Source organism: Alexandromys fortis, unplaced genomic scaffold (assembly GCF_014885135.2).
Source record: "Alexandromys fortis isolate MF-2015 unplaced genomic scaffold, M_Fortis_MF-2015_v1.1 scaffold_1, whole genome shotgun sequence".
In the NCBI taxonomy this organism is placed as follows: domain Eukaryota; kingdom Metazoa; phylum Chordata; class Mammalia; order Rodentia; family Cricetidae; genus Alexandromys; species Alexandromys fortis.
In genome coordinates this window covers 33,799,569-33,870,604 of record NW_026067927.1, presented here as the reverse complement: position 1 = coordinate 33,870,604, position 71,036 = coordinate 33,799,569, and the positions used below count along the sequence as shown (strand labels likewise).

General features: G+C 49.5%; 1 protein-coding gene across 4 annotated transcripts; it reads right to left on the bottom strand.

The window, feature by feature from the left end:
• Positions 1-22,213: 22,213 nt before the first annotated feature.
• On the bottom strand, positions 22,214-59,992 carry Hrh2 (histamine receptor H2). Of its 4 annotated transcripts, XR_007592134.1 has the most exons (4): positions 59,911-59,992; positions 38,845-40,358; positions 30,562-30,706; positions 25,073-25,215 (listed from the first exon to the last, which is right to left on the bottom strand). XR_007592134.1 is itself a non-coding variant. In XM_050144457.1 (3 exons), exons 2-3 carry the CDS (start codon positions 39,915-39,917, stop codon positions 25,023-25,025), a joined length of 1,266 nt encoding a protein of 421 aa, XP_050000414.1. In that variant the 5' UTR covers positions 39,918-40,358; positions 59,911-59,992; the 3' UTR covers positions 22,214-25,022. The 4 variants fall into 4 exon arrangements, 3 of the variants coding, with proteins under 3 accessions (XP_050000414.1, XP_050000415.1, XP_050000416.1); XM_050144457.1 differs by lacking the exon at positions 30,562-30,706 and having other exon boundaries at positions 22,214-25,215; XM_050144458.1 differs by lacking the exon at positions 30,562-30,706 and having other exon boundaries at positions 22,214-25,215; positions 59,906-59,958.
• Between the last annotated feature and the right edge of the window lie 11,044 nt (positions 59,993-71,036).

Genomic DNA, 71,036 nt, shown 5'->3' with positions numbered 1-71,036 from the left:
AGGAAAATGTTCTTATTTAATTTGACTGTTTTCCTGTTTGGTTAATTACCACCATTAAAATGCTAATAACTGTCTCCAAGTCTTTTGTCGCACGTGATAGTTTGGCTCCAGTTTGGGTTACAGACTGCATTTATCAAGGCTGTAGTGAGTATCAGAGCTCTAATTCGAACTGGCTCAAGGAAAGGGGGTACTTGCTTATTTCTCAAAGTGTTCTACATGGTTGCCCTAGCCTGAGTCAAGGTTGCTCCAGAGAACCAAAAGATGGCACAGGGCTTCTGGTTCTCGCCCCTTTCTCCTCTGCTGTTTTCACTCAGAGGCAGGGGAGGGCACAGCTGACTTTTGCTTCAGTCTCCTCCTCTCCATAGTCCCACTAAAGGAGACACTGGGAGTTTGGGATTTGGCCCCCAGTCCCATATTGCAGAATGTGACATCCTCACCACGCCCCTGAGCTCTGTGCCTGGAGATGGGGGCTTCACGCCCACTTCAACATTGAAACCCCTTGGGTGTGACGAAGATTCTAGAGTGGGCCAACAGGAAGCTCTGCTATTCACATAAGAGAACCAGAAAGAGGATGTGAGGTGTTTGTTGTATGGGTGCCCAAACCACCTGTGTCCACTGCTCTTCAGTTAGCAGACAACACGACCCTTTCTCACAAGCGCTTCCTTTGAACCGTGGAGAGTAGGCATCACATTCTCCAGGGGGCCCTTTGGAACAAGGTGTCTTGTGTTGACGTCTGGACCTGTCCAGACGCACACTAAGCCTGTCAATAGCATGTGGGCCAGAATGGTGGGACTTTCTGTTCTTTACGTGCAAGGTGAGGTAAGTGACGCCGTGGACATGTTTGGAGTGCTCGATGGGATGACGGACATGAAGAAAGAGCTTAGTGGATCTCTGTATGGTCTTGTTAAAGTTTCGTCTGTTCTTTGGAACCAGGAATCTTGGTATTGCACCCATGGTGAGGCATGCAACGGGCACCCATGGTGAGGCATGCAGGGGCACTCAGTAAATGGAGTTAGAGAAGACACGCAATCTCATTTCACCAGGGCCTCTTCCATTCTTGCTATTACTAAGTGCTGAGCTGTTTAGAAAAAAAACAGGCACCCTGAGAAGCAAACTTGCTCCTCCAGCACCTCACAGCTAAGAGCAGAGTCTGGCGCTAAACTCTGAGCTCACAAGCTCCTAGTCCTTTTCCCGTACTAGCCGGCTCTTTCTGCATACCCTTTGTCCTTTAAGGTGTGACTAGAAAGCTGGCTTTCACAGTGTCTCCCTGGAATGCTTGGCTGAATCAAAGTTGTCTTAGTCTCTTTTATGTGGCTGTAACAAAATATCTGGATCTGGGTTATCTGTAGAAAACAGAAGTTTATTTGGCACAGTGTCCTGGGTACTGGGGACCTCGTGCTGCTTCCTAGAATGGAGGTTTGAGTATGGTGAGACGGGGAAGGTGTCTCTTTCCCTCTTCTTAAAGAACTACTAAAGGAGCTGGGTGGCGGTGGTGGCACACGCCTTTAATCCCAGCACCCAGGAGGCAGAGCAGGCTGATCTCTGTGAGTTCAAGACCAGCATGATCTACAGAGTGAGTTCCAGACAGCCAGGGCTACACAGAGAAACCCTGTCTCAAACAAAACAAAACCCCCCAAACAATGAAAAGCAGAAACACAAACAAGCCACTGATGCTATCTTGGGGGCCCTACCTCATGGTCTTACTTCCCCCTAATAATTTCCCAAATGTCTCATCTCCAAACACACCGACATCTGAATTTGGGGATTAAGTTTCCGACACTGAATTCTGGGAGGTGCACATGCAAACCACAGAAGGCCTCACCAGTCCATCCCCGGTCCTCTCAGGGGACTCAGGCTGATGTGGCTCCTTGTCCTGTTGTACGAGGGAGTGAAGATGGCTCTCCCTGACGCTGTGTCCTGGAGTGCTCTTACCATGTTTCCACCCTGGACCTTGGGCATGATGCGGAAACTCCTTAGCCTCGGTTTTGAATCCCGCGAAATGAGATGAGAAGTACCATCTCCCCGTCTCCCACGTGTTGCTGGAGGATTCGCAGTCGGTTAACAGCACTATTTGACAAACGAGAGCCTACTCATTGGCAGCTGTCTTTTAAGCCAATACTAGAACCATCCGTTTATGCGTAGGAAACTGAGACTCCTGGTTGCCAGACGCTGTACTGCCGGAACCTACCGCGTGCGCAGTGGCAACTTGTAAGCGGTGATTTCAGCATCAATAGCTGTGTGGAAGGGTCACCTGACCTCAGCCCAGCCCCGGCTGCCAGTGTAGACACCGCCCTTGATTGTTTGACAAGCTCAGAAGGGCAATGGTCCCGTAGGTTACTGAGACTTGAGTGGCCGTGAAGGGCCCTGGACACCCAGGCTGGCTGTAGCTTCTGGAACAGAACAGGGCAGGAGGCTTGCTCCACTGGTTCTAAGAAGCAGCAGGCTCATAGAATCTGGGGAAAGGAGCAGCAGACTCTGCCTTTCACCCTGAGTTTCCTGCTCCCACCCCTCTTCGCAGGAGCTCGCCTTTCCCGAGGAAGAGGCTGTGGTGACCGGGTCTATCCTCCTCAGGAGCCTGATGGCGTTGAGAAAAAAGGCCTGAGAGATATAAAACATGGGTGGGCTGGGCTGCGATCCCTGTTCTGGTACCCGTAGCCGTTAGACCCTGTCCAAGGCATCTTAGGAAAGGGCCTGGTACCCGGGAGGTGTTCAGAAGTTCATTTCCTTCTTTTCCGGACTCTCAAGGATCTCTTGAGGCCCTGAGAAACAGGAGGATTCAAAGTGAAGCAAGGACTGACGCTGGCTCCAATAGGTTACTTATCCCAGGGTCAGTGTCTCTGGCTAGGTATACCTGCCTGCCCTTATGGTGAGGAGTGTCTTGTTCAGCCTCCTGTAAGCAGAGGTCTTAGCACAGGTGACCCAATGGGAGAGAAATGGACACCTGGCCTGACCACTGCGCCATGTGCACCCTACCTCCTGTTAGTCCCACCCACCCCCATCAGGTCTGAAAGGGGCACCCTGTTGCTTTTCTCTTTGGCCTTGACTGAGGTCATGGTACTCAGCGAGAGCTCGGGAGGCCCTGGAATCCCGGCTTTGCCTGCAGAACGCAGAGTTCTTGTTGAGGGTTCCTCAGAAATCAGTATACTCAGAGTTAGGTGCTCCATAGAAATGTAGGTGGGGGCAATAGGTTGGGGACCCACAAATGCCTGGGAGGGGCAGTATCCAGCCAGGCTTTCTGGGGGATGGGGAAAAGGCAAGTTTCGGTGGTAGACTGGGTCCCACTATCGTCAGGAGAGTGACTGGCCAGATGGGAGGTTGACGTGAGTATGAGGCAGAGATGGTAAGGGTTCAGCACCCCTCAAGGATGCTTCCTGATTTCCTGTGCTTAGGGACAAATCTCGGGGACCCAGCTTCTTCTCTGGGGGATGGTCATGGCCTTGCAGAGGTTTCAGAATGAGAAGCCCTGCCTGGCATTCTTGTTCTGTGAAGAACAGGTCATAGCAACCTCTGGCAAGGAGCCAAAGGCATTTCTTTTCCCCTGCTCTCAGACAGCAGCTGCTGGCCTTCCTGCAGCTCAGATCTGATCCTGACAGGCTTAGGGAAGGCTGTGCTTCTCTCTGGAACTGAGGGACCAGAGAGAAGACTAGGGTGGCTGAGATGACAGAATACACAAGTTGAGGGGACTGAGGGCAGTAACATAGAGGATGCGGCTGTCTTAGGAGGCCTGGGTTCCTCAGGGAAATTGGAATGCAATTACCAGAAAGGTGACAAGGATTTAGGACAGGATGCACAGCTGTCCTCGGCAGGGGCCAGGACTTGCTGCCAGGCTCCATGCTGATGTTTTTTCCTTCTGACTGAGAACTGAGGGCTCCCCTGTCCTTGAGTGTGGCCATCTGCACAGATGCCCCTGTTCCTGTCTGAGTGCCCTTGGTGGCTGCTGGCAGAGGTGAAGAGTTTCAGGAGGCTGAGTAATGACCACTGGAGATATTGTTCATCTCATCTCTGGGCACTGTGAGCACATGGCCTCCCATGGTGACGGGGACCAGCAAGGGTAAATTAGGAGCCTGAAATAGGGGGCTGTCCTGGCTTATCCATGTAAACCAGGCATGTGCTACACAATGGTGGTGTTTTGGTCAATGACTAATCACAGGATAAAAGCAAGCTACAAAGCCCATCACTTTGTGTCTCTTTGGCTGTCCTAACAGCATAGCATAATGCTATACTCACGGTGAGGCTGGCACAGATAAGCCATTGCATGGCTAGTCATTGCTAAGTGCAGCCTACATGACTATGGGCAGGGCCAAGAACTTTATAGTAACCAGAAGTAGCCAGGGGGCCCAGTTTATATATTGCTATACTATAACATTGTTGTTTTAGGGTATGCTCTGTATACTCATGAAAAAGTAGAATTTACTGCGAACGTTTGTTTGGCTTTACCACTCCACAGTGTTCGCACTGTCGGGCCGGCCGTTCTAGCGGTGTTCTGAGAGGGTGTCCTCTCTGCAAGGGTGACGTGGTGACGTAAGTAGGGGAGGAAGACGTGGGGGCAGGCAGGAGAGGTTGGAGGGATGCTGTTATTCTGTCTGGAAGCAAGGGTGTAGACAGTCTCCAGATGCCAGGAAAGGCCAGGAGCCCCTCAAGGAGCACATCCCTGCCTGCACCATAATTAAGCCCTTTGGGTCCCCACTCGGCCCCCAGACTGAGCCGGCATCCGCGTTGTTGAAAGCCCTCACGCCTGTGGTCGTCTGTTAGAGCAGCAGAAGGAATGGAATAATCACCGCTGTGACTGATGCCGTGCTCCATGATGACCTCTGACTTCATCAGCCACAGTTAGAACCGTCTCCCAAGGGGTCCCCACTAATGGTCTCCTTTCCCACCATCAGCCCCACCTAGCTGGGCAGGCTGGCTATGAGCTGACATCTGTGACTGCCTGGGATCTCCTTTGACCTCCTCCGTCAAGATGCTTCCTCACTTCTCATAGGACTCAGCTTTAGGGCCATCTCCCCAGAGAAGTCTGACACACTCCCCTTTGATACTTTATCAGCTCCTTTTCTGCACACTTCCTACTGGTATGGATCACATTGGGGTGTAAGTAGCTGCACCTCTGGGGTCTGTGGTGACTGGGAGCCAAAGGCACAAGGACTGTGTCCATTTGGTGTGGAGCCTGCATGAAGCACGCGCACAGCAAGCGAACTCTTGCCGGATGAACGCACTGGTGACAACAGATCCACCACTAGGAAGTGGAGGTCAGGGAGAAACTCCTAATGATAGCTACTGGGAATCCCTCTTGATGGCTGGCTTCTCCCCAGATTGCTTTTCTCCAAGTTCCTGCCTTCCTTGGCATTAATGTGGCCACAGCTGTGCTCTGAGCTCTGCCCTGGTGGATGGAAGTGGTAGGCACTGAGACGTTAAAGCGAATCCCTGCTCATTTTCTCTTTCCCACAGCCAGAAAGAGATGGCCCTTGTCTTCAAGGGGAGCTGACCGCCATGATGAGAGCCTGATGAGGATCATCCTAAGAACCTTCGTTTATCAGGACTGCAGGGCCCGCGGACTGCCGTGTGAGGAAGGAACCAAGTTCTGATGTTTTGAGCACTTTGGATTCACTTATCTCAGCATCTTGCATTACTATAATTAATGCAAACAGCATCTGGGAGTGAGAGTGTTGCCATAACAACAAACCTAAATCACGTGGGACTGGCCCAGGGCATGGGCAGTGGGAGGAAAGGGCACAGAGATCTCAGGTAGGGAAGCTGGGGCTCACTGTATGGTTGCAGAATATTTAATGATCTGTCTCGTCGAGTAATTTGGAAGATCAAGGGCTATTGGCCCTGGGGCAGCGAGAAGCCTAAAATCTCATGTGTAGCTGTCTACCTGTGCTGTGCTCTCCACAGTGCACGATTCTAGAAGATTCTAAATTCACCTTGAGCCCAGAGAACTGTCCAGGATATGAGCAGAAACGGAAGAACATCATCAAAAATGAGTCCTCTCTGGGGCAATTTTTTTCCTTGGATGCTTATGTGTGCAAATCAGAGATTTCTATAGGGCTTAAATACCCATGTATCCCTGGGTTTAATTTCACAGTGGTTCTCTCTGTGCTAACATATGATTTTGGTAAATACCACCTTTGGATATAAATAGGACTCTGGACCCACATGTTGGCTGAGTCTCCAGCGGCAGGAATGGGCTGCATTGAGTCACCTTCTCCCTAAATGTCTCATCCTGGAGTCCATGGCCTGGGCCTGCAGGTGGAGAGCTGGGTTTGAGGGAAGCAGGTTCCTGTGAGTTTTAACAATAGCATCCTGCACAGGACCACACAGCTATGAATGGAGGATCCAGCTCCTGGGAAGCCAGCCCCCCTGGTTTCTAGAAACATCATTTAATGGCCAGTGGTGCATAGGGCCCCTGTTCCAGAGAGAGAGAGAGAGAGAGAGAGAGAGAGAGAGAGAGAGAGAGAGAGAGAGAGAGAGAGAGAGAGAGAGAGAGAGAGAGAGAGAGAGAGAGAGAGAGAGAGAGAGCGAGCAGGGGGATGAGGAGGAGGAAGAAAAGGAGAAGGAGGAGGAGGAGGAGGAGGAGGAGGAGGAGGAGGAGGAGGGAGGGAGGGAGAGGGCATGCACATGTGTGACCATACTCATCATTGCTGCATGGTGGTGTTGTGATGACTGGTCTCCATTCCATGTAAGGGATGCTCCGCTGGACAGAGAACAGGCTGAAGACATGTGCGCTTGTTCAGGACAATTTTCATTGGTGATACAGCTGGACCCAGAGGAGCCAAGGGCCTGCCAGTGTTCACACAGCAAACAGCTGTCAAGCTATGGGAATAGCAGCCGCTGAGACTGTGTTTGTGCAGAGGGCTCTCTCTCTTCCACTCATGCATTTGCTCGCTCTACTCAGTTTTCCACAAGCCTTGCCTCAGTCGGCTCTTCACACTCACATTTGCTCAGCCAAGCTCTGCATGCTCCCAAGGAAGAATGCTGCCTGCTTCTTCCCCATGCCCACCTCTCTGTGCTTTGTGATGGAGTCAGACCCAGTGATCAGAGAGGGGGTGTGTGTGTGTGTGGCTAGATTCTCAACCCAAACGGGTTGTATTGGCTTGTGACATGAAGCTTGACTGGCCTTGTGCTACCCAGATCCCGTCCCCCGAACTTATCCTTTCTTCATTACATGTGCCATTGTCCTGGGGCTGCTCACCAGGATGCCCTGTGTTCTTCCGGCTAGCCAGCTATGGTTGGGTGTGACCTGACGCCAGGGCTTTTGTTCACAGCCTACCACAGATCATTCATCACCGAGTGGTTACCCAGCTGACAGAGGAAGCCCCGGCCCCAGGCTGCTTCACCATGTACTGAGTTCACCTTCCAGGCTCCCCTCGTTTTTCTCAGCTGCCCGACACCTTTCTGATCGATGAACCTAACTTGAGGCAGCGTTTAGGACTTGCAGCCCGGGTTTCCTGGTGATGCAGACAGAAGCTCAGGCAGACAGTGGGGTGATATTTCTCAAAGCCTTCCTCCAAGCACCACGGTGTGGGGCACCTCTTTTCTATCACTACCTGTGCTGGCCCTCATGTGTGTGTGTGGGGGAATCCTGGGGCTGCTGGGAGGCAGGGGAGAGACAGAAACCTACCCTCAGCCAGTCCATGCTCTTTGTTCTTGTGTGAGAAACTCCTAACTGCTAATTCAATTGGCTCCCAAAATGCCTTGCTGTAGTATCCTCTCATTTCCCTTCCGTATCAAATTGAGAAATGGCTCAGGCTGTCTTTTCTGACTGATGCTCAGCCCATTGTTAAAAGGCAATAAATCAGAGCTTTTCTTAACAGGATTTTGGGCTTGGCATTTTCAACTCCCCTCCCTTCAGCTTAAGTTGGGTTAACATGGCATCTTTTAGAAATCAAACCGAAAATTAGCCAATGACAAACTTGTATTTGACAGCTGAATGGCCGCTGGAGATTCCAAAGGACGTACAAACAGCCATACAGGGGGAAGCCAAGGGTTGACGGTGAAAGAATTTCCCTACACTCCTACAGTGTGGATGGAAATGGTAGAGGTGAGGTGTGGTGCTCTGTCCACCTGGCTCCTCAGCCTCAGTTTCCTTCAATTTAACCTAGTAGCTAAGAGGCTATTACCCTCACAAGGGGTGGGTTTTTGCCTGGTTTAGGCGGTGCAGGAACTTGCCAGATGGGTACTATGGTCCAGCACTGCCCCCTGGTGGACACCTATGCTCTGACGCACAGGGTGCTGGCAGATGGGTGCTTTCAGGATGGTTAGCTGTGGGCATGGCCTCTGGGTTTGGGAGAAATGGCCATGTTAGCCTGCTGAGACACACTTTAGCCGCTGTTGTTCTTGCTCACTCGTGGGACACGTGCTCATTATTAATTCACTTACTACTGTCCACAGAGACATTTTCCTGGCTGAAATGATGACGAATGGACACAGTCCTTGCTCTAGCCTCATAGGATCATTGGACCCATAGATAGATGGCCACTGCGCAAAGAGATTGGACACCACTAGCCAATCCTGGAGCAGGAGTGGCGCTGTAGTTCGGAGGTAGAATGTCCCTAAAGACCCATGTGGAAAGGCTTGGTCCCCAGTTCAGGGCACTATTGACCAATCAGTGCTAATCCTGACACCAAGTGCACCCAGGTCTTTCCCTGGCCATGGTGACCAGAAGGGCACCCAAGGAGAGCTAGTTTAGAGGGTGGGGCCTTCTGGGAGGAGTGAGCATGTGGAACCGCCATCCTTAGCTAACCCTCGTGCTCCCCAGTTATTCAGGAACACTGTGTGGGTTGAGCTCACTCAGGGCCAGGTGGGCCATGGGTATCAGGACAGTTGGAGGAGCATCCTGAGAGCAGGAGCCCAGCAGAGACAGCACTCAGTGTTCATAGGGAAGGACAGAGCCAAAATTGGTGAAGTGTGGGTGTTGGGCCTGAAGATCCTGGTGCTCATAGCTCCTAGATCTCAGTGGCCTGGGGTGGGCTAGCTGGTGCAGGGTTTGGACAGGAAGCCAAAGGGAGAGCTCCTCCCCCACCCATGCAGGTAGAAAGGAATCGGGCTTCACTTTATCAGTCTGGCCCCTGGGACCCACGTCTGTCCTTCCGTCCTCTCAGGATGGGGTTCCCACCCTGTCTCAGCCCCCAGGAGGCAGCAGGCCGGGTACTAAGAGATAGGAGGTAGGAAACGCTTCTCTGGCCCAGCCTTGTAATTAGACCCTTCAATTGCAATTACTTTTGCAATTAGCTCAGCTGGTAATTGGAACAGGGAGGTGGTAATTTCTGTCCTTCATGGAAGCTCCCTCTGAATTGGGCTTTACTTATCTGTCTAGGATGCTGGGTAGTGCTCTAGGGAGCACTCAACTCTTGGGAGCAGCTCTGAGAGCACAGCCTTGGCCTTGGCACAGTCGGAAGTACGAAGATTTTCCTGAGTCCCCAAACTGGGACCTAGGTCATGGTGAGCAGTAGCTTCATGAGCTTCTCAGCAGAGGGCAAATCTACTCTTGGGCTTTGGAAAGGCAACATTCCAGCCACCTCAAGTCATGAACCAGGCCAGTGTAAGAAGGCAGCTTCTACAATAGCCTATACTTCCGGTATTTGTGTTCTGGTACTCTCTCTGAGTGTAGGGTGGTGTAGTGACTTGCTTTGAATCATTAGAACGTGAAAAGTTGTTGTAATATTTGTCCCCAGGGTCTCTGTGTTAGAAACTTAATGTCCAAGTTCACATGCCAATGGTCTTTGGAGGCAGGACATTTGGGAGGCAATAAGGGTTGATTGAAGTAGGAGGGCAGGCAGGAGGGCGGGCAGGAGGGGGGCCTCCACGGTCCTATTGCAGCTTTCTAAGGAGAGGGGGGGCTGAGCTAGGAAGCTTGCTTGCTCTTGCCATATGATACCGTGTGATGTCATGTTAGGATGCAGCCAGGGTCCTCACTGTTGGATAGTGTCCTGCTTCTTAGACTTGCCAGTCTTTTGTGCATGACCAAACATCCTCCTCTTCCTCATGAACTGCCTATCTGTGCAGCAGTGCATCACCGAGATGAAGGCTGCAGAGCAGGGAAGAGCTCCCCACCATTTCATTCCACTTTTAGAAACAGCAAAAACTCCTGTGACGCGAGGCAATAGGAATGTGGGGATTTCCCCCTTCCCAGCAAGCAGTCCTGCAGATTCTGCAGCAGGCATGGCAGCTGCCTTTAATTCAGGACTGACACGGTCTTTTTCCGAGGGAGTGGTAGCTACTGCAGGCTGAGCTCTTAGCCCCGAGACCAACCCCCACTTCAGATGCCAGTCTTGGGCACAGACTGTGGCCTGAGCCCCTGAGAGACTGGCTGCAGGCTGGATTTTCATGGTCACACCTCTGTGCTTGATGACTTTGTTAATGGGGCTTATATAATTCAGGAAGACATGTTTACTAGCTTGTTACCTGCTGGTGAGCAGCAGACGGAGCGATGGGCAGGACAAGGCATGAAGAGAGGGACTGGGGGCTTCAGGTGTCCCCTCCACGGCGTCTACACAGACTCGGATCTGGAAACCCCACAACCATGTCTTTTTTTTTTTTTTTTTTGAGATTTCATTACTCAGGCATGATTGCATGCATCATGAAGCATCAGTGAAAAGAATTTAACCTTCAGTCTCTTTCCCTTCCTCGCCAGAGGCTGGGGAAGGGGCTGAAAGTCATGGCTCGGTCTTTTTAGTGACTAGTACCCATCCTGAAGTCATGGCCTCTGGATACCAGTCATTTATTGGCATACAAAAGCTATCCTTACTAATCCCCCAAAGCCATGGGTTTTAGGTGCTCTGTGTCAGGAAACAGATGAAAGTTAAACGCATACTTCACCATGTCACGGTAGCTTACAGTCAGGGTTCTCCAGTGGGGCAGGACCTGTAGGATGAAAGTGCAGTACAAAGGGGGCTCAGTGGATTGGCTCCCACAATACAGCTGGAACAGGTCCACAAAGGCTGTCCATACCCTGTAGAAGCTGAGAACACGACAGGAGCTCACTCCACAAGGCTGGATGCCTCAGCATTGCCAATCTGGCACCAAAGACCTGGAGGATCCTGGAGAACTACTGGTATTTCAGGTTGTGTTGGAAGCCCAAAGAAATTCAATTCTGAAGTCAGCAAAGGACAATCGCAGCTGCAGCAGCCGCAGCGGCAGCGACAGCAGCAACAGCAGAGCGTATGAACTCAACTAGCAAGACACAAAGACAGGCAGGCAAAGAACAACATTTTTTTTTAATTCACATTTAAAAAGGGTCTTCCCATTTCAATAATTTCAACAAACCTAGTCAAGGCTCCCTTACAAGGGTACTCAGAGGACCTGACTCATAGTGGTTCTAGATCTTGCCAGGCGACAGCCAACAGTCACCATCACAGTTTCTAAGTTTGGAGCTTTCATCCTTTCTAGTCATCTCTTCATGATCGCTCTGCTTCCCCCTCTGATAAAACAAGCTGCCATGTGGAGGAATCTTTGCCAAGGAAACAAGAATGGTCCCTGAGTGAGAGTCACTGAGACGCAGAATCCCTTAGCCATAGCCTTTGAGAAGGTGACCAACAACCATTGACTGAGTTTGGTAGCCAAGCAGCCCTGCCCTCACCAAGCTGGGAGGTGGGACTGTAGCCCCAGAGGTGAGGTTGAATATAGCTGCCTCCTCCGAGAACTCGGGGCACAAAAAACACCTGAGCAGGTGCAAGACTATTGCCATGTGTGTTAGTTTAAGCTGCTACACTTTCAGCGACTAATCTGTTGGTCAGACAGCACTGTAGAACTGGCATACAAGTGATTGAATGTGCTCTATTCTCTGACCTCACAAATATACAGCTGTACTTCAACATCATGGAAGTTTAGTTTTAGAATCTCCCTAAACAAAAATGCAAATTACCTATATAAAATGGTGTCGTGTTTGCATATAATCTCTTTAATCCTTCCATATACTTTAAGTAGCCTTTATGTAATTTATAATTTGCTATCCAATGTAGGTGTATGAAGATAACTGTCACACTGTCTTGCTTAGGGAATAGTGATGATAGAAATGTTTGTATGTCAGGAGTCATTTCCCCCCTAAAATTACAGGAACCATCACCCTAGGGGGTCTGCAGAGAACCCCACACCCAATTAACTTATCTGTTAGCGGAACCCGCCTCACATTCCAGCTATCCAGGGAACTAGGTGTGGCAACTTGTGACTTCTGGCCTACCCGTCCGAATGTAACCTAGCTACGTGACCAGAACCATGCGGCGAGATCCCGTGCCCTGCCCCCCATTCCTTACCATATATAAACTGTAACCCGTCCCTAATAAATGGAGGCTTTGACAAATCTGCTTGGCCTTCTTCTTCTGTCCTAGCTCATTCCCTTCCAGGTAGCACCCCTCCGTGACCCTGGAATAACTGATTGCAGGGTGGGTTACAAACCCCTAGACTGAGTAACCCACCCCAACGCAATCGACATTTGTATGTTTTCAGTAGACAAATTATACTTTTTTTCAGATATATTTTTCAAAAGGCTTTGATCATGGGTTGGTTGAATCCTTGGATGCAGAATCTCAAGATATGGGTCCCCATTGCACTGTCAAAACTAACCTGGAAATCTAGGTTTATGTTTAATATCATTGGGCTTCTTAGGTTCTGCACCAGAACATAGAAGATGAGGGGAGCTGGACCACGGTATGAAGCTATCTCCCCTCTCTTTCTATCTTGGCTCCATCCAATGTATCTCAGGTCTTACACACGTCTAAGAGTGAAAACTTCTTTCATATGTCCCTTGTGTCTAGCCATGTACACATCATCAGTATGGCTCACTGTGGAGCTGGGTCTGGGGAAAGGCCCAGACAGCCCCAGACTTGGGTTTTAGTACTGTTCTTGAATTCAAAAGCCCTAGTTTTGGAAGCTTGGTTCTCAGGAAGTGATGAGAACTTGGTTCCTAGGTGATGTCACTGCAAAGTAATGAGAACTTATAGAGATAGAGTTTGGTTAGAAAATGTCAAGTCATTAGGCACAATCAGTGAAGGAAAGATGGGGACATTGACTGTTCTCTTTTGCTTCCTGGACATGAAGTGATTGGTTTTGCTTTGTCATGTCTTGGCAATGGGGCCAACCAACCATTAACTGGGGTCTCCAAAATTGTGAGTCTAAACAAACCTTTCTCTTAGTGAACTGATTATCTCAGATATTTTGTTATCAGAACAGCATGGCAACTAGTGAATAACATTTGGTTTAGGAAATCTTACGCCCCATTTCCTGCAAGTGTGGCTTACAAAGGGGTAAAGCTGAATCCCAAGGACATTTGACCAATGAGGAGCAGTTGGAGGCAAGGATGAAAAGCAGGATCCTTCTTGCTTGGGTCTGAGGATGGCCATGGAGGGCCCCTTGTTCTAACCATAAGGTACCCCCAGTGACATACCAGACAAAAACATACCTTACAAAACAGCCTCAGAGAGACTGTTGGTATTGTGACAGATACCCAAGAGACATAGTCTTAAGAATAAAGGGTTAATTTTGACTCATGGTTTTCAGACTAAAGTCAGCTAGATCCACGGCTTTGGGTCAGGAGTCAGGGAAGAGGATCATGGCAATGGAGTCAGTGGGAAGATGTGGTTGACTTCATGGCAGCCAGGGCTCAGAGGGGGTGATCACACTCGGTCAAATTCACCTCTCGCTCCCTCCAGCTCTCCCTGGACCACCCTCGTATCTCTTCTCCCAACTTCTTTTTCTTCCTCTGTAACCCACTGAGTCCCGTTAGCGTCCATACAGTCATGGGTGTGGGGCCGCGCACAATCGACTAGGACTCACACTCCACAGACAAGTGGCCCTCCTTCTCTTAGCACCCATAAGCCGTCAACAGCTACTCAAGGGTCTCTTGTGCTCCTCCACCATCCTTTCTGAAACGTTGACAGTCTTGATCTTGTGCTGGCAACCTTAACTGCGGCTAAGTTAGTTAGTGCAACGGTCCTGCCACGTCTGGAAGGCTGAAGGGGAAAGAGGAATAGGAGGAGGAAATGTGGAGAGAGATAATTAACATTAAAGATATTTAGAAAAGTGATTAGAAAGCATACTATTGTGTATATTTCATATATACATATGTGTCCATATTTTACACGGAGGATAACACTTCTGACAGAAGCTTTAGGTGCCAAATAAAAAGCCCAGTGTTAGGTATGGGACACCTCCCCTCCAGGTGTGGGACGCGTCCCCTCCAGGTATGGGACACCTCCCCTCCAGGTGTGGGATACCTCCCCTCCAGGTATGGGACACCTCCCCTCCAGGTGTGGGACACCTCCCCTCCAGGTGGGTGATACCTTCCCTCCAGGTGTGGGACACCTCCCTTCCAGGTGTGGGATACCTCCCTCCAGTTTTTGGTTGACCAAGGAGGTCCTTGAGACTCCAAAAAAAAAAAAAAATTACAGGTTATTGCCATTTTCTCTAGGTTGCTCACAAGAACTTCACGGTAGGACCCTGTTGCTGGAGATGCCACACACTTTGGTCACAAGACTTGAAGAAATCGAGCTGGAAATGTTCTGGAAGCTTCCTCCCCAGTGCGTTGCTTTCATAACAACTGCTGACTGCTGGAAGAGAAAAGTCAAATGGCTTATCCAGATGTGAACCCTTCAAGCTCCCATAACGACAGGACAAGATACACCCATGGGTGCAGTAGTGGCCCAACTGTCTTCTGTTTGCATTTAAGGATATCTCTATCGGGTGAAACTCATGCCTGGTACTGTAAATCTGGCCAAGAACCCTGATTAGGGAGCTGACACCTTAGGGGTGAACCTATTATTACTATTTTACCAAATGGACAAATAAAACTGCCTTCTAAATACATATCTCGGCACTCATAGATTAGTGCAGCTCTCAGACTCCATCAGAGAAGCCTTCTCTGTACAGTGGACTGCGGTTAACACAGAGGCTCCCAACTGGTCGACGTACAGGGGACAACTGCCTGTGGAGGTCCAAGGACACCGCTCTTGACTTCTCAGTTGGTGAGGAAGATGAGCCTCAAAGGAAAGCCCGTCTTTCCCTAATAGCATGTTCATTCTATCGGACACCATCCAATACTTCATCGGTTAGGTATGGGGTTTCAGCCGAGAGGGACTATTAATACCGGGATCATTAAAAGTTCACAGAATGGTTTGCAGAGCTGGGCTGGCTGGAAGCTGTGGCTGCCCTTAAAGGCCCATGCCTGGCTTTGACCTTGAACCAGAAAGAGCCACACTGCTATCTAAGCCTCCACCTTTGGTGTAGAAGGCACAATTAATTGTTCTGAGCCTCAGGTGGAGCAATGCTAAGCCATGTGTCTGCAGCTCAGGTCACAGGAGACCTGGAGGGCCCCGAGACCGGGAGGGCTGTGCAGGTGTTTGATATTTGCATCTGGTCTGAGCAGGAGGGCTTCACAGGAGAGGACAGGGTTGAAATGTGAGCGGGCGCTCGCTGGTTGGGCAGACCTGACTGAGAACTAGCCACCAGATCGGGAAGTGAACAGAACAGAACACCCGCAGTCTCAACACAGCCTGAACATCGCCTTCCTTGCTAACAACATGCCGACTTTGTTTTCTGACGATGCTGGCCTGGAGGAAGAAGGATGGGTGGGCTGGATCTTGAGAAATCCAGGATTTTCAGTTCCCCCCATTGGGGGGGCAGGTTCCCATTCTATTTAAATCGGGTAAACATTTAGACAACCTTGAGATCCGATGATGCCGTGGCTTAGCAGTTCCGAGTCTCAGCTCAGCTCTTCCTCCTCCTACTCTTCCCCTCTGGATCTTAATTTTAGTTTTTCAAGAGAGAACACAAGACGCTGATAGAGAATTTTTTTTAAAGGGCCACAAAATTGCAAAATCAAACTCAATCAATGTTTATATTCAAACGTGCTCTGCAAACACCAATATTTTACCAGCTGGTGATGTTCAACTGAATTCAAAACTGAGGAGGTCATTTCAGACGGGTTAGGAAGCATTATCCTGTGTTGATAAGTGAGCGCTCCCAAGCTAGCAAGTCCTTGAAGACAGGATCCTTGCCAACTGTCCAGCCCCAGGAGTTTTTAAACCTGGAAATGTACTATGTTTAGTGACATGTGAAACTATTATTGACTTCAATGTGAGGTGACTTTTAAATTAAATATTTACTAGCAAAGCTTACCAGGTAGACGTTGGATGCCTTGCCTGTTTTATCCTGTCTTTGATCTTGGTAATAATGGTCACTCCTACTTTCCAGATGGGGAAATTGAAATGCACACAGACAAGTGACAGGTCTCCCAGGCTTTCTTAGAACCTCGGCTGGAGTCAGAACACAGTTCTCTGGGTTTTGAAGAGAAGCAAGGTGTGGGATTCTCTTTGGCCGTGACTCCAGTCCTGGGGTTTGCATATTTTATCTTGAGCCGATGTGGAAGTCGGCTCTGTAAACTGTGATGTTCTGAGCCTGATAGCAGCTGCCCAGTCAGGAGGGTGTTCTCAACTGCTGTCCCCGTGGCTCCGGGACTGCTTTTGGGGTGGTTCTGGCCAAGGACAAGCTGGTTATACTTTCTTGTCCTACATCTGCTTTCCGTAGCTGATTAAATTGGCAGTTATAAATGATCAAAATGAAAATTAGGATGTAAGGAAAAGTAGTGGTTTTAAGAAGTCATGGCCTTGTAGATGTGGAGATGAGAATTTTTCCTCAGGACCTATCCCTTGCACCTTGGAATGACCCCAGTTACTGACGGGTGAAGGGATTTCACAGGGCACAGACAAAACCCAACACAAACTAGGACCTTCAACTCCTAAGTATTTCCTTGTTAGGTCCTCAGAGCCCGTTGTCACCAGGATAGTAGAAGGGGACTATCAGGATCCTGTGACTATATCACAGGAAAGGGATCACAGGGATGCCACAGACTGTGGTGACAGATTTGGGGGAGGCAGGGATTGCGCTCATTTTCTTCCTTAAGATTTTAGGATATCAAGATGGGGTTGCTGCAGGGCAAGGGTTTGACCACATCTTAGAAACAGTGCTAGAGAATGGTGCTAAGTGTGTGGCTACATTTGTGTCCATTTTACATCCCATAAGAATGGCTCACAGACCATGCCTCCTCTGCTACCTGAGGGATTCTGTATATCAGAAGTGCGGTAGTGGGGGTGAGGTTCAGTATTAAACCCGTGTCTAGTATACGTGAGGCGCTGGGTTCAATCCACACTACCATAACAAAGAACAAAGGTGTCTACGGAAAATATCTCATATTAAAAATACTTTTGCAGGTTGGTGAAGTGGCTCAGCGGCCAAGGCACTTGCCACCCAGTCTGACAACATGGTAGGAGAGAACCAACGTCTGCAAACTGCCTTCCGGTCTCCACTGGAGCTCCGTGGAATCCTCCCCTACACATTTTAAAAGGTAAAAGTGATTTTTATGTAACTGGACTAAGCCATGCTTGACAAGTTATGTTTTGCAGTTATTAAATCATGTACTTTGGGGAGTTCTAAAGAATCATCTTTTGGTTCTTAGGATTTTTTTTTTCATTCTTTGGAAGCTCCTATGCCCCAAATTTTTGTGGACTTATGGTGTCTAATGAATAAATGGTCTGGCCACCAGGTGGCGCCCCATCTACCAGCTGTTCCTAGAACCCAAGATTGCTGTCCAAAATCTAACCTGTAACTCATACAAATGTAAAGTCTATACGTGACACTTCTGACTTGTTCTGCTGGGGACAGCCAGGAGCAGGCTAGTTCACAGTAAGGCTGGATGAAATACTATTTAGAGATTCTGTTTGCTGAGTTAGATACTGACTTGCTAGTGTCGCATAGACAACAGACTATCACATTGTGTGTTATCCTTCTCCTTGAACAGATAACTGATCATCTTTCTTGCCCCTGAGGGAAACCATCTTAGAGTTTCTATTGCTGTGAAGAGACACCATAACCACAGCAACTCTTATAAAAAAAACACACACACATTAAATTGAGATAGCAGCTACAGTTTCAGAGGTTCAGTCTATTACCTAACATAAGGACATGGCACCACGCAGACAGACATGGTGCTGGAGAGGTGGCCAAGAGTCGTACTTCTTGCAGGCAACAGGAAGTGGTTTGTCTCACTGGGCGTGGCTTGCACATAGGACATCTCTAGAGAGGCCGTTGTGTGAAGCTGTGAAGGTGAAGCCATGTTTATTTAGACTCATGGATTTAGAGGGTTTTGTCTATTGTTTTGGGCATGAGATGGGGCAAAGCATCTTCCTGGGAGGGGTGCAGAGGCAGAGCTGCTCACTGTACAGTAAGTGTATTCATCTGTGGCTTTATCCCCGGAAGGAGTTAGCATTCTCATGATCAAATCACTTTTCAAAACACCATCAGCTGGTGGCCAAACATACCCTTAGGGGACATTTTTAGATTCAAATTCTAATAAATACCATGTATGCCCTTCTGTTGGGTTGCTGTTCTAAGGGACACAGTCTCATTTCAGTTCTGAGAATTCTCTGACAGATTGTAATCATCCGTATTTTACACCGGAGGAACCTGATGTGCTGAGCAGTTGAGGATCTGGAGTTCAATGCCAGCCATGCACTACAACCCATCAACTTTGGGATGTTTGGGAGACACAGTGAGGAGAAAATGGGGATCGGGAGCTAGGTAGTTAGGGGTCTATGGATGCCTTTATGAGTTGGTTTGAATGAGATGTCCCCCATAGTCTTGGACATTTGAATTCTTTCTTTACTAAGAATACAGTGTTCTGCCAGAAGAGGGCACCAGATCCCATTATGGATGGTTGTGAACAACCATGTGGCTGCTGGGGATTGAACTCAGGACCTCTGGAAGAACAGTCAGTGCTCTTAACCTCTGAGCCATCTCTCCAGCCCGACATTTGAATTCTTGGACCCAGTTGGTGGTTCTGTTTGGTTAAGTTTAAGAGGTGTGGCTTTGTTGGAGGAAGTATGCTACTGGGGTTAGCTTTGAAGTTTCAAAGCCTTGTGCCATTTCCAGCTTGTTTTCTCTGCTTTACGCTTGCAGTTTGAGATGTGCGGGCTCAGCTCTCAGCTTCCAGCTTAGCCACAGGTCTACCCGCTGCTGTGTTGTTCCCACCATTACGGACCCTGACCTCTGAAACTGTGGGCCCACATCAACTCTTTTTCTCTAAGTTGCCTTCGTTGTGATGTTTTATCACAGGAGTAGAAGTGACAAGACACATGATCAGACCCAACCTAGGGCCCTGGCTGCAGAGGTCGGAGGGCCAGGAAGCGCTGTGGCTCACACTTGACCTCCAGAGAAAGCCTTCTCAGGATGGAATTGCTCGCATCCTGTGCTCTCACTCCTTCCCCAGTGCACACAGAGGGTATCAGGCAGTGCTGGGGGGGGCTCCTCTGTGAACGCCCACCCCCATTTCCTGGTAGAGGTGCTCCCAGGACAGCAGCAACAGCAATGAATCAGAAGCCAAGAGCCAGGAGAAATCTGGCCAGATGTGGCGTGGAGAAAGTCAGTGTTGCTGTATAGTTTCATTTCCACATTGTCAGTCTCTGAGCTCTCTCTTTTCTCTCTCACTTGTCATCCTTCTTTCTCAGACAGCCTTCATCTGCCCCCTCCACCTCCACTTCCTTTGTCCCTTCTGTCTTCATCCAACTGTACAGCATTTATTCTATATCTGATATTATGCTGATAGTTTTACAAATATGAACTCAATTTAGTGCTGTTAATAAAAATCCAGATTTGTATACCCTTCTGAAAAAAAATCTAGATCCACCATTCCCCATAGCGGCCTTGTTCCACTGTCCAGCAGTTTCTGCAGTATCTCTGCCTGCAGTGGCAGTGTTGTTAGTGTATTGTGGAGGGCAGGGCAGGGGCATGGATGAATAACAGGGACCTTGATCATAAATCGCTGATGTCATCCTTCTTCTTAGTCTATGCCAGTGAACGTGGGTGGTCGCTGTAGGTATGCGAATCTGCCAGGGCCGTGTCTGATTTGTCCTTGTGAAGGAGGGATGCAGAAGGATGGGAAATAATGAGCTATTTTGATTTGATTGTTCATCTCTCCATCTCAGTTCCACATGGAGAATGGATTTATTTGCTCAGTCTGTGGACTGACCATGAACTTGCTTTTGTTAGTAATGTATTTGCTCAGAACCTTGAAATGAGCACCTGCTTCTGGGGTTGTTGTTTTGTGCCCTGTCATTCTCAAGACAGTATGCGTGGATGGACCCCTAGGTCCTAGAAGAGGCTAAGAGACACATGGAGGGAAGTCGGACTATCCTCTCTCGGTTAGTCAAACCTTCAGACTCAGGAGCAATTCAGTGTTTACTGTCATATACTGCAAACACAGCCATACCCTCATCAAGCAAGGCAGTGCACTGCAGAGTGCTGACTGCTCACCCTGGCGATCCGATGGCCGAGGAGGAGCTGCATCCCTTGACTGCCACCCAGGATCACCAGAAGGGACCCCATTGTAGCTGTCTAACCTGGGGCAAGATGGCAGTTATGACTACAACATGTGTGTCACCCTCACCATGAAGAGAGAAAACTAAGTAGAGCCAATGTAAGCCAGGGGCTGTCCGTGTCCTGCGGTAAGTGTGCACCGCAGCCCCGACAAGGAAACACTGACAGATTATCAGCATCCCATTGCTTACACATAAAAATCATTACCAGTGACTCAGTGTCCGTGAGTAGGCAGACAGATGCATAAGCCAGGGGACAAGCTCCCGTGGCTAAGAATAATGAGGGAGACCTTAGTGTTGCTGTTCTGGTTGGATTACGAAGACGTAGTGTTGAATTCACGTCCTTACATATGCTGCAACTTTGGTGATTAAAACAGAAAAATAATCAAATTTAATTAAACGCTGTGCTGAAATCTGAGGCTATCGCTTCATCAAAAATTTATTAGGGAAAAAGATGAGGGTGGGGGTTTGCTAAATGAGCCTCATTTTTCTTTATGGTACTATAATATTTTAGTGTATGTGTTCTTTTATTTCTCATGTTTTTAATTGAAATAGAACAACATCACTTCCCCTCCCTCTCCTCCCTTCCACTCCAAGTCTCCCCCCACTCTCAAGCGAACAGCCTCTTTCACTTTGATTATTATTGCTACCTAATATAGAGATATATGTATATATGTGCATGCCAAATACAGATAAATGCAGCCTGCTGAGTCTGCTTCTGCTGGTGGTGTACATGTAGTTTCAGGAATGACAAGTCTACATTGACAACCACTAAGGGTCATCCTCAGGAGAGGCTAATTCTATGGGTGGGGCCCTAAACTTCCCCCTTCCCATGTTGATCTGTCCATTGATATTGCCACGTCCCCCATCCTGTTCACACAGCCACTTCTGTTTTTAAGAGCCTATCTCTGGAATCACTTAAGACCTTAAAAACAACTTCAAATTATAAATCAGAAAAGACAGATTGCTGACAAGCAGGCTCGAGCTGTGAGCTCAACTGTGCTGTTCTCTGGGCTTGTTCCCTGGTCACATTTCCCTCTTCCGGCCCCATTTTGTGGGTGCTAACTGGTGGATTTCTCATGGAGACTGCCCCTCGAAGAACAAACCTGGGTACGGAAAGGGCTCCAAGATGTCAGTTGTAAACAATGTTCAGGTTCATCTGGAATCCACAGAACCCAGAAGGCAAGTCCTTTGGGGGTCACTGTTTCTCTGGGAATCAAGCCAGGCTTATGTTGCACGTGAGATTTTAGCAAAGCCCCAGGGAGCAAAGCCCTGGTGCAGTCAGACCAGCTTCTGAGGGCAGTCACATGACAGGGTGTGAGACGCCACTGTGTCCCATGGCCTTGAACAGGGAGATTGGGGTTGTGGTGCTGACACTGGCAATGACCTCTAAATAATGAGGTGAAGGGAATTCATTCCAGCCACCAAGAAGCGACCAGTTGAGGGCTGATGAATTCTTAGTGGAATACTTGAAATTCTCATGGGAGATGTGTGTCTGTAGCGGTCATTTCTTGCTTGAATGACCCAGAGCAAACAGCCCAAGCGTGATAAACTCTCGCTCCTTATCTGTATGCTGATTGGCTGTCTCCAATGCTGGTCCCGAGGACCACAGCCAGTGGGCTGAGTGGAAACGGGCCTCTGGGTATTCTGAAAGGTTCGTATTCTTTGCCAGCTCAGCTGAGGTAGGGCTCTAAATGATTCCCTGTGTCTGGGCTCCTCAGCAGATCCCCAACACCAATCGTGTACTTTCCCGTTCTAAATCAAGATACCACATGATAAAGTTTGGGAGTATTCCCTTGTCAGGGAGGGAGAGCAGGAAGGGGGAGGGAGGGAGATACCAAGGCAGTGCTTGCTTTGACAACTTTATTGGAACATGGCAACACAGAGCATGGATTTGAAGTCCCACTGCAGCTGATCCTCTCTAGGCATCATGCACCCATTTCTGCTTCCCTGAGAAGCTCCAGAGAGCTCACACTTGCAGGAATCCTGTGAAGTGGCACATTGTCCCTGGGCACCATGGTCTTGAGCCCTGATTGTTTCCGTGGTTGGGCAGGTCCCTTTGCACTGGAGGTCTTCCGTCTCCAGTTAGTTGCACTGTGACTTATGAGACTCACCTGCCATAGAGTCCTGAGGAGACACCTAGATGGGTTTCTTGGGCTTTCAGAGGAAATTTGATCACGAGATTCAATGGTCGTCTCTGGTGGTCATCAGAACCAACGATGCCTTGAAGTTTATTGGCAGGTTAGCTCTTACAATAGTGTGGAGCATTCTTTGCACGTTCACCCAGCGAGTCTTCGCTTAACCTCTGCTATGTGTGAACACTTCTCCAGGGGGTCAGCGGGAGAAGGTCACCTGAAAGAACTCATGTGTAGGTGAGTAAGACGGTGTCTAAGGAACCACAGTCAACTGCTGCATTACAACCAAGCCAATAGCCTCTAAAGAAAGGCCCGCAGTGTGGCAAGGGCCTGGTGTAGTATGGGTCCCAAGCGACAAGGAAATGGTATTTGAGGTGAGATCTCACGATGCTGACTTTGTCCAGAGGACAAAAGAGCATTTAAGGTCATGGAAATAGCACTCTGTGTGCTTTGGTTGCTAGTAATGGTAGCTCTAAGCAAAACGAGAAGGCAAATAGGGGCAGAATTAAGAGGAGGTGGAGGACGGTGCAGGGGGAAGCTGGAGGGTCATGGAAGCTGGCAAAGCCAGGCCAATGGGTCAGTCTAGAGACGGTCCTAGCCTGCAATGGACACAATAGGGCATGCGTTTTCCCAGTCCGTCAAGGCTGTTGTGAGGAGAGCTGACTGGAGGAAGGGGCTGGGCGGGTGGGGAGGATAGGAAAGAGACCTAAGCAGCTTCTCCACTTGTTGTGTTAGAGACTTCAGCAGCTGAGTCGGGAGAAACAGGGACGGTGATTACCAGTTGGGCAGACCCGTGTGGGGGCTAAGACTCTAGAGTGTCCACCATGGGAAGCAAGGCAAAAGGAGGGACGAGGCTGACCTCAGGTTTTGAAGCTCAGGATGTGACCTTTGCTCGAGAAGGAGGACTTTAGAGAAGCAGGTGAGGGAGAAGCGTGTGGTTGTGGGCATGTTAGGGGTAAGGTACCTTTCAAGAATCCGGGCCGAGGAGAAGCATGACCCGATGCCTTGCCTACAGCTATAGGTCAGTGAATTATCTCTTCTGTTTTGTGACTGGAGTCCTGAAGGTAGATGAAGTTGCAAAGGGAGGGCCAGAGTGAGCAGTCTCAGCCCAAAGCCCCAGGGAACAGTCATATCTAATGGTTGTGTGGAGGTCAATGAGTCACAAAGAGAGCTGAAAAGTTAACGGGATATTGGGGGCCAGGAGAGGGTCTTGGAAACCCAGGGTAGCATGGTTATCTGGGGAGGTCAAGGAAGCGCTAGGGGAGAGAAACCCATAAACATCCTCATCTCTTTGGAACGCTTACCAACTCCGCCTCCTTGAGTCTCTTCGGTAGATCTCTAACTACAGAAAGGTTAGCTTTTCCATTTGTACAGAGGAGTAAAGAGCAGCCCAGAGTGGCAGAGAGTACGTCCAGGTCATGTGGCCAGCAGAAGGCAGCACTGGGTCAGCCCACACATTTGTACCCTTTGCATTTTCCTGACTTCTGCCTGTCCTTCCGGACGCAATGGACACACTTTGCCCTGCAAGTCCACTGCACACCGCTTTTTGTTCATAACAAGCACCATCAATGACTGTATTTCAGCATGGAGGGCTTCCTGGAGGCCTAAGATTTGCTAGAGGAGAGTTAGCTGAGTTGAAGGACTATCTTGACTTCTCTTTTGAGTGGCAGTGTAGTGTTGTTTCAAAAACATCATCCATCCACCTATCATTCATCCATCTACCCATCATCTCCCATCCATCCATCCTTTCATTCATCCATCCATCTTTCATCATCCACCCTTCATCCATCATCCATCCATCCACCCATCATTCATCCATTTACCCATCATCTCTCATCCATCTGTCATCCATTCATCCATCTTTCATCATCCACCCTTCATCCATCCACTCTTTATCCATCATCCACCCATTCACCTATCATCCATCTATCTACCCATCATCTATCACCCATCCATCCATCCATCCATCCATCCATCCATCCATCCATTTTTCCACACATCTACCCACTCACCAAGTACTTTCTGAGTACCTCTATCCCAGGCACGTTTTCTAGCTGAGTAGCCTGAGGTACATTCCACACTTCTCTGACTCTTGGTTTCTAGCTCTATAAAGTCTGGCCAGTGTTGCTGGTCCTAATCACATATAAAGACGTGATGAGAATCCATGTAGGCAAAATACTTAGCACTTAGTGAGGCCAGTGCTCTATAGCAACATCCTTTGCTCTGCTCAGCAGATGTGCGTGTTTTTTTACAGAAACACATCCATACATGCATGTGTGTACATCTGTCCTGCTTTTTGCTCATGTCTCCTAGAGCCAGCACCAGTGTGAGCTCTGAACCCAAGGAATTCGGCCTAGAAGAGCCCAAGCACCTGTCTGGAATCCACTCACAGGGAAACTGGTCTGTGTGTTCTGTGATGTCCCAGGCTTAGGCTGAAGTTTGTCCTCAGTGGTTTGAGGGCTTGGTCCATAGAGGCTCCAGAAGGGAGGTCCAGGTGATAGGGCCAGGATCTTGGTGTCCTGGGCAGAGTCTAGACAACCTCACAGGGCAGTGCCCTCATTTCTTCCTGTGATGGTATCCTTTCTGCCTTCTCAGATTGTAGCTCTCCCGACTGTTCCTCTGAGGTGCCTTCTGGGTATTGCCGGAGAAAACGAAGCCCCCATAGGCTCTTACAGCAGCTTAGAAGGTTATTGGAGCAGGTGGTGCAGGACAGCGCTGGTCTCCTGCAGACACAAGCACAGGTTAGAGCTGGGGTGGTATCACGGGCACACATGGGAGGGGGAACCCTCAATGAGAAAATGTCTCCATCAGATTGGCCTGTGAGCAAGTCTGTGGGGGGATTTTTCTTGATTACTAATTGCTGTAAGAAGATACAGCCTACTGTGGGTGGTATCATTTCTAGGCAGGAGGGCATGGGCTTTGTTAAAAAGCTAGTGGAACAAGCCAGAATGAGCAAGCCATTTAGCAGCTGTCCTTTGTTGGTTTCGCTTGAAGCTCCTGTCTTGAGTTATAAGGAAAGCCTTGGCTTTCTGCCATGTCACCTGTGAGCTAAAATGAACCCTCTTCTCCCCAAGTTGCTTTTAGTTATAGCTTTGGAAGAATCCAAAGCATCAGAAAGCAATGTAGAGCAGGTAGCCAATGAGACAAGTCCACGGGACCAGGAATGAGCCTGTCTGCTCTGCGTCCACTCTGCCTGGACCTGGAATAAGTAGTGTGGGGTGGCAGGGATTCTCTTCCCTGCCTAGAGTCATGCATGGGCAGCAACAAGGAGGAGCTCTCAAGAGCCTTGCCTTCAAATCCCGGCTCTGCTTCTGCATGTATGTTGACGAGGTCAGTTCTGACCCTCTGAATCTCACAAGGAGCTCCTCATCGCTACATTCCCCAATTCTGGCAAGAACCCAGTGTTATAAAAAACACCTGGATGAGCGCACTATGAGTAGGGGCCCATGTAATGTGTGCTAGCTGTGTTTGTGTCTTTTTCAAAATTCTTGCAGTGCTGGGGATGGAGCCCAGGGCTCTCAAAGTTTGCTGCCATCCAGTGGGGGCAACCAAGCTCTCTACGCCTCCTTCCATACAGAGGAGGGGGAAGAACATTGTGCCTCCCTACACACTTCTGCCTGTCACTCAATGGTGGTGGAGGCTGTAGCCGCCTGGCTTTGCAAGGCTCTGGGAACAAAGACACAGCTGGTTCCCAGCCTCCTTTGATGCGTGGCACACTCTGTCTGAGCCACTGCTAGGAACCTCCAGGTGACCCTGACTCTCTCTCCCAGTACACGGTACCTCTAACCAGACTGCCGGGTCATGCCTGTCACATTCTAGAGGGTATTGCAACCATGTGAGCAATGTACATATTTGGTCAAGCTAGCAGGGAGGTAACTGCCCTTGGAAGAATATTCTGGTGGCTCTGAGGAAGCACTTATTGCTGAAATTACTTGAGAAGCTCCCTCACACTGAGGGTAACTAGCCATTGTCCTCTGTGGAGTCAGTAATTAATTACGCAGGTAACCATGCTCGGGAGACATTACATATTCACAGTAAAATGTCAAAGGTAGAGGCAACTAAAGACAAATAAACAGCTCAAATAAATCCCTCCTCCAGCAAATCTGGCTGCTACAGAATTCAGTTATTATATATTTTTGAATGAAATACATCAACCATCCAAACGGATTCGACTTAAAGTACATCTATAATGGTTTAAGGAATGTTTAAATTAAGAACTCTAACTTCACCAGCACCTGATTTGCTTCAGCAAGTATTTCTGTTTTGTTCTGCCTACATTTTTTTATGTAGATGCTATCATGTTTTATGATTGCTTTGCTCTGCAGCTGACATTTTATTCTTGCCTCATTACCCGGAGAGAGGGCTCTCACTGAATCTGAAGTGCAGCCTTTTGGGGAGGCTGGCTGGAAACTCTGGAGGTCCGCTTGTCTCCACCCCTCAATACTGGGATTGCAAGCACCTGTGACCATGCCTGGCTTCTTAATGTGGTTCTGAGGATTCAAACTCAGGTCTGCATGCTTGTGCAGCAAGAGTTCTTAATTTTAATAACCATATTGATCTATTTCCCCCTTTGGGTTTGCTTATGAAATCCTTGACATCTCAACGTCATCAAAGTATCCCATGTTTTCCTTCTATAAGTTTATATGTTGTCCTTGTTGTGTGCAGACGCCATCCTGTGTTTGTAGAGACACTCACTAGAAGGCTTTCCATGCTCAACCCCTTCATAGTCCCGTGGCACATTTCTGTTTTGAGCCCCAACACATGGAACAAAAGAACGCTAGCTGGGCTCTAAGAGAGGACAGGGGGATGGGTGTCATTGTGGCGCCTGCCCTTCCACCTTTTAGTCGTCTCATCCTGGAAACTGCACGTTAGCTCTTCCCTGAGATCCCTACTCCTGCCGACGTGGAAGAGGTGAGCTGACCTCCTCCCTGTTGCTTTGGCTTCTTCACTGGGTTTACGATGATTGGTTTCAAGGTACTAGAACCAAGACCTAATTCAACAACAAAACTTAATCCTGAAGCTTTCACTGGAGCAGTAGGGTGGGAACCACTTTTCTGTTGGGTCTGAACAGGCAGTGGGGCAGGAGCTTGGGCCCGCTGCAGGTCATGTGGGGACACGGTAAGAATGAAGCCTGTCGGCAGCGACCTTCAACACTGGTTCTAGCCGTGCTCAAGCTACCCTTGTCCTCATGGTCTGTGAGTCAGTTACCACCTAAAATCCGTCCCTTTACACTGAACTTCCGCTAGTGGTGCATACGTGTGCAGGCTGAGAATATCCCCCAAATAAATGTTTTTTAATTAATTAATTTATTTATTAAAGATTTCTGTCTCTTCCCCACCGCGACCTCCCGTTTCCCTCCCCCAGGGCCACTGAGTGCTGTCCCCACCCCTTGGTTTCTTCTACGCCTGTCTTATGGCTGTCCAGTTGTCCCCTTTGTACATCTGTCTCTGCGGTCTCCCAGAATTACTGACTTCTTGTTTCTGCACTTGTTCCCCTGAGCTAGCCACTGCATTGCTTCCCTGTCTCCCACACTAAGCTAAGAGTGTCATAACAGCATGTGCCAGATTTTCCTTTCCTTTCACGTTTGAACAAACAATCACGTGTATTTATTCGTGTGTATTGTTGCACGGGCCATACAGCTTATGTGGAAGTCAGGGGACAATGTGCAACAGTTGGTCACTCCTTCTACAGCGTGGGACCCAGGGATCGAACTCAGATCGTCAGGCTTGGCAGCAAGCACCTCGACTCTCTGGGCCATCCTGACTGTTCATCTTCCATTCATTGCCTAGTGTCAGTGTGGGTGTTCATGCATGTGAACTGACACACGAATGTTTCAGTCAGTCTTAGACAGGCGGTGTGGGGGAGCCCCATCTGGGTAACTCTGGCAGTCAGTCCTCGTCTGCATGCTGTCTACTTCACCTCTCCCACCGTTCTGCAACAGCCTTGTCAGCAGGAACCCCAGCAGACAGTGGCAGCTGAGATGTGTGTATGCACGTGTGTGTGCATGTGTGCCTATGTGTGTGTACGTGTATATGTGTGTGGGGAGTGCTGCTGGTGCCATTTCAGCAGACATCTGAGCGATAGCTATGTCCTTGCGTGACAATGGAAGAACCAGAAACAGGGTTCCTGTGTTCTGTTTGACCAATGCTTGGGTTTGACCAATGCTGGGACCCACATGGTAGAAGGAGAGAACAAGCTCCCACAGGTTGTCCTTTGACTTCCACATGTATGCCATGGTGTACACACACATACACATGCACACAAACACACACAAATAAAATAAAGATAATGTGACTTAAAACCCCACAGAAGTGATTGACAAGAAGCAGCATGGCCCGAGTCTGTAGCTGGTTGCTGCGCTGTTTTTCTGCCTTGCTACCACAGTGGCAGGCTCTGCAAGGTGGCGTTGAGTTTTTACAGATCATGAAACTGAGGCTCCAGGTAGGTGGAGATGCCCCAAGTCCTCATCAGAGGCCAGTGTGAGCCATGTCATCTGACCCCAAAGCACACCCCTTTCCTATGACGACGTGTTGCTCCCTAGGAAGCAGACTACATGCGTGATAGGATGGTCCTCAGAGACTGCCTCAGAGACAAGATGGTTTGGGCTCAGTAACCATCCACCAGGGATTTTGAGTGACAGCACACACTGATTGACAGCTAAGGTATTGACCGAGAACAACACGTGGACCTTCGAGTGAGCAGAAAGGAAGAGGGCACGCGCTTAAGAGTGTGCAATCGTGTGTGGCTGGGTATGCACACACACACAAATGTGCGTGTCCAGAGCCTGGGAGTGTGTGTCTGGGAGTGAGAAGCAGGCTGGGCATGAGTTGTGTGAAACAGAAGCCTTTACTTGCTCTGAGGTGGGAGAATACGGGGCATTGTGTTTTCTCCTGGTACAAGGAATGCAGCAGTACCCCCAAATGTTTGGGGGTGTGGGGGCGTGGGGCTGGAGGAGGACCCGGAGATGCAGAGGGGGCAGAAAGACATCCTTTTGCCACAACAGGATGGTTCTGCCTGAGGTGTGACCTACAGGCACAGGGGCGGCTGACGGCACTGGAGCAGAGGGGGGTTGTGAATTGTCTTTCCTGGCACAGCCCACTGGCCACACTACCCCAGGCAAGTTTTCTGTGGTATTAGACTGGCCCTTCCCCAGGACTCTGCGTGGGGTTTGTGAGCACCTCAGAGCATGGGGGAAGGGAGCTTGCCCCTCTGTCGTCTGCATCTTCACTGTCCCCTAAAGGTCCATGTGCTAAAGGCTTAGTGGTTAGCCAGGTGTCTAGTGGGGTGTATCTGATGTAATTCTGGAAGTTTACTTCCTTGTATCATTTCACTTCACCCTGAGGAGGCAGACAAAGTAGCCTGCCCGTTTCATCAATAGGGAACCTCGACAAAGCCTGTCATTTGACCAGCTCTGGGACTCCAAAGCCTGGGTCCAGCGCCTGCATGTCCAAGCTGGTCTCTTTGTTCTAGACCCTACTGTGTTTTCTAGTGTCTCAATGGCATCAGCCTTGAGTTTAGCGCAGGGGTTTTCCTTCACATGGCTCCTCCTCAGATCCCTCAGAGAATTATTTCTCCTTCGTCTGTTTCCACTGACATCTTTATAGGCCAGCAATCTTTCTTCCTGTTTGGGCTTTACCCTCTGCTCTGGTCAGCTGACCACACATCCATGCAACACTTCCAGGATCCTGCTGCTGACATGGCTTTGAGGAAGTGATACCCTCAGATGTGGCTAGCGGCAGGGAAGGCCACATAGCCTGTCCCGAAGACCAAGAAAGTGGAACAAAAGGCCTAAAATATCCCTTCCCTCTGAGTGGAACCCTGTTTCTAGAAATTCAGTTTCTAGGAAAGTCTGAAAGAAACCTGGGTGTTCTCTGTTTGATGGTGCTTGTCATGGAGTTGCTTATGACAGCAAACAGACACCAGGGCCTGCGGATAGGGCTGATTCTTGATAGTGCCCAGAAGAGCTTGGCAGCTGGCCAGCTGGGATCCAGGCTAGACATCCTACTTGTGCCTGCATAGATGTGGCACAGGGCAGGTCTAGAGGGGCCCAGACAGCCTGGGAAACTTACCCCAGAGGCTGGAGGTGGGGTGAGTCCTGTGGTGACCGCCTTCAGCGTCCAGAGTCACTGGGGTCACAGATGGATGGGACAGAGGTGTCTGATACTGGAAACTTAAGGTTTTCCTTCATCTGTGAACTCAGGGTCTGCCTGCTCCCTGTGCGGAACAAGAGGAAGACTCTTACCCCAGGGGGTACCCAGGCCTGTGCTGATAGTCCTAGCCCTGCACCCAGAGGGAGGTGCCGAACACGATCAGCGCACTTTACAGACTGGGGCAGTTTTAGAGAAAGGAAGTAAAGCCCAGGTCAGCTGGCTGCCCCTGAGAGGCAGCTTCCACGGGGCCTCAGATGGTCAACTTCATGGGTGGGGATTAGGTGTGAAACTGGCAAAAGTGGGAGTCGATGAATCAAAGACTCGATGAATCAGAGCAAAACCAGCAGCATCTAGGAGAGAGAGAGAGAGAGAGAGAGAGAGAGAGAGAGAGAGAGAGAGAGAGAGAGGAGACACAAGTTGCTAGCTAGAGGCTAACCCTCACAGGGGCAGGGCACAAGACTCATCTTTCCACTGTGACTTGGGGACCCCATATGCCCCTGGACAGGGAGAGGAAGGCAGTGCAGAGTTGTTACTTCAGGAGTCCGTGGCAGGAAGAATGATGATTCTCTGACTTTCAGCTGTAGATTCTACTTAAACAAAAATTAACATTCCCCGCAAGAGGGGGAAGGTGGCTCAGGAGTCGTAAGACTTACAAGCGACTTTCATCTCGAGCTTATACAGCAGTGAACAGTCTCTTTGGAGAAGGAGACCCTTGGGTGGTGCAGCCACCTGCAGATTGCACAGGGAGCTGCAGTGAGGTAGTGTCTGAGAGGTCTCATTCAAGCTGGGGGCGGCTTCCCAGGCTGCGGCCGTCTGAATTGCGCACACTCCTGTCACCCCAGTTAAATTCATCGTCTTAACTGGCTGGACCTGGGTGGACTTGTCTCTGGCCTGTTTTTGCCCTACATCTGGGATGAATTGAAAGTAATAGAGTCAGGGACTTCCCTGACACCTATCTTGAATTCCAGTCAGTGGGTGGTGACAGCATGTGGGTGGTTCTCCAGCACAGGACTGTCTTATGTGGGCTGTAAGGCGGTTCGCTCTGTCTCCTGCAGCTTTGCGTGGGTCACATACGGGACAAGAAGACCCACTGATGCTCATGTGGCAATCAATACCTGCCACTCACTCTTCAGCACTTGCTACAGGGCCCCCATTCACTCCTTATCTCTAGGCAGGGAAGGCATCGTCCTCCCAGTCAGGGGATTCACAGATGTAGACACCCTCCAACGTTATCCCACCCTGGCTCCCAACACTCTGCTGCAAACAGCTCTGCGTTACATAAATACCAGTGCCACCCCAACCGGGGTTCCCTGCTGTCTCTGCAGGGGCAGACCAGCTCTTTTACAGGTGAGGAAATTGAGTCTCAGAGAAGGATGCATGCTTTTCAGGGTCGCAGCCAGCAGACAGCCCTACAGTAAAGACAGAACCACCAGGAAGCCAGGCTGCCTGTTCCGAAGGCTGCAGAGCTGGCTGGTGCCTGCCAATGCCCTCACCTGCCCTGCTCATCCTGTAGCTCATCCTGACAAGAACAAATTTTGTTGCATTCTCTTCCACACGCTAAGTGACTCATTAGTATGAAAACCATATTCCTCTGGCTGCTGCCAGAGATTCTTGACACATCACAGTTGGGGTTGTGGGCATAATTTCACTCCCTCGTTAAGCATTTATATGTAGTTATTGTCGGAAGAGTCCCCCGTGACTAATCCAAGTTCCCAGCTTTCAGATGAAGGAAGGACAAGAGGTTCAGGAGCCAATCTGAGTAACCCAGGATTGGCCCAAGACAAATCCACTGAAGCCCCAAACTTTTTTTGCCACTGGGGAATAAAATCTCCTGCTTTCCAGGTTCGAGCATAGCTGTGCCAGGCAGTGTATGTGAACTGGTGAGAAGCCTCCTCCTGACCCTTTTAGGAAGATGATTTTAATTCCCCTTTTTTTTTTCAGATGGGCAAACTGGGGCTTAGAGAGGGCAAAGCATATACGTAAAGTCCCAGACAGAGTGTGGCTGGGAATTAGTATTCAGATCTTACCCCTGTACCAGCATTGGTGAATTACAGTCCATGGATCCAATATTACCTACTGCTTGTTCTAATAAAAAAAAAAAGGCTATCAAAATGTAAAGCAGCCCTTCATGACCCATGAAAATGTTATGCAACTGACATTTTAGTGCCCATAAACAATACTTTACTGGGACACAGCCACCTTCATGCATTTACTTGTTCACACCTGCCTTTCCGCTATGGTGGCAGACGGAGCACAGGTGTGTGTTATTTAGCAACTGACATGATCCGAGAAACTCACTGTTAGGAGATAGACCGCATAGATGTCACGGTCTGTACTTACACGCACTGGGCTATCCCGGCCTCCCATGGACCTCATCTGTATGGCACAGCCTGCCATTCCTAGGTTGAGAAGCTGAGCAGGGTGACACTGTGCTGAACGGGGTGGAAAATTCCCCGATGGCAGTAAGAATTTGTGCATCTGAACTATACCACAGTACCTCAAAGACACAAGGAATAGGATCTTTTCTTCCTGTTACAATTTTAGATACGGAGCTTGACACTCTGAAGAGAAGCTTTTCCCATCTGCTTCCTGCTGGGATGTCTCCTGTGGGTCTGGGAAGGTCTGTAACCTGGTTTAGCCCAGGGCATCAGGTGGTTGGGAGGGGGGGAAAGGGGAGGGGCCCTTCCTTTGTGCTCCCAAGCTGCTTGCTGCCAGGAGCTGGGTCCCACAGGGAAAGGGCCTTTGGGTTTTTTTTTTTTTCCTGTCTTCTCAGCTGGGTGAAGTCTTTTATCTTAAGGGTGTAAAGGCAGCAATGCTGTGGCTCTTTCCCCCCCCCCCCCCCCCAAGGCCCTAGGAAGGCAGCGCCTGCTGACTTGCCTTGGAGAGAGACCAGAGGAGAGAATAGTCCCGGGAAGAAGGTGAAGCGGGTTCAACCTCCATCTGGCTCCAAAGGCCATCCTTGGATGCACTGCTTCCTTCTGGGGCTCTAATTTATCCTCTGGGCTTTTGAGACTGTGACGGAAATCCATACTTCTCTTTTTATTCTCTTTCCCCTGACTTCCACTGAGGATAGAAGGGGCTCCCATATCCCACACTCTTTCCAGAGAAAGAAGATGAAGCTATGGCTGTCTGTGGCCATGTTGCCTATGGCTGTGGCTGTCTGTGGCAGTGGTTATTTGTGGCCATGGCTGTCTGCTCACGGAGCAGGTTTGTAGTATCTAGGCATTTGAGGCCACCTGGAGGGGTGTAAAGAGGAGGGTAGGATCTGAGCCGGTTAGGTCCCAGACACAACCTTACACTGGGTCTTCAGCTGAGCCCATGGAGAGCTATCTGTGTCCAAAGACCCACAGAACTTCCTTGTGCCTCCACCACCGTTCCTGGTGAAAGATGAATGGGCCTTAGAAGGAAGGAAGGAGAGGAAAGCAAAGACAAAAAGAATGGATAAAGGAAGACCAGACACAGGGAAGGTGGATTTTTTGGAAATATCTTGTTAAGTGAAAGAAACCGGGCACAAAATATCCAGGATCAGGAAAGCTACATAGACAGGGCACTTCCTTTGAGTTAGAGGATGCAGGAATGGGCTGTGGGAACTGGGAGTGACAACAGTAGGGAATAGGGTTCCCTTGGGGGAGGACAAGTGCTCCAAAATTGGCCATGACATTGGTCACACTCTTCTGTGAAGGTTCTGGAAAACACTAGTGTGTGCACTTTGAATGGGTGGGTTGACAGTCTCTGGACTGAGAGGGAGAAACTGTGAAAGAAAGAGGAAATGATGAGACGTAGACAGGGAAGAGGAAGACATGGATGAGGAAGTAAAGAACCCCCCTTGTTCACACACATGCCATATGCCAGGGATGCTAAGGGCCTGCACCTTTAAAAGACAGTGAGACTTGTCACCACTTTATAGACTGGAAAGTGGACCTCAGATTGTCACCGACCAGCGAGTAGAGGCACCATGACTCATACTGAGTCTACCTGACCTCCAGCAGCTGACATCAGGGCAGAGAGGGAGACCTGACCTATACAAGGCAGCCAACAGGACCCCAGGGACAGGGAGAGTCACTGTCTTTTAATATTTGCGGAGGGGCCGTTAAGAAATGATGGAATCAACATTCCAAAAAATCTAGGCCTTGTTGGAGAGTCAGAAGATGGAAATAAATGCATTTGGGCTCTTGAACCAGCTAACAAGTTTAGGGCGATGCACAAAACTCCTCTTAGTAACAGCCCCTGTGGGGAAGTGTCTGTCAGACATGACGCTCTGGCATGTCCACAGATCTTGCGGCCCATCTCCAGAGAATGAACTTACAGGAAACCAAGCAGCCCCGCCCCATAGTAAGGTCATGCTGTGCTTGGCTCTATGGAAGGCTATCCTGGCTAGAGATACATGTTCTGCTACTGTCACGTGCCTTCTCTCTTCCAGGGTCATCTATGGGAGCGGGTGGGGGTGGGTGGGTCTGGAAAAGCTTCCCATCTGAGGCGTTATGACTCAGAGATGGGCCTGGATACTGCTGTGAGATCTGGCCCTGGTGTCAAGGCTCCAGGGAGGGCCCCCTAGGACCTGATGTATAAGAAAAGGGAACAAGCTCTCTTTGAGTTTTCCTAGGCTCCCACAGTACCCTCTTTGAGGCTGGGTTTCCTGATGTCTACAACGGAGTAACTAACGTTCATCACTTCTCAGGGTTTGCATAGACCTAGGACAATAAGTTATCTGGACATCTGCCAGCATGCCAGGCGCAAGGCTGGCTGTCGGGGAATCCAGCAATGAGTGACAGGGGCAGGGCCTAGCCTCAGGGAACTTACGGTGTAGGGGAGCAAATATAGCACTAGTTGAAGGTGGCACAATGTCTTGTAGCCTGGGAGATGTCAACCGTGTACACAAGAGGAGATCAGTGCAACTGTAGGTTCCAAGCAGTACAGCGCTTTGGTGGCTGGGTAAGCCGTGACTTCCATTCCCAACAGAAGGGTTGGACCATTATCCAGACATTTTTAGAAAGGTCTTGTGTGGTTTTGGAGGTAAGGAAGGCAAACTCAGGAACTGGAGGACACTCTGGCTCCCTGGCAAGGGGGGTGTTGAAAGGTGAAGGAAAAAGCACCTGGTTCATACTCCAGCCCTTGAGGCACCTGGTCATTGTCGAGTCAGGAGCAGAAACGCAGGGGCTCTGCTGGAATGAGGAACTGCACACTCAGGTACTGATAGGCTAGGTGCCCGCCTGGGAGCCTTATCTCCCCAGAGATTATGGGAGAAAGATTATGGGAGTGAGGGGATAAGACCCAAAGGGTCCAGCCTCTCCACCTGCTCTGCTTTACAGATAGGTCAAAGCCTTCCAATGCCTCAGCTTCCCCTTCCCGTGTCTACAGGACCGCGTCTGGGGTATTTGTCAAAAGCAGAGGCAGGTTCAAGTCCAGGTGTTTGTTGGTGGCCAGAGGCCAGGCTTGGAGGACAGACAGCTATGGATGGGAATCTTAGTTCTACCACATTTGAAGCAGCTGTAGCCTGCCGCCGGTCGGCTTGTCTCTGGGCAGCTGCTAGTGGCTCGGGACCGCTCTGTGAGAAGTACTGCTCACCTGAGAACGGGGTCTGTGTTCTGTTCACTGCTATGTACCGACAGCTCAGGCAGCTAACAAAGGCCTTGGCAAACACTTGGTAAAAGCTCACTTGTAGTGATGCAGTCAGGCTGGTGAGGTGCTCCCACAGCAGGGCTGAGGAAGGGGCAGACAGAGCCTCAAACTGGGAACTGGCTACCCGGGCACAGAGAAAGTAGGAGCAGCCGCTTGGCTAACCTCTCTCCTGAGGTCTTCACGGGCTTCACTCAGGATAATCTAGGTCGGTCCCCTTCAGGAGTAGAGTTAAAGGCACTGGGTAAGTTCTGTTCCTGCCCTCAGACAGAAAGGACAAACTGCCAGTCAGCAGGAAAGCAGGGAGCTGACCTTCCTGAGGGATGCTCAAGGTCACAGTCACTCAGGCAGCGCAGAGAAAACCAGCGGCTGTCTGTTCTTAGTCTGCTGCAGTTCTAAAGTGTGTGGGCTCCTCTGCCACCCCCTCCCCCACCAAGCCTGTCTGCGTTCCTAGAGGCCGAAGATAGATGACAATTGAGCTCTCTAGGACCTGAGCTCTGGACTCACTGCCACAGCTATGATCGAGCCAGGCAAGCACCGCCTCTTAACTGTCCTTGGCTTTCCCCAGGGTGACTCTGGGGACAGAAGAAAATGTGGACATCCAGACCTGCCAGGTGCCCAGCGTCCAGAAAGTACTCATTAGCGGAGCAGCTAGGAACTCCCAGCTGGTGTTGCTTGGGGGAACCTGCTGGACTCTGAGCCTCGGTTGCCCGTCTGTGAAGTGAAGATTAGGAGCTAGAGAGCTGTCTCGAGAGTGTGCTGCTCTTGCAGAAAACCTAGGCTGATTCCCAACATCCGTGTCAGGTGGCCCACAACTGTCTATAGCTAGCTCCAGGGCATCGGTTGCCCTCCTTTGGTCTCTGTAGAGAGCAAGTGGAGGGAGCCCCGTGTGACCCAGCCATTTTTGCCAAGCATGAACTGAGAGAATGTTTAAGGAACAGGGTCAACAGGTGAATATTAGCTAAAGAGCGAGCAGGGATGATGGATTCAAGGTGATACACTAGCCAAACGGTGGCTACTTTCTTCTGTCTAGTCTGTAACCCCGCATCTTTGTTTTTCCTCCACCTTGAACTAAATCAGCTCTGTGGCCCCCCTGGATGGAAGAGGGAGAATGATGTGACTGAGGGGAGAATTTCACCTATCAGGCTGGGACAAGGGAGTCTCCACGCGCAGGGTGACCTTGGGCTGGTGCTGAGGGTGGACTTGAGAGGGGGAGTCCGGAGGCCCAGATGACAGGATCGACACCAGAGAGAGGAGTTCAGGAGCAGGGGCAATGGGATTTTCAATGATACAGAGGGGAGGGGACAGGTGTGACATCTATGGGAGGACCCTCCACACGACACCTGTGAGGACAGAAGGGATGAAGGCCGGGAATGTAATGAGGCAGTTCAGCCCTCACAGTTGCTCCTCAGAACTCAGAACCTATCACAGGGACTTGCGAATGAATGGATGAACTAATGAGTGAACGGATGGGTCTGTTCCACAGACCAGCACTGTAGGGGCAGAGGTATGGTCTGGGGAAAGAGAGAGAAAAGCCACATTAAGTAGCAACTTGTCTGTTAGGTGTTTTTCAATCCTCTGTTCATGACTCATGGAGGAGCTGGCTTTGCATACAGCAAATGACCTCAGTGTGTCCCAGGGCACTGCCGTGGAGCCTGCACACGGTGAGCTTTCTGAGTGTGTCCCAGGACGGTGCCACAGGGCTCTGTACACAGAGACCTTATTGAGTGCCTCCCAGGAAAGTGCCATGGATTCCCTCAGTGCCCTGCCGTGACTTTGTCCCCAGGGAATTTACTGAAATTTCATTTTGATTCTTTTCTCTTCCCAGCTTGAACACCTCTCAGAGGTGGAATTTTGTCGCTGTGCTCCGCGCCCTGTCCTGCTATTGCTTGCACTCTGGACACCCAATGTTCTGCAGGCTTTTTGTTTTTTTAAGTAGCCTACAAGACTTGCTGTTCTCTCTCCCCCCATCCATGGGTTAATGCAACTTCCTTCTTACACATCTACAGGCTCACTCTCCTGCCCACATCAAAGGGGCTGTTGTGGCCTTCTGTCCAAGGCTCAGCTCTGCTAACCACACCCGTCTTTCCAAAGCCTTAGTCCTTGTGTCTGTCTATCTCCATGCTCCACACACAAGGCCCACACTTCAGTTTCCACTGAGGCCCCGCCTTCTGACCTCTGCCGTTTTCATCCCCTACTAACTTGAACACTGCTAAGGGAAGAGCTGATTTGCGCATGGCTTTTGGGTATTCCTCTGAGGGTTTTTAACTGACCACTCACAAAGCCTAAGTGGCAGAGTTGGGCCTTCTACTTAGGTCACCTGAGTGGAAAGGCAATTTAGTTAGAAAGAAGGGTCTCTGAGCTCTGGGGTGAGTAACACATTGTCTAGGTCCCAGCTCTGTGGCCCTTGATAAGATCTCCGGTACCTTTAATGTGGCCTTCTAAAACTGAAGGTAGATGTTCTACCTAAGAGAGCCATTGGAGGATGAGAGATGATTTCTGTAAAATGCTCATGGAATGGTCTCAGTGCCACCCACACAGAGGGTGGGGTGTCTCCCGGCACCTCCAAGCCACACAAAGGTTTACCTGTCTGGGGTTCCTTGGGGAGGTGTGATTTCTTTCCCACTCCACACTTGGAGCTTCAGGGGCTTCTCCTCCTGCCATCTGACTTCTCGGCTTTGGTTCCTGGACAACAGAGAACTGTTCAGCCTCAGGGAGGATTTGTAGGGGTTGTGGCTGGCAAGCTTGCAGCAGAAGAGCTGTTGGTAAGCCATGCGGAAGTCTCTGTTGAAGGCAGCGTACAGGATAGGGTTCAGGGCTGAATTGGCGTAGCCTAGCCACAGAACGATGCCTTCAACCACCTCATTGATGGCATCATCCCCTCTCAGCCCACGATAAACAAACGTCGTGAAGTAGGGAAACCAGCAGATAATGAATGCTCCCATGACCGCAGCTAACGTCACAGTGGCTTTGTGCTCTCTGATGGTGGCTGCCTTCCAGGAGCCAATGTGATTGATCCTTTTGGCCTGCTCCCTGGCGATCTTAAAGATTCTGTAGTAGGTGACACACATGATGAGAAGAGGCAGGTAGAAGGTGACCAGCCCATCCACCAGCCCGTACACCTCGTTGACCTGCACTTTGCACTTGGAGGTGTCATTGTCTCCCCTGGTCTCGTTTCTGCTGTTCCACCCCAGGTGAATAGACAGGAAGGATAGGGTGATGGAAATGACCCAAATGAAAACCAAAGAAATGGTAACACGAGCTGGGGTGACCAGCACGGGGTACCTCAGTGGGTCCGTGACAGCACAGTAGCGGTCCAAGCTGATCATGAAGAGGTTGAGGATGGAGGCTGTGCACAGCATCACATCCAGGCTGGTGTAGATGCTGCAGAAGACCCGGCCAAAGGTCCACTTGAAAGAGAGCTGGTAAATGGCAGAGAAGGGCAGCACCAGGAGGCCAAGCAGCAGGTCAGTAGCCGCCAAGGACACAATGAAGCAATTGGTCAGACTGCGGAGCCGACGGTTCAGGCTGACAGCCAGGCAGACGACCACATTGCCAGCAATGGTGATGAGGATGAGGGTGGTGAGGATCAAACTGATGGTGACTTTCCATACAGTAGAGTCTAAGCAACAGGAATGGATAGTGCCATTGGGCTCCATTCTGGGGCCCTGTAGCTTCGACACTCACCCTGGGCCTTGGTTACTTCTCTTCCAGCTCCAACCACTGGGCTTCGGGTTCCTGGCCAAGCCAAAAGAAGGTTGGGGAGGGTCTAGTGACTAGCCTAATGTTGTGGGAATAGATCAAGCTGTTCCTTGTGCAGTACAGGGCATAAGAATAAGTAAGACAGGGTCTTCAAGGCTCAAAGCCCAGTCCTCAGCTGGTCTTCCACGTCACCTTCCTTCCAGGTCTGTAGTATGTGTCTGCCTTCTAGGATCCTCATGGAGACTGAGGCGCTGATGGCTGTGTCTTGAGATGGCTTTTGCTTTATGTGCAAGGGCTCATACACATAGGCTGTCATGTCCTTCTGCATGACTGGGGCCTGCTTCCATCCATGGCCTAAGATTGAGGACTATCAGCTGCCCGCTCTGGGGTCACAGGAGCTGAAAATGCAAAGATTGAGTGGTTTAGCCCTTCATCATTAGACCAGCAGCAAGGCCAGTTCCAAGGTGAATCTTTCCAGACTTCATCACCTGGTGAGAAACTAGGAGGCATGAAACTCTTTCAGGTACCCTTCCTTAGGAAGGACCAAGCTGGTCAGGGCATGTGATGGGGTGGTGAAGGGTACCAGGATGTAAGGGCTAGAATACCCTGAGAAGAAAATAAATGAAAGGGGGAGGGGTTCTAGGATAGGACTGCTCTCATTCTCTCCCAGCTGGCTGCTGGTACTTGGCCCCACCAGCAGCCTTTGTTATCTGTCGATGAAAAGATACATTGATTGGATCAAGTAATGGCTTAAACTTACTCTTATTAAGTGTGGGGAGCACTCTAAACCGGGGACCAGTAATGTTTTCGGAGGGAAGAACCAGGAAGCTTGTATTCTTTTCTTTGCCCAGCCTGCAGGATGTCTGCTGAACTGACGCCTCTGCCACTGTAGCAAAAGAGCAGCCGCAGAGGACCATGTGCCAAAGAAGGCGTGGACTGTGGTCCAGTCAAGCTTTGTGATGGACAAGGAACTGTGAATTTCATGCTGCTTTCATCTGCAACAACATCATCTTGATTTCCCCACCCCAAGTGATTTCAAAGCATCCTGTCTCCTGTGCAAAAGCAGGCAGAAGGCTAGACATGCAGTCTCCATGATCTGTCCACTCTATCCTTGCTCAGTGTTCAACACTCATGCCCAAGTCTTACTGGTTTGTATTTAGCAGTGTACACTCTTCCACTTCCAGGTCAGCCAGCACACAGATCACTTGACCCTAAAGGCTTTAACAGTCCACGGTCTGGCTGGAAGTGGTTTTCCTACCACTCTACCACCTTCTCAGGCATTTCAGTGTGTTCTCTGCCCTCCATTTTGCTTTCCTCCCTTCTCTCCTCCCTCCCTCCCTCCTTCCTCCCTCCCTTCCTCCCTCCCTCCCTCCCTCCCTCCCTCTTCCCTCCTCCCTTCCTCCCTTCCCCCTCCCCTTCTCCTTCCCTCCTTCTCCCCCCTCCCACAAAGACTACTCAGTCAATAGCTGTACTCACAACACCCAGATACCAAGTCACCTGCACACATCCCTTCCAGTGGTGACAGCCTGTGCTTCCAGTTGATGAGAAACAAGGTCAGGTCTTGTTTCATGGCGACCCCTTTTACACAAGCCCCTCTTTTTTGTTTTGTTTTGTTTTGGGAGAGCAGCCAGCAGGCTCTCCTAAGGATTGAGACTGTGGAAATCTAAATGACAGCCAGAGGAACCCTCTTGGAAGCAAGCGGATCACCAAGGGACATAATAAATCCTGCCTCTCCTCTCCAGCTCTTGCCTGGAGCTCTCTGCAGTCTGAATACAAATGCCCCCTCTGGTCGGAATGGCTGTGCTGGAGCAGGGTTCCCAACACCCTCTGCTGCTCCAGCTGCCTCAGCCTCTCAGCCCTGTGAGCTGAGTCTCTCAGCTCTGTGAGCTGATCCTCTGGCTATTATTTCTGGAGGAGCCCTTCATTACATGAAGAGACCAAACAGTGCGGGTCTTACCACCACACTTAATTAACTTTGGAGGGGAAGCAAAAAGGATAGACTTTTTTTTTGAGACTCCCTATTTCTGATAATAATTTTCTCTTCAATTCTTTGACAGCTGGCTGTAGGCATTTTGGCATTGGGCTGATATTCAAGTTAATATTTGGGAGACTCTTCAAAGCTGGGTGAAACAGCTCTCAATATAATTAGAAATCCCATCCTTCCCTCCCTCTTCTTCCCTCCCTCCCTCCCTCATTCCCTCCCTTCCTCCTTCTCTCCTTCCCTCTAGTTTTCTTCAAACAATCTCTTCTCTGGGGGCTTTGGACATGCTGGAATGTTCCAGGTGCCAGGGAAGGACAGGTGACCAGTTGTTATTCTTTCTTTGTTAGTCTTCCCAGGATCCACTTCACTGTCTTCCTGTTCATATATGGGGACAGTGAAGAGAGTGATAGATCGTACACTGTGATGACTCTGCACTGTGTACCAGGCCTGGCCTGTGTGATGTTGCTCATAGCAGATAAACATCCTCGAATCCTAATGGCTGTCCCCGGAATGAGAGATCGTCTCCATTCAACCTTGACAAAGAACCAAGTGATGTAGTTTCTCTGAGTACTGGCAGAGCCTAGACTCAAATTCAGTGCTATAGTTTGGGTAAGTGGCCTCCAAAGGCTTGGTCACCAGCCTGTGGTACTGCTAGAGGTGGTAGAAGGTTTAGAAGGCAGGGCCTGCAGGGAGGAAGTGGAGTCATGAGGATAAGCTAATGAAGGACTGAAGGGGTTATTGGGGCCTTGAACCCCTCCTGTCTCCATCTTTGCTTCCTGGCTGCCGTGAGGTAAACAGACCCCTCTGCCATGCACTTTCTGCCACGATGTGCTTTGTTGCCACAAGCCCAAAGCCACGGGGTTGAGACCATGAACTTAAACCTCTAAAGTTACAAGCTCCAATAAACCTTATTTCCTTGTTTACCTCAGGTTTTTGTCACAGTGTGAAAGCTGATTAATATCCATAGTTCAAGTGCCTGTGGCTCATCCTTAGTGCCCATTCTCTGATTAGATTTCAACTGGCCTTGCCAATTGGATCTCACCATCCATCCACCTACCCATCATCCATCCATCCATCCATCCATCCATCCATACATACATACATACATACATACATTTATCCATACATCCACCCACCCAAACATCCATCCGTCCACCCTCCCATCCAACCATCCATCCATTTATCCATACATCCACCCATCCATCCATCCATCCACCCACCCACCCACCCACCCATCCACATCCTTTCTCATTGCTCATATGAAGAGAAGTGTGTACAGTGAGAAGTGTTTATAGGTAATTTCCCCACCTGAATGCTCATCATTGGGGCTCATTGGGCCTGGTGACTATGCCTGAATGGACAGGTGAAATATGTTTGTTTTATATTGAATATTCCAAAGCAGTTGTGTAAAATTGAAAAAAATAGTATGCATGATATCTTATCTCTGATACAAATTCAGGCAGTTTGACTCTACCTCTCGCTGTGTGTGAGAAAGATGTGTTTGTTATTCACCAGCCATTTCCTTTGCCCTCTCACGGGTTGCCACAAATACTTCAGCTGTGCATTTAATATATCACCTTTCAAAGGTTCCTCATAATTGCCTTAACACATTTGAAAGAGGGGCTTCCTGAATGTACCCATGCAGAGCACGTCCCCAGTACACAGAGGAAAGCTTTCGATTTTACCCACAGGTGTCCCCAACCACTGCCACCTTGTTAACAAACTCATTGTATGCCTTTCATCCCAGGTGGTCCACATAAGCAGCGCTCAGAAGTAACCATAGGCTGGGACCCCATTGCATCTCTTGGGTACCTGTTACACCCACCCAGCTATGCTGGGCTCTGCGTGGGGAGGTCTGCTCTGGCCGGTTCCCATGACCTGCCTTTGGCTGGGTATTCAACACACTCTGTGATCTGGTCCAATCTCCTACTGTCCAAGTCAGTTCCTGCCTGCTGAACGCCCGTTGTGCCTCCCAGCATTCTGAAGATCACAGCTGTGGCAGGATTCACTTTTTCCTGCTTCTGGAACATGCCAGGGTCCCTCTGACCCTGAGCCACTGCAGGTGTTGTTTCTGCTGCCTGGCATGCCCTCCAGCCCTTTCTTGTCCTGGATGTTCTTACTCTTCTTCCAAGGCTTGTCCCCCGTCATCTCCTGGTTCTTGGAGGTAGTTTTTCCATCCTCCAAACCCCTCATTTTTCCTTACCTGCCCATAGCTAATGCTTTTTGTTCAGAGTTCTGAGTTTTCATGGCCTTGTGAAAATAAATGTTCCTCCTGGGGCAGTCTGGGGTAATTCACTGTCTGTACTGTCTCCTCAGGAACTGAATTGGGGTGATGTCCGGAACACCATTTCACTATGTCTGGAAAGTAGCAGGGGGGGGGGGGTAAATCTAGGTTGGTCTGATGCCCCAGCTTCTACCTCATTGCTACTAATCTAGAAAAAATGACTAGGAAAACATGGGCTGGGGGACAGGCTGGACCAGTCCCACTGGATGAAGTTGGACTCGGTGCTATGTCCTCTGTGGTAAGGAGAGTTTTCCCTTCTGTGAAACATGTGCTTTCACCACCAGCATGACCTTGTGGGAAGCCAGGCTTGGCTACAGGAAGCCAGAGAGTGGGGGTGGGGTGGGGGTCAGTTAAGGCTCAATGGTGTGTATCTCCAACATCACTTACAGTAGGTAAGGAACATGGAGGTCACTGGGGATCCTTCCTGGGACGTAAGTGGGCTGATTCTCATTCTAGAAAAGCATTCTGGGAAATAGAGGCGTGCCGAAGTCAGGGACTCTGACCCTGATGGATGTGAGTTCTGCTTCTGATGTGCTCTCTTCAGAGGGACAAAGGTGTCCCAGAATGACTACTTCCTTCTTCAGTTGGTGGGTACCAAAATGGTGAGCATAAGGGAACTGAAACCCTGAGCACATCCCACGCCAAACGGCACTGCACCAGGTGAACACCACGCCAAATGGCACCTTCATCAGGGCCCAACAGCACGCATGCGCCATCCAACAGCACGCATGCGCCATCCATTTCCTGAAAGCCTTCCAGGTGCAGACCCTGTGCTGGGCTCTTGGGACAGAGCAGCAAGCACAACAGACATGGAGGCCGGGGTGTGGCGCAGGGATGAACCATGGAAACTGTGCTAGACTTGCTGATTTAATAGCAATTGTACCAAGTACCCTACAGGGGAGAGTGGAGAGAGCCATGGAAGAAAGGAGGTGGCAGTGAAAATGGGGAGCAAGCAGATCCCACATGGAGAGCAGACCCCCAAAGAGCTTGAGGTAGGAGATGGTGTTCTTTAACCTACGATGCGTGGGAAGCTTCTAGCAGGGGACAGGGAGAGTGGTAGAGGAGGCTCGAACTGGGAAGGCAGGAGCAGGACTCCTGGGCCTTGTTTTCCTGCACCTATCAGAGGTCCCCGATGGGTTTGCATGAGCAGGCACTGATGATGCCCCTAGCCATCACCATAGGTGATCAGGCGCTGATGTCACTGGGTCTCCAGAGGGCAGCCCATTTACTCCAGTGTCCCATGTACCCCGGGTGGAGAGGGTTAGAAGCATCCCAGAACCGGCTCCTAAGAAGCAGCCCTAAATGGATGCAGCAAGCAGGTAGCTACTGAAGCACCATGACTTTCATTCTTTGTGGAAGAACAGAGTCACCTAGGCCTCAGAGCAGCCACCTCATATGGTGACTGGCAAGGTGACTTGGGCTTAGAGGGTCGTGACTGAAATGAGGTCAGGCCTTCTCAAGAGTGCTCTCTGCCCTCTTGGGGCTGCCAGGAAATGCTGACATGGAGGTTCGTCTTGAGCTGAGACTTGGGACTTAGCGTCATATGCAGAAGAATGAGGCAGGGGCCAGGGACACAGATGGAAATGACATGGCGGGTCCCAGCTCTCCAGGAACTCAGAACAGCAAGGGGTGGACAGTAAAGGTTGAGAGAGGTAAGGAGACTCAGAGGAACCAGCCCTGGGGTGGGGGCAGCTCTGAGTGTGTATGTGCGAGTGTTATGTTTAGTGTGTGTATCAGAGTAAGTGAATGTGTGAGGGTGTGTGTGTCAGAACGAGGGGGTGGAGGCAGAGTTGCTAAGGGCTCTAGGTTAGGGAGAGGGCTGCCTTGTAAGAAGTCCACTGCCTCCAGGCTCCTAAGCGCAGGGCCATTCTCCTTCCCTCCGTGAGGTTCACAGCCGATGGTCATGTGTGTGACTGTGCCATGTCCCCCAGGGGTTCCCTTAGAGTAGAAATGGCAGTGTCTGCCTTGCTTGCAAGGTCCGGAGCCTGCCTGTCTTCCCAGCTGGTCGTCGGGAGGCAAATGCAGCTAGGGATGGAGCGTTTAGATGTTTAGTCTTCTGACAGCAACAGGGTGTCAGTGACGGTTCTCAGAACAAGTTCAAGACCATCTGGGAAGTGGATGACACACAGAATGCCAGGTCTCCCTGAGCAGTCTGTGAGGCTGGTCCCCTGGGGAACTAGCTTAGCCCACAGGGTTTACCTCATGGCTGGCCTGGGGCTGTGCGCTGTTCTATTTAATCTTTGCACAGTTTTGTCAGGGGAGGGGTTTTTATTCTCCCCACTTGACAAAGGCAGAAAGCAAAGTTTAGGAGTTGTGGCACTTGCCCAGAGTCTCAAAACCGGGAAGAAGGCAAGTCAGGATTTGAGCCCAGATCTGCCTGCCTCCACAGGCCCTATTTTTAGCCACTCTGCATTTAGCTTTTCAACAGACAAAGGCCGCTTGGCCTGACTGCCTGCGTTTGCAGCTCGGGCTTCTTCCTTCCTGAAAAGCATGGCCATGGGAGCCTTTCAGTTTTTTTGGATAGTGAGATCAGCAGCTGCTTCCTCATCCATAGTGGATGGGACATTTGGTCATTACCATCACCGAAGGAAGACGCGCCAGGGCTGTAGCTTAGTGGGAAGGCCTAGCCGTACAGAGGTTTTCATTCCACACTTTGTGTCTTCTGACCACATGAACCTAAAACGAGAACTGGCTTTTGTTTCTCCTTATGTCACCTTGTTCCAAACATCGTGCCCTCCACCCCGCTACACACAGGCTGAAAGGTGAGCATATCTGAATGTCATCTGGAATTTGGGGCAAAGGCCTGTAGCTGCTGCTCTTGGCCCAGGATGGTAAGAGCCTTGCTGCCTCCCAGTCAGGTTCCCATCAGCTCAGAGCAGGATGTTGGGGGCACAGAGACCTCTCTAGTATGATGGATGAAATGCTCCTTCATCACTAGCACCCAACCACCAGCCAGCCCCATGTGTCCTGCCTCCAAAATCCGTATCCGTCTTCTCTTCTCTCGCTGCCACCTTCTTTATTGGTGTCACCAACTCTGTGATACTCCGCCAGCACGGATTCAGTAGCTCAGCACAGGTATCAGTTCTGAAGGGGGATCCACCTGACCCCCCGCCATTGCCATGACCACCCCACCCGGCCTTTTACATAGCACATTTTGCATTACTTAATTCTTTTGAGATAGAATCTCCTGCCTCAGCGTCCTGCCTACACCCACCTGGTTTGTTGCCACTCCCTGTAGGAGTGTGAGCTCTGGTTAGTGTAAGATCTAAGAGCCCCTTTATCTTGCTCTCTGACAGGCAATAGGAGATCAACGGTTGTTAGCTGGAGAGTGGCCAAATATGATTTGAATGACCATCACATAGTAATGCCCCATTTATCAGGCACTTTGAAGTACCAGGGAACATTCTAGCTCCTATTACACACGAGATCTCATTTAATCTCCACTGCGGCTCTGTAGCTACTGCTCATATCTATTTTATAGATTAGGAATTGGAGTATCTTGGTCAAAGTGTACCCTGAGCAAGGGTTGGCATGCAGGTGTGGGGAAGGCCTGGTGAAGGAGTGTATCAACGGGGGCTAGGCTGAGCCAAGACAAACTTCTGCCTTGGTTCTCAAGGAAGCAAAGTAGAGGACTCCCTGCTTTGGGAGCTCGAATCCCCACCACCTTGGGGTCAAAAGCTCCCAGGGCAGGAACTGGGGTGAGGGGAGTAACCTAGTGAAAATTTGGATTCCCAGGTTAAGTCCTGGTGTGACTCTGATTGTCTAGGTTATATCTAACAAGTTTCATGCCCTCGGTTTCTTTGGTAGAAAAATGAGTAGGCAAGCTTAGAATGACTTGAGGTTCTCCCTACTTTATATACATGAAGAGAAGGAAGGGAGGGAGGGAGAAAAGAAGGAAGGAAGGAAAGAAAGAACAAAAGAAAGCAGGAAGGAATTATGTGTCTACCAAATAACAAAATAGAAGAGCTGTGGATAGAATCCAAACACAGCCACCCCCTAATATTCACAAAGGCCCTTTTACCCCCAAGAGACAGCCATCTTGGTCTCCTTACATACTTTTAATGACAGAGAACTTTCTTACAAGACTTTTTCCAATAAGTCATTTAGAGACCTGTCCAGGGCCTCGCACACTTTCTGTTGAGAACGATATTCCCCGGGGGGCAGGGCTGCAAAGCATCGCAGTTTATGCACATTCCACAGAAAGGACATCGTGGCTGTGACCAGAGGGCTAACACTGTGTGACTGTGTGATTAGAAGGTGCCACTGGCAGTTAGTGTTTTTCTCTCTTGTATTTTTGATCTGTAACTTTGTATGCATGGACGTGAATTTGCAATTTTTTTTTGTAGGTCCGTGAGAGGCTCCAAGTCCTTCCTTACAGGCAGAGCTACAGAACTCTGTATCTTTCAGGTTCTTGCATCTCTGTTCCGCACAGCCTTCAAGCCTGCCAAATGGATATGCCACTCCCACCTGCCATCACCCTCATCATCTCAGTCATCACCACAGTCACTGCTACCGTCACCTCTGCCACCATCTCCCCAGGGACCGGGTCTTTCCTTCTTCTCTGTTCTCTGCCCCAGGTACAGGTTAGTTGTATAGGAAAAAGCTTTATAGTCGGCTGGGTCATTTTAGAGGTATCAGAGGCAAACAACTAACCCTTGCCAAGAACATTCACCCTGTTGGTTATCTTAGGTCATCCTTTTCACCCCGTCTCTCCACACCCATTACCTCAGTGTGAGGCCTGTAGGAGAACTGTGGAATATCACTGTCACCCCATTCTGCAAAATGACACAGAGAAACCAGCTACCTTGATGGAGGTCACACAGTTGTTTATGTCTGTCAAGAATCAGCCTTGGAATTCACCTTGTATTCATCTTGTCTCCCTCTCCGTTTCTCAAGCCTCCTCCACTCCTCTACCCCAATCACAATCTTAGCCAAATTTACAAAACATCACATCTATATTTTTATCTGACATTTTCCCCCCTTGAATTGGTTACATATTTTTGCAAAAGGAATTTTTTGATCTTCATCTGCATGGATAGAATCACTCTCCCACACATAGGTCACCCTAACAATAAATGCACAGCCAATGCCGTTGATGCCCCAGAGGGCAGACCAGAGGGTGACTGGTCTGCTTTGGAAAGGCGGTGGAGAGTGGGGATGGTAGCATGTGACAGGTGTCTTCTCCACGGTCAAAGGAAAGTTTACATGACATCTGGGCATTAGTTATATGCATGTCACTGATGACCCAAATCTATCTTCGGTGGTCCCCAGGGCTGCCTGCTCTGCACCAGGGGGATTAGCTCACCCTCCCCAGGGAACCATCACCATGTTGTGGGAAGGCAGCTGCCTGATGTGTGTCGGATATTGGCTTAGCAGGGCCGTCATTGTGTTGCTGGGAAAATCGCTGACCTCTCTGAGGCTGTGCTTCCGTCTCTGAGTAGTATATCACAACACTCGGCTGAGAGGACGAAAGTGGAAGTCGGGGCTGTGTAAGGAACATGGAGGCTCCCCCACAGATGGCATGCCTCATGGCGACTGTCTGCTTCTCTGTCACAGAAGCCTATTTGAAGTCCCACCTTGTCTGGAAGTGAAGGCAGCCAAGGTCACCAGATGGAGAGAGGCAGCGAGCGACTAAAACAAGTCTATCTAAAGCAGCTTGTGGACTGGGAATGGGGCCAGGGCAGACTGGATGGGCCTGTGTTTGGGTTGGAAGATGGAGAATGAAGGGAGAGAGCAGAGAGGAAGGGGAGCCCGTGCTGGAAGGGGTCACTTTGGTGACAGCCTCCTAACAGTGGCAGTAATCGTGGGGGAGAGGGGTGAGGCCAAGTGAGTGGGAAGGGCTGGATCATTGTGGAGCTAGGAGTCTATCCTGGGGGCAAGGCATAGTCAGACTCTAAATACATAATACGTGGAGAGAAGTTTCCTGAGACATTGGGCCAAGGGAGATTTGTAAGATTACAATCTGCTGAGGAGACCAAACCCACACAGGGCTCATAAGCCTAATAAGCCCTTGGTGGCTCTTCTGATAAAGATCCTCAGAGGCTTCTGGTCAAACCACCTTTCAGTCATGGTGGAATAAGAAACACTGTAACAGGCCTGTGCCCAGACAGGGTTTGGCAAAGCTAGCCAGGACAAGATTTTTGTAGTTTTCTTGTGGCAGGTCTTTGGCCAGTGGACTGACCTCCACTGTGAACAGTCAAGGGGTCCCTGCAGTCCGGTCTCAGGGAGGCCATGGGGTGAGGGAGAAGAAGGGAAGCCAGCGATAAGGGCAAGGCTCATGGGACCTATGCATCATCTGTTGCCAGACTGAAGACGGGAAACAGCCCAGGGATCGTTGAGTGTACAGGAATCTCTGTCCAGTGTTCCACATGGATGGATGGGCTAGCTTTCTTTGATTGACCCCAGCCCCTTCAGTGACACACATTACCCTCAGTTTGCTGATGTTCATGTAAAGAAGTAAGCCAGTGCTTACACGCATTTCAGTCTGCTGAAGAGTGTTATTGGGCGTAAACAATCTCATAATTTTTTAAATGCCCATTTTTATAATCGGGAGATATAATAGAAACATCTAGATTTCTAGTTAGGGTCAGTGTCTGACTGTCATGGCTTGGCTTCGTAATATTTTTAGTTTACAAAGAGCAAAAGCACACACTTCTAGAACAGACCTCAAGAAGTCTCATGAGGCGGGCCTCACTTGTGAAGACAGGCTTTGTGCTGGATGCTGTCTGCCCAGTGGAAAGACGAGGGAAGTGTCCTGAGCATGTCTACGGGAGGCCGGGCTCTTCTGTGGCATCCTCTAGCTAACTGCACTTGGCTGATGCCTTTGGAACACATTCCAGGGCCACATCCCTAGTGGTCAGCTTTTGGTCTGTCCTCATGCTGGGGGTCACTTGGAGCAGATTTACCAGGCAGGAATGCCAACTTCCTGGTCTCTGAGAGGCTGGAGCTTGCCGTTTTGAGGTAGCAGTTCCCTTAGTTTGTTAAAATGAGGCTGCTTAGAAAGTCTCTACCCAATTAGATGATCATGACATCTTTGAGGTTCTATGGCTCAGGCCAAGAGCAGAAGAGTCCACTTCCCCTGGGGGAGTGCTGAGGCTTTTTGAGAATATTAAGAAGGTCCTGTTAGGGTTGCATGGGTTTGAACACAGTCATGGCCCTGAAGCAGGGGAGTTGGTCAGGAAAACTTGGAGGTAGATTGGTTATTATAACAAGGAACTAAGTTCCTTCTGTAATTCTGTTGACTGTAGCAATGGAAAGGTAACATGTGCTCGTAGAATAGAAACGAAGCCTGAATTCACTAGTGGGAAATTGTTCTGCTAACAACGGTGCCAGGACGGAACCTAAGCCCCCAGGAATCCTTGCGAAGAGCTCTTCCTCTGAGCATCTCCACACTGGCCCCTGGTTTGTTTTAGTTTAAAATACTCGAATCCCCACCTCTAGTGACACACTTCCTCTAACAAGGCCACACCTACTCTAGCAAGACCACACCTCCTAATCCTTATCAAATAGCACCATTCCCTGATGACTAAGCATTGAAATATATGAGCCTATGGGGGTCCATTCCTATTCAAACCACCACATCATCTGACTTGTAAGGGATCAGGAGGCAACTGCATCTCAAGCCCCAGTATCTCCGAACTCACACCAGGGCATCAATGCTGTGGGTTGCTGACAGACAAGCCAATCCCTGGCCCACATGTCTGCCTGCCTTTCTCTAGCTTCTCCCCTGCATTTACCCTGTTCTGCTGTTCCTCCTCTGGAACCCTGTCCCGCCCTCTCACTTAGCAGCTCTCTTATTCTCCCCCCCTCCCCCCCGCCATTCCTGCTCTACCAACCCCAAGGGCCAGACTTCCCGGACATGCCCACTTAGCCACAGAAGTGGCTGTGCTCTTGACAATGGCTTGACTGGTGAAAAGTGATTTTTGATGCTTAGAACTTAAGAGTAGTTGAGTCAAGCATCAGAGAAGCTACACCTACTACTGCCACATACTGGAAACTACAAATAATAAGGGGGAAAATACTTGTAATTAGATTTTAAAAAGTCACCAGAATTCAAATATTATATAATGATTCTATGAATTTCTATCCTATCCACGTGAAGCAGGGGAGAACACCGCAAAATACTAATGCCCAGAGAGATTTGATTGTAAAAACTGTTTTTTGGGGGTGTGTGTTATTGATACCAATTATTACATTCTTTCTTTATTGAGAGTTAATGTTAGCAAACAAAAACCAGCGCATGCAATATAGGATAGCATATACATGTTCCCCTTTGGGGTAAAAATATGAATACATATATAATATGAATATAATGAAAATTTAAATAAAATGTAGCGAGCCCTTTTATCTGTTGTGTTTTCTTCTCTGCAATCATCCACAGCCTGAAGATACTAATGGAAAATTCAAGACGTAAACAAGTCTTAGGCTTTTAGTTGCCTGCCAATTCAGGGATGGCGGTGTCTACCTGTAATTCCCATATTTGGAGGCCTTGGGCCAGAGAATTGCAAATTTGAGGCCACACTGGGTTAGATAGCCTGTCTCCAAACAAACAACAGAAAAGGGACATGATGTTCCGGGTTTCATGATGAAACCTCATCAGCCCTGCTCAGGATTGATCAAATCCTCTTGTCCACAGGATCCACATAGGCTGTGCGTGGGCTGTGTACCTTAACATCCACTGTGTGTGTTGGGGACGGGTAGAGCCATGTCCAGAGGGGTGGCCACTGAACAGCTATGGGCCCAGAGCCACCTCGTTACAGTTTTCAGAAGAAGCTAGAATGCTGGATGTGAATTCAAACCTTTTGGCTATAAAACAGGATGCCTTCATTTCCAGTGAACTCTCCTTTAAAAACGGTGACTCGCATATGCCTTGGTTGCAGGACACAGAGAAACCGACCTGGAATTAGTCTGGAAACTTCCTCCCCACTGTGTTAGCCCTCAGTGTTGGAAGGGGCCATGCAGGCCGCCGGGGAAGAGCTGTCAACAGCTGCCTTTCAACTGTGTACCCTGCGTCTAACAATATAACCAGCCAGACAAGAGGAGTCCCCAGGCGCAACAGAGGCGAGACAGCTATGAGGGGAACTAGCAGACTTTTGATTGGATTGGATGCCTACTCTACAGGAGGCAATTCACTTCTATTACTAGAAACCCACCAAAAGCCTGTGGCTGGGGAAGGTGCAGGCCCCAGTGAAGAAGCAATTGCTTTATCTTGCTGAATGGACATGATGAGCCCATCCAAATGCCTCTACACGGCTGCGTCCAGGCCCGTTCACGAGTGCTGCTGTCAGCTTTGCTAGCCCTGACTGCAGAGACTCATAACTTCAAAATGTTGATAAATAAACAACTGATAAATATCCAACCACAAAGGAGACGTTTACAGCACCCCAACGCTCGGGGCGCATCTTGGAAGAAAGGGCAGAAAGAATGCAAGAGCCCAAGGAAGGGGGTGGGAAGCGTGGGGGAGGTATGGAGCACTGAGCCAGGCATGATGTAGCCCCTGCACTCTTGTGGTACCTATGGAGGCAGGACTGAGCCTAACTGACAGTCGATCACGGAAGGGTCTCAAGGCTCCACATCTCCTAGAACCCACACACAGTGAATGTTGCTTGGTAGGAAGGAAAAGTTTCTTCAGTGGTATAGCCACTGGCAAACTCCCCACATAAACAAACCTTTGCCCACGCTCCTCTAAACAACTCCAGTGAAAACCACTGAGACACACGTGTGCAAATGCACATGCATGTGTGCACATGTGCCTGTGCGTGCGCACACACACACACACACACACAAACACAGATGTGACAGCAGAAGAAAGCCTGGTTGGAAAGAGCCAGGGGATTAGTGAGAGTGGGAAGGGACCAGAGAGAGGGTAATGGGTGTATGACTATAACCTAAACACAGCAAGTACATGCAAGGAAAAGTTCTGACAAAACCCACCGCTCTGCACAATTAATATCTGCTGGGGAAACATGAAACATTTGGCTCATTCAAACAAACAAACATCTTGTGGATTCTGTGGAAGTCCCCTGGACATGTGGTCGCTGCATGTCCTCCTATGCCCTGCAGAGTCTGGAAGGCTCCCTGTTTTACACCTCCCTTTTTGAAACGCCTTTTCAGAGGTCATGATTGCTTGAGTTTCGCTCCCGATCGGGACAGATTCATTGGCAGTAGTGTGGGGAGGACTAACATCTTCTGCTAGAGTAGCAAGATAGCATATGCTCCACTCTGGGCGTGGGAGCCGAGGCGAGAGATACCCGACTCCAACCGAAGGCTTTCTCCTGAGTAATGAGTATTTTTGCTTCTGGAAATCACCCATAGTAGCCCTGCAGCTGAGCCTCCTGCTCTTGGCTGTGATGAGGCCTCAGTCGTCCATCCGTCTGTCTGTCTGTCCATGTCCCCCTTCCCCCCACCCACTTCCCAGCATACTGTCTGTTCTTCGGGTTCCCAGAAGGCTTCATTCATCTTTTATTCTCTGCATTCTCATTCCTGTTTCTCTGCCACCCAGATGCCTGGGTCTAAACTACCCTGTCTGGCTTCCTTCATCCTCCATCTCCAGACACTGGGAACTCTGGACTCAGATGCCACCTCCCATCAGTCTGGGCCTCCTTCATGGCAGCCGAGACCCCAGGAGCCTGGCTCATTCCTGCTGCTCTTTCTCTCCACTTGCATCCCTTCCCTTCCCTTTCCCTCATACCTGCCCTGGTGATTTGACCTCCCATTCCTTCTGAATCCATTCCCTTCTCTGGCTGTAAGGATCGAGGGCCAGGGCATCCTCAGTGGGCTCCAGGTCTGTACCCTCCTCTAGCCTGCCTTCCTCTGTGCTTCCTGAAGGGATAGCAAACCTGATCACTGAAAGCCTAGACTTCCACGTGGCTCCCACAGTGCACTCGGCAGAGAAGACCTGCGTTCTGTGGACTTCTGTACGACCCTTTCCCACCCCATCCCCTGTGGACATCAAATGAAGCCTAGCTGTTCTAACTGCCCTAAGAACACCCGGAAGCGCTGCAGCCCCTTGCCTCTGGACCCTCTGTGTCTCTGCCTGAAAGACCCCGACACTCCTTGCACACCCTCATCTCCAAGGCAGTCTTGGAACTCTTTGGAGGTGACTTCCTCTGAAGAGGGAGCGCTCGATTCTCCAAGTGTGGGTGCTGCACTTGGTTGAAGGGCTGTGCTGTCCCTTGGCATCCTCAGCACTGTCTTCCCTGCTAAACAGGCATCCTTGGGCAGGCGCCACATTCACCCGCCTCTGTCTTTTGTGAACTGCTCAGGGCTGGACACATGGCAGGCCTAGCGAGTGTTTCCTGAATGTCTCAGTGAAAGAACAGATAGCCCTGATGCTCAGAGGTGCTGGTTGGATGTTTGGAGGCCATTCTATCAGGAGTAATTTTAGAGTTGGCAGTGACCATGGCATTCATTTTTGTTTCTGGAGCTAGAAGTATTTATGATCACCTCTGCTGTTTTCTGAGTCCAGAAACCAGGCCAAAGTTCCCATATACTCCAGGAGAAAGGTCTCATGAGTTTCGTAGCAATTTGCCTTTCTGCTTGCTCCAATCCATGACCATCATGGGCCTAGCTAGCTTTCTCTCCTTGTGGCCAGGCCCACACCCTTCTCACTACACTGTCAAACAAGGGTTAAGTTGGAAAAACCCCTCTGAGATCAGCCAATGATAGGCCCCTGTGGTTTCTTCAGATTGGTCACCCGCGGTCTAGAGAGGAAAATCTACTTGCCCAGGATCTCAGAGAGGGAGGAAATGTGGAGTCACACCTGAGGCAGTTCGTCAAGATTTTATCAAGTTGGAACGAATGATTAAAGGAAATTTTGAGATGTTCTGGGGAGTCTGGGCTAGCCTGGAGGTGGAGATGCCAGGAAGGGCCTCTATGGGGCTCCACCTGGGGCAACATGGACAGAGAAAACATGCCAAGGTTGGAGAAGGAGAGAGCTCATTTTGAGGCCAGCAGAGAGAGCAGAGACACAGCCAAGGTCACAGGCTGCCAGGCAGACAGACATCTGTGGAGTTCGTAGTGTGGTCTAAGTAAGGAAGTGAGGTGAGAAGCTTTACCTGAATGTTTGGACAGATCCTGAACAAAAGGCACAAGCGGATGGGGGAACTCAAGTCAATGGGTACATCTGCTCCCACGTACACACCCCACGAAAAGTATGCGTCTTTCCAAAAGGCCTATACCCAAGTGCTCACAGAAAGACCGACCAAAACAGCCCTAGAGTGGAAGCAACCCAACTTCTTCTCATCAACTGGTAAATAGAAAGGGGCTCCCATACAGTGGAATATTAGTCAGCTCTAAAAAGGCATGCAAGCATGTGCATCAACATGCTCCAACAGGATGGACCTTGAAAACATTTCCCAAGGTAGAAGAAGCCAGTCACGAAAGGTCCCATGCTGTGAGAATATTTATCCGAGATGTCCAGAACAGAAAGGTCTACAGAGATAGAAAGTAGATGAGCAGCTGAAGGGTGGAGGTGGGTGCTGCTGAAGGGTGAAGGGGAAGGTGAACGGCTAATGTTTGTTTCAGTGATGGTGAAAGTGGTTTTAAAATTTGGTGACTGTGGACCCACCAATACGAGTAACCTATAAGATGGGTGTGGGTCAGGTTTAGAGTGCTTTCGAAAGCCAGCGGCTCTATTAAACCCTTGACTGGTACAGTTTAAGTGGGTGGATTTTCTAGTATAAAATTTTATAGTTAAATAAAAGGCCACCCTGGTTTCTGGAGGCATGAAGGGGAAGCATGGGAGCCCGGCAGCCACAGAGCAGGTTCTGGATGGCAGTGGCCAGCTCACAAGAACACTTAGTGTCTACCTGCAGACATCTTGGACATACTGATCTCACTTAGGATGTATCTCTTCCACCCTAGGGTTTGTGAACCCCAGCACCATCCACATTTGAGGCAAGGCTATTCTTTGCTGCAGGGCTGGGAGTATATAGGAGTATACAGGGGCTGTGGACTGCTCAACAGTGTCCCTAGTCTCTACAGCTAGATGCCAGAGCATCCCTCCTGATATCATGACATTCAAAGCCTTGCAGTTGTCAACAAGGTCCCCTGAAGTGCAGCATGGTTGTTGGCCAGTACCTCCTTCTTTGCTGGAGACTATTGCAGAATCTTTTGAGCATCTCCCCCTGAGGTCTCCAGTTTCCTACGCTCTCCAATTTTAGGGCACCTGTTTCCATTCTCCCTCTGCATTGCCTGTAGAGAAGGTGCCTTGTGTTGGGTCCCTGGACTCTAGCGCAGAGCTTATCACCTTGTGGTCACTCAGGAGCCATTTTATAACCTACGTGGTCCAGGGCATTGCTTCTCACAGGGCTGTGGGATGGTTACTCATGTGTTGGGGAGCACACAAAGTGCCAGGTTCTGTTGGCATTAGTGATTATGATTCCTTCTCCGCCTGTGACATTGACAGGTTTCCACACAGATGTGCCTGTGTCCTTCTGCCACTGACAAGAACACTCACACTAGCTTTGTGCAAGGACCGGTGAGAAAAGGTCCTAGAACCTCCACCTTCAGGGGTCCCTGGGAAGGTGCGTACCCATAAGAATGAAGCACAGAAGAGCCATGCATTCCCGTCTAAGGACTTTGGACCTATTTTTGAGCAGGGGAGTGAATTCTCAGATCTGTATTATGCAACTCATAATGAGATAAATATGAGAACTGGGAACGGGTGGGGGTCAGATGAAAGATAGGGAACAAAAAGATGGTGACAAACTTAATCGGGCAAACTGCTTCTAAGGACACCTGCTCCAGGGGACCTGGAAGCCTCAGAGGCAGGGTGTCCATTCACAGAACCGCACTGGAAATGCATCTCTGTTCACTCTCTCCGTTTCTCCCCATGACCACAGCCCTGGAAGCCACAGAAGCCTGTGTGCTGATGACTGAAGTATGTGCTCCTTGCATAAAATCAGGAAAGCCTGAGGAACAACCCTGTCACCCTGGGCAAACATTGTTAACCGCCTTTTGATTCCCTTCCCCCTTCTCCCCAAGCTTTTGTCACAAGCCTGGGGCCACATCTGTATCTGCAATGGGTTAGGCTGTTCCCATCCATTTCCAGCTCTCTGTTTTCAATAAAGACATGCCAAGCCCTCTCTTCGGCCGTGGAGACACTCTTGAGTTTGGGTGCTTATCTTGAGGATTGATAGTCTTTTTCCTCATCCCAGTCACTTCGTGTGAGTGTACTCTTGTCTTAAAACACTTTTGGCAAAGAATATTTTTGGCCTGCCAAGACCCTTACCCCAGTATCAGGGATGTTTTCCCTCCCAGGGATGAGCTAAATCCTTCAGATTGCAGCTTAATCCTGCTTTTACTTCTTCGGGGCGTTGGTGGAGCGGGACCACAGCTGGGTTTGTTTTCCCCATGGACATGGCAGCTGGAAGGGTCCCCAGATCTTCAGGAGATAGTGTCTCTAAAAGGAGTGTTTGCCAGATGGAATCTGGCATTGTCCCTCCAATTCTGATGTATCCTTCATCTCATGGGAGTTGAATAATACACATCTGAGTCAATGCAGTTACTGCAAATTAGCTATTAGTCCAGCACAGAGGGAATGCGGCTGCTTCGGAACCCGGGGAAACCATCTAGGCTGAGACAAAACCGGGAGGAGGTTGACCCAGACAGGGTGATACCCAGACAGGGTGATACCCAGACAAGGTGATACCCAGACAGGGTGATACAGCACAGAGAGGGGTCAGCTGCACAGGCAGTCGGCCTGGGATCAGCTTTCTGTGGGACGCTGAGAAGTGACCTTCCTTCCTGACCCTTAAAGGCAATGCTTGGTAAGGGAACCCGACAGTCATCAGCCACCTCCAGTTAGCGTGTAGCTACTCTGCCCCCTACACAGGGAACAAGCAGGGAACCATAGCTGATCAGGGGTACATGCTAGGTGCCAGGCCCTGAGCTATGCCTTTCACGGTCATATTTCATGCTCAGGGCCAGGATAGGATCAGCAGCATCAACCTGTTGTCAGAATGAGTGTCAGGTGGGGAAACTGAGGCTTCCAGGCTCAAGGTCACTGGGTTGCTCCAGAGGCCAAAGCCAGAGTCAAGGCCACTTCCTCTACCAGACAACAGCTACCACAAGTCCCTGGTGGAGGAGTCCCTCCCTCCCAGTCGAGCGCAGGGGGGGGGGGGGGTCTTCATTCCCCATTATGGGGCAGCATCTCAGGAGGATGTAGGCAGGGCGACCTGTTCTTGAGAAACTAGAGAGCCTCCTTCCCGTCAGCCCCAGGTGCCTCACTGGTGCTCAGCAATCCAAAAGTCTCTCCAAGCTCCCACATATACATCAGGGGAGCAACGCCACCGCCACCGCCAGGCTGAGGGACAAAGCAAGCCTTAAGGTGAAGGTAGACTTTCAAATCCACCCTAGCGGGTAGGGGGCGTCTGAGGCTGCCCCACAATCCCTCGCTTGGCGGGATGGGGTTGCAAACCTAGCTCTTAATCCCACTTTGTGGTGGGTATGACCCTTGAGGATTACAGGGAGGAAACCGAGGTAGAGGCGCTAGCTCAAGGTCAGGTGCCTGCTGTTTGCAGCGCAGCCCGAGGTCGAAACTGGGCACGGGGTCACAATGCACCCCGAGGATCCTGGAGCAGGCAGCCAAAGCTTCCACGCCACAGCCTGGTCATCGCGTCACCCACCCACGTTCCCTTCCCGAGGAGACGTCTCCCGGGAGGCGGCGGCCACCTTACCTTACCTGGTGCTGCTGCTGTGCGCTGCCAGCACCGGGTCGCTTAGGTCCGCGCGCCTGCACTGGCTGGGACAAGGATGGAGCTGGTGGCGTGTGCCTAACACCCACTTCCTCGTCCCCGCCCCCAACTCGCTCCTCCTTATTCTGAAAGCCGCTCCTTCCCTTAGCATTTTTCTCACATATTCATCCCCTCCTCTCCCCTATTTGTCCTCCTCTCTCCCTCCTCCTCTTCTCTTTCCTCCTTCCCTCCCTCTTTTGCTCTCTCTTCTCCCTCCCCCTCCCTCNCCCCCGCCCCCCCCCTCTCTCTTTCCCCCCCTTTCCCCCCCCCCCCCCCCCTTTCCCTCTCTGGACACTTTCTCCCTGTCTCTGTTCTTTTTACAGGGTCACTTATCAACCCTCCCCCCTTCCGCACACACACCCGATGGCTTCCTCCTGCCCTTACCCTGGGCACCTCCCTGGCCTGAGACCCTGCCCACCTGCGTGCACACTGATGGCGTGAGAGGGGATGCTTAGCTATGGCCCACTCCGGCTTGAGAATTCTAAACCCGAAATCGGCAGAATCCTTCACCCGAATTCCCGGGACCTGACCACTCCAAGCTTGCAGAATGTGAGAGAAGAACCAGTTTGGGGACCTGGAAAGGCAGAGGTCTGAGAACTGAGAATAGGCAGAGCTCAGTCAGAACGGGGTTCTGGTGACAACAGGGAGGGGGTGGGGTTTTGGGGGTAGGACAAATAAAGTCTGTCCAGGCAGAAAGTCCCATCTCCCAGATGTGGAGCCAAGGCAGCCTGAGGTGGAGCACCTGTCAGTAGTATGTGCTTGAAATCTGCATAGCCTTGAATCTCTCACTTCCCTTCGCCAAACTTCTGCAGAGAACTCCCTCACACAGCAGACCCCCAAAGACCCAGGGACTGCTCCACTCACCTACCTGCCTTCCTCTGCCAGGCTGCTGCTTCCGTGCCTGGCACAGCACTGTGGCCATCCTGCCCCTCTATCGAAGCCCTGTGGTAAGCACTAGGCAGGTGTCTCCATTTGTAGCCCTAAGGCGTCCTAGGCACCTCAGAGAGGCTTGGACAGCAAAGGAGAAAGCCTTGGCCAGGGCAGTGGGAGGGAAATAGGAACTTTGTACATCCTCTGCTCACTAGGGATATATGTGCCAAACCAGTTTAAGGTGGCATTCTGGATGCTTCTCGTTTGCCCGCCATTGACAAGCAGCCCAGGTCATCTGTAAAAAGTGCAAGTTGAGTTGGGCATGGTGGTGTATGCCTTTAATCCCAGCACTTGGGAGGCAGAGGCAGGGGGATCTCTGTGAGTTCAGGGCCAACCTGGTCTACAGAGTGAGTTCCAGGACAGCCAGGGCTGTTACATTCAAAGAAACCCTGTTTCGAAAAACAAAAACAAAATGAAACAAAAGTGCAAGCCCACACTTCTCCTTGGAGTTATGTTCAAATCCAGGCTCCTCCCATCCCCAGTGGCCTCCTCACGATGAGTGAGGCCACTGTCCACACCCACATAGTGCTCTTCTCAGATAGACCATGATGGGCTGTAACTTGTAAGGATACTAATGTGTTGATGGAAATGGCTTTGACTGGAACTCACAATGTCTCTTTTCTGTCTTCTGTGGGATGCCATTAGAGGGGCCTCTGGAAGAAGCTGCTTCCTTACCTGAGGCCCCAGGAAACAAGCACTATTAACAAGAGCTCAGCCTGCTGAAAGCCTTTATAATTTCTGAGGTCATATGATCTCTTTATTTTTTTTTTAAAAAAAAGTTTTTAATTTTTATTTTTATATGTATGAATGTTCTACCTGGATATATGTCTTTACACCATGAGTGTGCCTTGTGTCCATGGAGACCAGAAGACGGCACAGGACAGCCTGGAACTGGAGTTACAAATATGAGCCACTGTGAGGGTGGTGGGACTCAAACTCAGGTTCAGGAAGACCAGCCAGTGCTCTTAACTGCCGAGTCCATTCTTTAGACCCAAAGTCATCTGATCTTGTTGATGGTCGTGGTCCCTTCAGTTCTTTCCGAGTCGTCGGCATGGTCAGGCTGGTTCGAGCCCTTGGTGGCTTGGAAGGATGGCTGTTTCAAAATGACCCCCACAGTTTGGTCCAGGCTCCTGTGAGATGGGGGTGGAACATATACCCTGCTCTGGGGGTCTGAATCAGGGACCTTTGCAGCTTGAGCTCTCTCTCCACCATCCCTGTGGTGCTCCAGTCGCTGCACTGTGCAGCCGCTTCAGACGACAGAGCGGCTGGAGAGTGACGCTCAGCTGGCCTAGAACTGTCAGGTGAATGCAGAGCGGGCTCAGGCAAGAGCAGCATAAGAACCACGTCAGCCCACAGAGAGAACAGTTCCCTGTTTTAGGCAAGTGTGCTGAGCTGTGCTTTGTCACACAGCAAGGATGGGCAGCCAGAGAGGATCAGTTCCCAACTCTGCAGCCCTTTCCTAGTCTGTAAAGGCAGCGTCATAGTCAATGCCTGCTGTAAAGAGCTTGGGCAAGGCCCAAATCAAGAGATGAAAGAGAAGAGAAAATCAGGTGTGGTGTGTAGACCTGTAATCCCAATACTTGGGAGACCAGAAGATCAAGAGTTCAAGGTTGTCCTTGGCTCCAGAGTGCCCTAAATGGCGCAAAACCCTGCCTCAAAAACAAATAAAGAAACAAAAACTAAATAAGGAAGTATTAAATTCACTTATTTACTTAGCAAAAGTCTACGGAAGCCTGTTGGGCACTAATTTTGTGCCAGGATCCAGAGCTGGACAAGATAGACAAGGGTCCACTACACCACACAGAGACAGACAGGCCAGGTGATTCTACTAAAGGGAATGAAAACAGGTAATAGGACTGGGGATACTTGGGACAACTGTGTGTACCATGCCTAGTGTGATTGGCATTGGAACTGAGCTGGCGCAATAAGAGAGGGTGGGGCAGTGTCTACCTGGGAAGAGCAGCAAGTTCCTTTGAGGTAGGAGGTATGGCCTTGTTAAGAGGATGGGAAGAAGACTGGTATGAAGGACAGGGTGCTGATCAGAATGGGGTTAATAAGCTGGGTGAAAGGAGTTAATCCCAAGGGAGCAGAGCCACCACAAGACGGTGATGTAGTATTGTCATCTGTCAATCTGTTTGTGTTGATTTCATTGGTTAATAAAGAAACTGCCTTTGCCCATTTGATAGGCCAGCCCTTAGGTGGGTGGAGTAAACAGAACAGGATGCTGGGTAGAAGGAAGTGAGGTCAAACACGATAAAGCTTCGACCCAAGATGGACGTAGGCTAGAATCTTCCTGGTAAGTTACCACCTCGTGGTGCTACACACATTAATAGAAATGGGTTAAGCAAGATGTGAGAATTAGCCAATAAGAGGCTGAAACTAATGGGCCAGGCAGTGTTTAAATGAATACAATTTGTGTGTTGTTATTTTGGATGTAAAGCTAGCCATGCGGGATCCAGGCAGGACGAAAAGCAGGCCTGCTTGCCACATCACTACAAGACGGTGGGATGGTCAAACTGCCTGTGCTGGGAAATATGCTGCAACCAGCCTCCCAACTGCAACCTTTTCCAGTTCCGAAGCTTTTCAGCTCCATCCCATGGAGAGACCGTTGGAAGTGGCTAAGCCCTGACAGAGGCATTGGTTCGACCTTACAGGGGCTGTGGAGGCTGCCATCCCCAAGTCAAGTTCCCCTGCTCTGAGTGTGTGAACACCATCTTCTTCCGGCAAAGGGCACCGGAAGAAATCTCTCATGCTAAGGAAACCCAAACTGCTGTTGACAAAAATAGAAAGGGGGAAAAAAAGGTTTTTCCTGTAGAATGCATAATCTCTGCCAAGTCTGACAGCTAGAAATTGGGGGTGGGGTGAGGAAATGGGGAAAGGAAGAGAGAGAGAAAGGGGGGAAAACAAACAAACAAATGCAACAATTAAAATAATGAATGAGATAGTATGGTGATAGCATTTAATAGGAGGAGCCTGTGGAAAATTCCACTGAGAACCAGCTGGGTTTTGTCACTTGTTATTTCCTATGGTGGCTTAGGGTTTGTGCAGGACCAAGTGTGGTTGGGAGTGTGCACCCAGATTTGTTGGCCGTTGTGTACCCAGAGTCCTGAGATGTGGTGAGGGTTTCAGTTCTGGTGTCCTGGAGGAGTAGAGCCAGTTCCTAACCCTGAAAGCTGCTGCAGGGCCCAGACCTAGCCAATCCCAGCATCTCTAAATCTGCACAGCGCTCAGTTTGGGCTTGCGAGACAGGAAGGCGCGCCATGTGTCAAGTGTTTGCATATTGTGTTGAGTTCTTTGCGTACAGCATCTCAACTGATTCTCCTCAGAGCCCTGTAAGGTAAGCATTGCTGTTTCCTCCAGGCTGCAGAGGAGGAAATGGAAGCCACAGAGGGCTCCCCACTTCTCATTTCTACAACTAGGGATTCATACGAACACGCCCCTTCTTTTAGGTCATATGCTCCCTTGGTGAAACAGACTGTTCTGTGAAAACTCAGGGTACGGAGTGGAGAGGAAGCCAGGAGGTGACTTTCTAGAGTAGGGCAGCTCGTGGACTGGGTGGGAGAGATATTCCAAGAAACAGCTTCAGATGCTCTGGTTTCAGTGTTGTTTGTCCTCCAAGACTTGATTCCCACTGCGTAATGTGGGAGATGCTGGAACCTTTAAGAGCTAAGACCTAGTACAAGGTCCTTAGACTAGTTGGGAGTGGCCTTCTGAAGGGGTTCTGGGATCTGAGTCTCCCCCTGCGTCCTGTTGGTAATGCAGTCTCTATCTCTGGTGCACACCCCTGCCTAGTCTGCCTTGAGGTCTTCCCTAAAGCCAGGCACAGGGAGAACTGTGAGCTAAGTCTCTTGTCTCTAACAGCCCTGTGGGAGAGCAGAGAGCCCTGAGTTCAAACCCTAGCATGCAAGTGCACGTGAGAGCGTGTGTGTGTGTGTGTGTGTGTGTGTGTGTGTTAGAGAGAGAGAGAAAGAGAGAGAGAGCTACATACACATACAGGGGGAAGGAGGAGGGAGGGAGAAAGGAGGGGGAGGGAAGGAGAGGGAGAGAAAGAGAGAAGGAGAGGAAGAATGGGGGAAGGGAGGGGGGAAGGGAGGAGTTTGGCTAGAACATGGATGTTGAATGCAGGGACAGTGGATTTCTGAGAGGCTGAGAAGGTACATTGGTCCAAGACCAAAACAGCACTTGAACATTATCCTAGAGCCTGTGCTGTGTCCTGGTGGCCAACGAGAAGACACCTCTGAGAGATGCCAAGGGGGAGAAGGAAGAGCCTAAGGCATATTCTGATCATAAGCAACAAAAATGCCCTGAACTGGTTCAGGAATGCAGGGTTGAGCGTGAGAAGTGAGGGTATGAGAAGAGACTGTCTGGGCCCGGTATCATGGGAACCACGGTATCGTGATCTTTGGGCAACTTATGAACCTCGTTTCTGCATCCCCCAGCTGTCTTCTCCTCCTCCTTCAGAAGACCGCTCGCCCCTGGTCCTCCAGAATTTTCACTCTCGTGGCATCTCTGCTTGGGTGTCAAAGTCACATGATCTTAATTGTAGTCTCTTAACTATTCTGATCCGAGGACAAAGCAAGCTGAGGAAAGGGGTTCTTGAAGCCCCAAGACCAAGGGAAGGAAGTGGCGCGCTGACTGCTGACAGCCTGCCAGGAAGGCTCCTGCAGTATGCAATATTGCATGAAACTAGGGGAGCCACAAGGAGGGCGTGACCAACCCAGGTTCAGAATAAGGAACTGGCAGATGTGTGGGTTGACCACAGGCCCGAGGTATTCGTGAGAACACTCCTTTGGATGTTTCTGTGAGGGTTTGGGGGTGAGATCTGAATTAAGTCATTGGACTTTGAGAAAAGCAGGCTGCCTTTCACATAGTGGGTATATCTAGCAAATCAGTTAAAAGCCCGAGTGAGATGAAAAGGGCCAGTGAGCTCTAAACAAGAAGAATTCTACCAGCCAAAGATGGAGTTCAGCTGCAGCATGAGCCTCCCTGGGGGCTGCAGAATTGTCAGCCTTCAGAGTTGGGTCTGCTGATTTCTTCAAATAAACCTCTGGGGGCTGGAGAGATGGCCCAGTGGTTAGGAGCGCTTGCTGATCTTCCAGAGGACTTCTTTGCTTCCCAGCACCCACACCAGGTAGCTCACAACTGCCTGCAATTCCAGTCCAGTCCCAGGGGACCCGATGCCTTCTTCTGGCCACTGTGGACACCCTATGCACGTGGCATACACCCACACAGACACACACAAAAACACATACATAAAAGTTAAATGATAATAACGATCATATGAGAACTGTCTACCTACTATACACACATATGCACATATAAACACTGATACACGCACAGATAGGCACACACATACAGATACACATAGTGATAAATCTTTACAGGATACAAGACCATTGTCCCACAAGAGGGACTACTGTCTGCCATAGTGTCTATCATGGTGTCCCACTTGTTCATTTTTTTGCTGACAAACACCCAGGCTGTTGATAGTCTTCACATCAGCGTAAACAATGTCATCATTCTGGTGACTGTACCTTCAGGAATGGGCCCAAGATTTCTTGGGACACTATCTGAAAATGGAATTTCTCATTCTAAGGCAAACTGATTTACTAACAATCACTATATCAAAGGTATACCAGATAGAGGTATGAGCTCAACAGCACTGTGAATGTGGACTACACACAAATACACACACACACACACACACACACACACTAATACTGAGCATTTAATCATCTGGCTAATATTTTCTTCAGTGTAATAGGTGATACCTGGTGTCTGTCAGTTTTAATCTGCAATTGTGTTCCAGTAAAGTTGAATGCATTGTTTTGCATTATCAGCTGCTTATCTATGTTAGGATACTTTGATTAGCAAGCATAAAGATCCATTTGAACCCGCATAAGTATTAAAATGAAAACTCCCATTTCTCCAAGGAGAAGATGGGGCAACTCTCCGAATCAACAGTTGCTTTTCCTTGTGTCTGTCCCAGCATCTGGAAGTCACTCTGTTCATTGTCCACACTCTGGGGACCCAGGGGACCTCATTTCTTTCTATCAGTTCTTCTGCTTTGTTTTCTTTTCCTTATTGACAGTCCTTACTCAGAGTAAGGCTCCCCAGAGCTTCCATTTGGATTCTAATATAAGATGTATCCATCACAAAAACAGATGTGTATAAAGTCAAATGTCACAATACAATCTCTTCCCCTGGCTCCCTTTTCCAGATACAAATTTTGATATATATCTTCTAGGCTTTTAAAATCTTGTCCCTATGTGTCATGATGATGACGAGATGAAGGTGGCGATGTCAAGGATGACAGTGCTACTGTTGATGGCAGTCACGGTGACAATGGTGGCAGCCACAATGGTGAACATTTGTTCAACTGTTTGCCGCATTGTTTCAATAGCATAGCATATTTTCACACTACTTAGAAATTTGGGAAGGAGAGGCTCACAGCTGAGCCTCTGAATATGCTGAGAAAAGCCTTTCTCAGTCCAAATTATAAAACTTCTTGATGTAGATGGCTGACTAGCGGCACCCACTATTTCTGCTGAGGATCCAGGTTCAGTTTCTCTTTCCAGAGGATCTGACGCCCTCTTCTGGCCTCTATGAGCATGGCACACACATGGAGCACATATATTCATATGGACAGTTATGCACATAAAATAAAATCATAAAACCTTTAACTTTTTATTTTCCCCATTACCTTTATGGTGACCCTGAAATGCCAAATTAACCATCTCGAGATATCTACTTTCTCCATTGACCGGAGGAGTTTGCAAGTCTCACCATCACTCTGCAGTCTCCAGCAGTGAGTGACCTTGAAGTTGGGCAGGCTTAGCTCCTTCACCTCCGCTTCCTGGCCACATGATGTTTGTGGGTTCATATCTGACTTGCAGAGTGCAGCTGTTGGGGTTTGGAGTCTGGAATACTGGGGGCGGGTTGCAAGGTGTTACACATGCAAAGCACTTAAATCCCTTTGGCTGCTGTCTCCCAAGAAGCATTTTCCTGTGTCTTCTTTGCCCGGAAGCACACCATCTAAGTCCTCCCGTTCTGTAGCACATTGCAGAGAGGGGAGCCTAAATATCCGCCGAGAGAGTGAATGGGTAATGTGAACTCTCTTTCTATGTTTCTTTCTTAGACATTTTCTTGGCTACTTTTGTACATTTTTTCACCCAATTTAATTGTAATTGCTTTGTCAAGATCTTCTTCCAAGTGCTACTGTGTTTTATTGGCATCACAGCAAATTAATGGGACAATTTCAGGAGAATTGGCCACCAATATGATCATTTGTTCTGGACATTTGCATTGGGAAGCCACATTAAGTCCCCGGTGTCTGCCATTTCTCTTGCTCTTTAGAAACAAGCCTCATCTCTATCACAAAGACAGGCTCTTCAGATCTGTTAGGGTTCTCTCTGGTATCAGCAGTTAGGAGCACCTGGCTCTGAAACCCAGCAGATCCTGGCATGAATCCACTTACTCCAGGTGTGACCTTGAGAAAATGCTTCATCACTCTGAACCTCAGTCTCCGGTGTGCCTGTGTGCTGTGCAGCCTTCCTGACTGAGGCCTTAGGGGTCATGCTTTTCCGGGACTGACCGTTATGGTAGAATTACACAGCAATGCCTTGCATTAGGCTTGCATATTACAGACATAAATACTTTATAACTGTAGGCAGTGGTAGTGTAGAAAGTGTAGGAAGTGGTCTCCTGAGCCAATGTGTTCAAGTGTACATCCCACTTTCTCTTCTATGAGGTTCAGTGTGGCTGGCTTTATGTTAAGGTCTTTGATCCGTTTGGACTTGAGTTTTGTGCATGGTGATAGATATGGATCAATTTTCATTCTTCTACATGTTGATATTCAGTTATGCCAGCACTATTTGTTAAATATGCTTTCTTCTCTCCGTTTTATATTTTTTTGCTTCTTCGTCAAAAATCAGGTGTTCATGGGTGGGTGGATTGATATCCCTGTCTTTGATTCAGTTCCATTGGTATTCCTGTCTTTCTTATGCCAATACCAGGCTGTTTTTAGTACTGTAGCTCTGTAGTAGAGTTTGAAGTCAGGGATTGTGATGCTTCCAGAAGTTCTTTTAGTATACAGGATTGTTTTGGTAATCCTGGGTTTTTTGCTTTTTCATATGAAGTTGAGTACCATTCTTTCGAGGTCTATGAATAATTTTGCAGGGATTTTGATGGGCATTGCATTGAATCTATAGATTGCTTTTGATAAGATTGCCATTTTTACTATGCTAAATCTTCCTCCCAAGAGCATGGGAGATCTTTCCACTTTCTGGTGTCATCTTAAATTTCTTTCTTCAAAGATTTAAAGTTCTTGTCATACAAGTCTTCCACTTGTTTGGATAGAGTTACTCTGAGATATTTTATGCTATTTGTGGCTATTGTGAAGGGTGATGTGTCTCTGATTTCTTTCTCAGCCCATTTATCATTTGTGTAAAGGAGGGCTACTTTTTTTTAGTTAATCTTGTATCCTGCTATATTATTGAAGGTGTTTATGAATTGTAGAAGTTCCTTGGTAGAATTTTTGGAATTGTTTATGTAAACTATCATATCATCAGCAAATAGTGAGAGTTTGACTTCTTTTCCGATTTATATCCCCTTGATCTCCTTTTGTTATCTTATTGCTCTAGCTAAGAACTCAAGAACTAAATTGAATAGATATGGAGAGAGTGGACAACCTTGTCTTGTTCCTGATTTCAGTGGGATTGCTGTGAATTTCTCTCCACTTAGTTTGATGTTGGCTGTTGGCTTGCTTATATTGCCTTTATTGTGTTTAGATATGTTCCTTGTATCCCTGCTCTCTCCAAGACCTTTATCATGAAGGGATGTTGTATTTTGTTGAAAGCCTTTTCAGCATCTAATGAGATGATCATGTGGTTTTTATTTTTCAGTTTGTTCACATGGTGGATTAGGTTGACAGATTTTTGTATGTTGAACTATCCCTGCATCTCTGGGATGAAGCCAACTTGATCATGGTGGATAATGGTTCTGATATGTTCTTGGATTTGATTTGCCAGTATTTTATTGAGTATTTTTGCATCAATGTTCATGAGTGAGATTGGTCTCTAATTATCTTTCTTTCTAATGTGATGGAGGTGGGTCTTGTAATAATAAAGAAACTGCCTCGGCCCTCATAGGACAGAAAATTAGGTAGGCGGAGTAGACAGAAGAGGATGCTGGGAAAAAGAAGCTTAGTCGAGGAGTCGCCATGATGCTCCCACTCCAGACAGACGCAGGTTAAGATCCTCTCTGGTAAGCCAGCTCATGGGCTACACAGAATATTAGAAATGGGTTAGAACAATATGTAAGAGCTAGCCAATAAGAAACTGGACCTAGCCGGGCCAGGCAGTGTTTGAAAAATACAGTTTCCGTGTAATTATTTCTGGGTATAAACTAGCCATGCGGGCGGCCGGGTGCCGGGGACGCAGCCCCACTGCTCCTATTTCAACAGATGGCGCCCAGACGTGATGGGCTAAATCCACTTAAAAACCTGAGAAGGCTTAAAAATAAGGGAGAGAGAGTTTAACACAGATTTTTGATGTTTGTTGGTGGCGTGCTGAAGAGAGATTTCCTGGTTCGGCAACAGCAGCAGAAAAAAAAGCTGCGTCATTTTGGAGCGCGGCTTCGTGGGGCTGTGCTGCCAGCGTGAACTCTGGCTTTAGAGCATTTCGGGGCTTTTGTGGGACTGGATGTTTGTGGATCGGAGGAGAGTGCTCTGAGACCGTGCGGATGGCTCGGCGCTCCCCGCCTGCACCTGGGCAGATGGCGGAATCAGGCTTGGGCAGGCGGAGGAGCATGGCGGATTCCTGCCACCATGCAGAGACGCGTTTTCAGACTGCGCAGTGCTCTGCATGTCATATTTGGCTGTAACTTGGATGGGGGGAGTTTCTGTGCTGCACACTCAGTCTCGGAATTGGACTGCTGATTGCGGCTCCAATGTGAACTGCTGTGTGCCTGGAACTGTGCTCAGCTCAGAAGCACCAAATGACTCTGAGGCAGGAGCGGCTGCTCCATGCTGAACTGTGCTGATCTCAGGCAGGAACTACCGTAATTACCTTAAAACCGTGCAGTTAAGGTTTAGACTGGGCAGGACACAGGCAGTACCGTATTACCTGTAAATGGTGCAACTTAA

Excerpts from the sequence above, each read along its gene's own strand:
- Hrh2 (XM_050144457.1), bottom strand. The coding sequence starts at position 39,917 with ATGGAGCCCAATGGCACTATCCATTCCTGTTGCTTAGACTCTACTGTA. Across the intron at positions 25,216-38,844 it reads CCCCAAGGAACCCCAGACAG|GAGACCAGCGCTGTCCTGCA; the intron begins GTAAACCTTTGT and ends TTGTGTCTGCAG.